We start from the raw sequence: 72,089 nt of genomic DNA, 5'->3' as shown, positions 1-72,089 counted from the left end.
GTAAGTAAGTGTTCAGAGCAGCTAAAACTCCAACAGAAAATCACAATCTGTCTGGCCTGAAGAACCAGATGACAGTGTCAGAGAACCACAGTCCCCGAAAATTGAGGGATGAATCCCAGAAAAAAGGGAGCCAGAGTGGAAGAACCTCAAACTCTGTGTATAAATTCCATCTAAATCTCTGGTTAGCTCCTGAACCACACATATATGGGGCAAACTCCAACTAAAAGATAAAACAAATGAATTAAGGTTTGAGTTGTTATCAAAAAAACAGAATTTGCATTTTTAGTATTATCATGTTAATTGTCTAATAAAACAATACCAGCAAAATAAATTTGTAGAAGAATATAATGGAATCCACACCTACCATTCACGATGTCAAGGATGAAATTATTCAACACACAAAGAACCAGGAAAATGTGACGACTTGTTCTCAAGAGAAAAATAAATGAAGAGCAACTTCAAAATGACCCAAATGCTAGATTAGCAACTGTGGTAACTATACTTGATGAGTTAAAGAAAATTATGCTTGCAATGAAAAAAAAATGATAGAAAATCCCACCAGACATATAGAAACTATATTTTAAAAACCAAATATAAATTCAAGAACTAAAAAATCAAAACATTTTTTTTTAATCACTTCATGGACCTAACAATACAATGGAGATGACAAAGGAAAGAACAAAGATTAGGTGATAGAAATTACTCGCCCTGAAAAAGTCAGAAAAAGTATTGGAAGAAAAAATAAACAGAGCTTTCAGAGACCCATAAGACAATATCAAAAGGTCTAAAACATATATAATTTGTGTCATTGAAGGAGAAAAGTGTGGAAAGGAGTAATAAAAAATTATTTGAAAAATAATGGCCAAAAGTTTTCCAATGTGGGTGAAAAACATAAATTTACAAACTCACTTTAGGCAGATTCAACTCTAGGCAGAATAAACACAAGGAAAACGATGTGTAGCAGCAGCATCATAGTCAAACCGCTAAATGTTAAAGATAAAGAGAGAATCACTTTAAAGTCCTGAAAGGAAAAAAAAAATAAAAAAAAGTCAATCCAGGATTCTATATCCAGCAAAAATATCCTTCAAAAAAGGAGACAAAATCAAGAAAGTTAAAAGAATTCATCGGCAGTAGATGTGAGCTATCAGAGCAATCAGGTGACATTCTTCAGGCTAAAGGAAAATGAAGGCAAATGGAAATAAAAATCTGCAGCAAGGAATGAAAAGCATCAGAAATTGTTAATACCTAGTAAATGTATAGGACTATTTATTCTTCTCATTTCCATTAAAATACATTAAATTGTTTAAAGCAAAACAACAGCATTACCTTGTTGGAGTTTATAATATATGCAGATGAAATACATATAACAACCATAGCCTAAAGAATCTGGATCTGGGTGAGAATAAATGGACCTTTATGGTTGAAACATTTTTACATTTCATGTGAAGTGAATACTATTCTTGTTAATATTAATGCTAGACAGACAATGAACAGTTACAGATGTAAATTATACACCTTATAGCAAGCAATAAAATGTAATACAAATATTCTAGCTAAAAAACCAATAAGTAAATTAAAATATAATCTAAAATATATGTAAATACTCCCAAAGAAAAAGATCACTCTAATGGAGAAAAAAAAAAGTCTTCTTTGAAGGAGAAATGTCCCCCAAATGTTCTTGTTTCTTTTAGAATTCTCGAGAAAGAACATTTTATTTACAAAACTAAAACCATTAGTAATAAAGAGAAAGCAATATAAAAGAAGGAAAGATTTCATGGAGACTTAAAACAAGCAAGCCATTATTGTGAGAATTAAAAACAGTCATAAAAACAAATGAATAACAGATTGAATATTGCAGAAATCTGAAGGACAAAATTGAAAAAATTTCAATAAGAGGAAACAGCAATGGTGGTGGCATCTGAGGGAGAAGCCTAAAAGGGAAGATGTAGGAAATCCTCTCTAGGAACAAGGGTCCTGGAAAGCAGGATTGGGCAGAGGAACAAGTTGAACTGTAATATATCTCCATGTCTGCTCCCCAGGGACAACCACCTGCAGTACATCTAATAAAAAAGAATTGCTATTCACTGTTTTTAGAAGTAAAAATAATGTCAAATGTAATTCTGTAGTCAGAAAGCTAGTAATCTAAAAGATAACAAAAATAATCTGATTATAAGATGTCCAATTTTATAAATAAAATCTAGGACTTGGGAGAGGAGATAGGAAAGAAATAAATGAATGATAAACTTCTTACCCAACACAAAGGCTGTCAATATATATCTTTTCTTCTTAAATAAAAACTATGAGATATAATTTTGTTGTCAATGTGACAGAAAAAAATGTACTAAAAAAAACCTTAGGTATCACTGAACTTCAGAAAATAATTTCTTTGAAACAAGAACTTTTCCATCCCCCAATTTTTTTCTTTGATGTTAAAAAAAAATGTAAGAAAATCATTAAGAGATTAAGAGGGTTAAGTAGTTGCATGAAAGTTTTTCAATATGTGTTTCTTAATGGGCATAAGTTTAATTTTCCAAGAAGTAACACTTCATCAAATGTCTCTTAAGCATCTGAAGATACCACTAAGATTAAACAACAAGAACAAAATTTTTTTTTATTTAAAAAGAGAACAAAGCTTGAAACTTTAAAGGAAATTAATAGGGACAGGTTGCTCTGAAAGAAAACATAGTCTATAAAAAAGACAAATTAGTTTCAAGAGGGAAAAACTAAATACGTTGCAGGAATATTATTAAATCTAGTAATTACAACAAGCCCAAAGAAATGACGCATGAATACAAAACATCAGTTCGTTCTCTTCATCTTTCTGAAATATTTGAAATCTTACTTCATTATTTCAGAAAATGCTGCTTTTCCATTTCCATCAATGGCTCATCTCATACAGTGTAATTTACTTCATTTTTAGAACATGACTTTCTCGTATGTACTTAGTTTTTTCTGAATTTCTAATTGTATTTCCCTGTTGTTGCAGCTGTTGTCACCTCTCATTCATCTACTTCTCATCAGTAATGTACTTTGTACTTCCAGGTTCCCAACAACCAATTAATAATGTATATGCCTCTCTTTAAAGACATTCTTCATGGCTCTTCTGATTTACGTTATAATTTGAACTGTTTAATTTTTGGCCTGCTAATCAGTTGTTAAACCAGGAAAATTTTAAATCTCACTCAGGAGTTAGTTCCAATAGTTATTAACTCCCTATAATGGGGGGGGGGGGTGGGGGGGTGGATATCAAACAACAATGACCCTGAACTGATCCAGGTATTAAATTTGGCAGGTAAAGACATTAAAATAATTATTATAACTGCATTCTTGAGATTCAGAAAGTTAAGTACAAGCATGCAAAGGAAAAAACATTGAACTTCTAGATAAGAAAACTACAATTTGGGAGATGAAAAATTTATGGAATGGGATTAATGGCAGGTTAGACATCACAGATGAAAAGATTAGTAAATTTCACATTAAAAATAGAAACTATCAAATATGAAACACAGTAAGAATTTTTAAATATTTGTTTGTTTGTTTATAGAGAAAGAGTCATACCAACAGAGAAAGAGAAAGAGAAATAAACCTCAGTCAGATAGGAAAAAAAATGAAACTACCATTATTTTCAAAGGACACAATCATCTATTTATAAAATCCAAAAGAATCTACCTTTAAAAAGTACTAGAATTAGTAAGTTCAAGATTGCAGGATACAAAATCAATATATAAGAAGGAATCATATTTCAGGGTACCTGGTGGTTCAGTCAGTTGAGTGACCAACCCTTGATTTCTGCTCTGGTCATGATCTCACAGTGTGGGATCAAGCCCTGTGTTGAGCTCCATGCTGAGCATGGAGCCTGCTTGGGATTCTCTCTCCCCCTCTGTAAACAAACAAACAAACAAACATTTTTTTTAAAAAAGACATTGTATTTCTATATACTACCAACAAATAACTAGAACTTGAAATATGAAATATCATTGCCAATAGCATTAAGAATATAAAATACTTGGGGCGCCTGGGTGGCGCAGTCGGTTAAGCGTCCGACTTCAGCCAGGTCACGATCTGGCGGTCCATGAGTTCGAGCCCCGTGTCAGGCTCTGGGCTGATGGCTCAGAGCCTGGAGCCTGTTTCCGATTCTGTGTCTCCCTCTCTCTCTGCCCCTCCCCCGTTCATGCTCTGTCTCTCTCTGTCCCAAAAATAAATAAACGTTGAAAAAAAAAATTAAATTAAAATACTTAGAGATAAATCTGACAAAAATGAAAGGCCTACACACTAAAAGCTACAAAACATGGCTGAGAAAAACTGAGACCTAAATAAATGAAGAGGTATATCTTTATTCCTGTGTTGAAAATTTCAATATTCATTTGTAAGGAAGACTCCAAATTGATCTATGGAGTACATGTAACATACACAGAATCCCTGAAGACATTTCTGGTAAAAAGTAAAAGTTGATTTTAAACTTTGTATGAAAATACAAAGTACCTAGACCAAACAATTGAAAAATAAAAACAGTCAGAGGTCTGACACTACCTGATCTCAAGCCATTATAAGGCTACAGTAATCAAGACAGTGTGGTCCTGGTGTCAAGATAAACAAATAGATTAATGGAACGAAAGAGAATCCAGAAACACGCCTATACATATAAGGACACTCATTTTTGACAAAGGGGCAAGAACAATACAGTGCAGAAAAAAACAGTTTTTTCAACAACTGGTGGTAGAAAACAATGGATAACCTTATGCAAAACTATGAACTCCAATCCATGTCTTGTACCATAAACAAAAATTAACTCAAAACATATCATGGACCTAAGTATACAAACTAATATGATAAAACTTCTAGGGAAAAAAAAAATCTTTGTGCCTGGCTTAGGCAAAATTTCGTACACAAGACACCAAAACATAATCCATTGAAAAGAAAATATTGATAAATTGGACTTCATCAAAATTTTAAACTTTCACTCTTCAAAAGACACTATTAAAAAAATGAAAGCTAAATCAGACTGGAAAAATATATTATTAAAGAAAATATCAGATAAAATACGTATATCTAGAATGTATAACAAACTTTCAAAACTCAATAATAAGAAAATAAATGCCTTCTATAAAATGAAGAAAAGATTTGAATAGACATTTCACTGACATGAAGATATACAGATAGTAAGTAAGCACATGAAAATATGCTCAACATCATTGTTCATTGGGGTAACACAAGTTAAAACCACAGTGAGTTATCACGTCACATTTATCAGTATGACTGAAATAAAAAGACTGGCCATACAAGTATTGGTAAGGATGTGGGGAGCTAGAACTTCATACACTGCAAGTGGGAATGTAAAATAGTACCACCACTTTGGAAAACAGTGTGGTACTCTTTTACACCTATCACACGATCCAGCCATTCTATTCTTCCTAGGTATTCACCCATGAGAAATAGAGCACATATCTGCACTAAGACAAATAAATAATGAGATACTACTTGGTGTTAAAAAGAAATGAATTATTGATACACACTCACCGTATGAAAGAATACAAAATAGGGGCACCTGGGTGGCTCAGTTGGTTAAGCGTCCAACTTCAGCTCAGGTCCTGATCTCCCAGGTTGTGGGTTTGAGGCCCCCATAAGGCTCTGCTCTGACAGTATGGAGCCTGTTTGGGATTCTCTCTCTCCCTCTCTCTCTGCCTTTCCCCTATGTGTGTGCACGTGCTCGCTCTCTCTCTCTCTCTCTCAAAATAAATAAACTTTTTAAAAAAATAAAAAGAGGGGCGCCTGGGTGGCGCAGTCGGTTAAGCGTCCGACTTCAGCCAGGTCACGATCTCGCGGTCCGTGAGTTCGAGCCCCGCGTCGGGCTCTGGGCTGATGGCTCAGAGCCTGGAGTCTGTTTCCGATTCTGTGTCTCCCTCTCTCTCTGCCCCTCCCCCGTTCATGCTCTGTCTCTCTCTGTCCCAAAAATAAATAAATGTTGAAAAAAAAATTAAAAAAAAAAAATAAATAAAAAAATAAAAAGAAGGAAAATACAAAATAACTATGCCAAGTGAAAGGCAAAAAAAAGTGCATGCTGCCTGATTCTATTTAAAGAAAATTCTTAGCAATGTAAACTAATTTGTAGTGACAGAAAAGTGGTTGCCTGGGAATAGGGGTTGGATACAGAAAGGGATAGTTGGGAGTGATTACAAATGGGCACAAGGAAGCTCTTGTGGGCGATGAATTTGTTCACTATCTTGATCATAGTGATGTTCCCAGGGGTGCCAAACTTATGTTAAAACTTATCAAATTGCATACTTCAAATTAGAAAAAATTCTAGGGATGATTATGAAACATAGTGTGAGAGACACTGCATGAGTCAGTGCTTCCTCATGAATACCATCATCGTGTATCTCTCCACCAATAGGACTGTCCTGCTCAGAATGTGCTCTTGTTGCACAGCAACATTCCAAAGGTTGCCTGGACAGTTTGGAGCACAAATAGAACATTCTCTCCCTGGTTTTGTAAATTTTTGCTTCTACAGCCTTAGGTGGCATAGTTTTGAAGTTTTGTGGACATTTCCTTTAATCAGACTGTTAAATCCTTTTTTTTTAATTTTTAAATTTTATTTAAATCCAAGTTAGTTAACATTAGTTTAATTAAACATTAGTTTAATAGTTAGTTAAAATTAGATTTCAGGAGTAGAATTTAGGGATTCATCACTTACATAAAACACCCAGTGCTCATCCCAACAAGTGCCCTCCTTAATGCCCATCACCCATTTAGCCCATTCCCCCACCCAACACCCCTCCAGCAACCCTCATTTATTCTCTGTATTCAAGAGTCTCTCTCTTTTGGTTTGCCTCACTATTTTCAGACAGTTAAATCTTTTTAAATTTAAATTCCAATCAACCACTCCCCACAAAGTGTTAATCCCCTACGGTATTGTCAAGTCAGATCCTCTATGTAGATAAATTGATATTTTATATGGAACTAAGATATTTTTTTATTTTAAACTGTTTTATGATATAAATAGAAATGCTTTCTGTTTAACCCTTTGAATCCTAACTGCAAAAACCAACATTGCATTATACTAGCTATCCCTCCCCACTTTGAATTAACTTCAAACTGGAAAGCAAAACTATCTAGACTTTCAGTCACAAGGCCAATAACTTTTAAAAGTCACACTATGTCTTATTGTCTCTCTTTGCCAGTTTCTGCTACTATGTGAATAATAAAGACAGCTATAGAACTTACTTTGCTTAGCCAACTTGTGAAAAATTGAAATCTTTCCATAATGTTATACATTTTATTGACTATGTGATTGCAAACATTTAACATTGCCTCATTTTGATGTTCGTGCTTTTCCTAGGGTGCATTATCATTTTTGGACCTGTCAGCTTGGCATCCCTTCACTAAACTAGGGCTGTACATACTTGGCCTTCATTTTGCAGAGATTTCTGAAACTATCTTCCAGTTATTGAAAATAAGACAAAATAAAACAAAAGTAACTTACATGAAATAACATTCTCCCTCTTAGAATTCAGTCTTCCTCCAGAAACGGTTTTACTGGTATTTAGTAGCAGATTCATAAATCCTTCCATCGCCCCCCCCCCCTTCTTCACCCACCCTCTTTGCCTTCCTCCATACTCCCCAAAAGACCTAAAGCACTTGAAAAGCCTCTGGCTCAGCCTCAAGTGGTTCCTTTTGAAGGAAAATCACTGATGAGTAGATTAGAGCTGATTGGAGATGGCTGCCTGGGGGAATTTCCCAAGAATTGAGAGCAGACAGCTTCCCCAAGTCTTAAGAAATTTGTTCCTCCTTCACTGTGGATGACTACAAGAAGCAGATTTTGCTCTGAACATTAGTAGCAAATGACTTGAAAGCAAGAGGAGACTTTGTTTTACTTGAGTGATTTCAAAAGAAAAAAAAAAAAATCTTTGCAATATGACCCAAGACTATGTCAGTCTTTTCTGTGGAAGGAGGCAAGGCAGGAAGTGACTTTTGTAAAATAAGACAACATGCTTTCCTTCAAAGGAACATGGAAAAGCAGGTGGTCACTCCAAGGTCATCCCAGGGAAAACTGATGACAGCATGCACCATGGTTTTATAAGATCAGAAAGGCTGGCATTCCTGGCATGTCTATAGAGGTGTGAAGAAAAGAAAATGCAGTGGATTTAGGATTCAGGAGGACCCACCAGCATGTGCCTTCCAAAACACAACTAGACAGGAAAACCACTAGCTAGATGGAAATAGAATGAGGAAAGTGACTTTAAAACACTGACTTGGAGAAGGACAAAAATCACACTTGTCATTTTGGGATATCATTTAGGGCATGCTACCTTGGTCACTGAGGTGGACACGGATGGAATATGATTGACACCTTGACCATATTCTATAAATCAAAAATCAGAAGACATAATCCAACAGATAGGAATTTACTTATAGGATAGAATATTTTAAATTAGAACTGACCGGGAGACCCCAGAAGGGATGGTGACGGAGGAATAGGGCAACAAGACAACCTAAGTTGTATCTACTCAGTGAACTCAACTAAAACGCTGACTGAACCTGGTTCATATGCCCAAACTGTGCATGTGTGATCATTTATCCACAGAAAAACTGAACAAATGAAATCTAAGATGCTTATTTTAAGATTTTTCTCTAGACTTTGATATTGCATCCCTCTACGTCTTTAATGTGTAAAGGACTCCAGGGATTAGATACATACAAACCCCAGGAAGAGGAGGTGTGAGTGTTTGAGGGAGACTCCAGTTAGGAAACAAGGAAAGAACAAGTGTTCCTCCTCTGCCTGACCCGTACCCACTTCTGCCCACCAAGCCAGAGCAGGTTTCCATACACAGTAGGGATGTTCTGTGTTGGCAGAGCTTAAGAAACCAAAGTCCAGTGTAGGACCGGTTGACTCAGGAACCCTTCTGAGATATAGGGACAGGAAGCCTTCTAGGCTGGAGAAGTAGCCCTTCCTCAGTCAGCTCAGCCACTATCTTCAACCCTATATGGAAGCATTAACTGTTTGTTCTCCTTTCCATTCCTCTTTTCCTTCCAGTTTTTCTAGTATTGATCCCTGTGAGGACTCTAGCACAGTGCTTCTCAAACTAATGTTATGAAAGTCTGAGTTTTTTTTAAATTTCCAACCTATACACTGGATTGATGAAATGGGGGAAAAAAAAAAAGCTTGTAAGCCTAAAATTTAAATATTAAGTTCAACAGATATAAATTTATCTTGTCAAACTGTTACATATGTTTCTGAAGGCTTACTCTCAATTTCTGTATTTATCCTGTTTCAGACCAGTAACAAAGTTTACTTATCAGCACTACTTGGTAAACCACTCTTTGAACTCTAGAGAATGTTCTTTTGATGATTAAAATAGGTGGACATAAAATGTCATTGGGCAACCCTGGGTCTTATGATTGGAAACTCAACTAATATCTGTTATAAAATAGTTATCTGGGAGAGGTGAGAGCTCTATGAGCCATTGAAGGAATGTCTAATTTCCAATGGAAAACTGAGGTTGGAGCAGAAATAGAAACATGGAACAAGAAAGAGGTGAAGAGAAATAGATTTGCAGGAGCTTGGACGGAAAAAAAGATATGTAGAAATTTATGACATGCTTTGAAAATAAAAACAAGGATTTTCAAGACATTGAGAGTCTATGTAGTCTGACTACAATAGTCAGACCATATATAAAAATAGAAGTTGGCCCTACAACTTGTAGCAACCTTCTAAGGAAAGCAACCCTTTACCTAGAATAAACAACCCAGGAAGCCATCTTGCTGTAAGTCAGACTTGCAGGAAGCCAGATTTCTATCTCTAGTGACAACGCAGGAGCTAAATAATAATTTATGTAACAATCAGCCAGAAGTGAAGAGGTTTTCATTAGTAACTGACAACTTCCCTAATGATTTTCCCTACTTCCAACTTAGGGCTAACCACAGAACGCCAAATATCCCCCCTTAACCAATCACATGGGACACCCTCCTCTAGCCCACATAGAGCTCCCCCAGGCCAACAGCCTCCAATCAGGGCATATGTACAGCCTTCCGTTTTTTCACTATAAAGCTGCCTGCCTTTGAGTGTCTGCCATAACACTAGTGACAGTGGCTGACTCTCTTGCTTTTAAGAGCTCTGAATAAATAATCCTTGGTTTTCTCATTTGGTTGGTCTTTGTTTATTTTCATAATACATTAACTTTTGTTTGGAGAGTTCAATGCTGTGATAGAGCTTCCATAAGCATTTCAGAGAAATCAGCACATTCTTAATAAGTGAGTCCAATGCTGTCACTATCTTGGCAACTCCATTTCCCTCACGGCCACATTCAACCTACTGTTAAGTCCTGTCAACTCTGTCTCCCAAATGTAACCGAAATGTAATCACTTCTCCCCCATCTCCAGTTCCACCACTGGAGTCCAAGAACCTCCAGTGTGCTTCTGGATTGCCACGCTAGCCCCTTCCCTGACCACTGCTTCCTCTCTTCCTCCGATTGTGACCCATTCTCATATACAGCAGCCAGAAATTTCTACATTGCAAATATATCATTCCTCTGCTTAAGCCTTCAAATGCCTTCATCCCACTTAGAATAAAATCCAAACTCCTATACCATCTGGCATATTCCCTCTCCAGTCCCACCTTGTTCCACCCCTCCTGTCATCCCCTACACTCCGGTGACACTGGCCTCCTCAAATGTGCCAAACATGTTCCCATCTCAGGGTCTCTGCACCAGCTGTTTCCTCTGCCAGGAATGCTCTTCCCCCTGACCTTTGCACGGCTGGCTGCTTTCTGTCGTTCAGATCTTCACTTAGCCATCATCTCTTCAGAGCAGCAAAGAAAGTACCTACTCTGTTGTAGTCACCCAATCACTGTCACATCACCCAATTCTACCTCTCTGCATAATGCTAATCACTACCTGAAACTTTCCTTTGTTTGCTGGTTTTATTCTCTGTCTCCCATATCAGAGCAGGGATTTGTCTGTCATGATTATTCACTGTATCCCTCATCCTAAAACAGGCGTGGCATTGCACTGATGCTCAATAAGTATTTTTTGAACAAAATGAATGAATGCATACATGCATGAATGAGTGAAAAATTGAACTGCCTGAGATTTTAGACTCTAGTATGTGAAACTGTTCTCCCTTACCATACCCTAGATCAAACCTTACTTCTATGCACTGTAACACCCAAATCAATTCCCAGCTTCTCTGAAAAGTCTTACTCCACTCAGATGATGCACCTTTTCCCTCTTCACACAGCTATGTCTGTAGGGTTCCTTTGGATTTAATCATATCCTGCCTTGATGCCTCTCTTTTATAGCCTGCTGCCTAGTCCTGTTAAACTTGTCCCCTGCTTCTTAGCTCAGCACATGTGCATATATTCTCCCCACCTAAACATACTTCTTTGTACCTTCCATAAAACAGTGCAGTGAACATAGTGGAGAGTCAACTAGTTTGTTGAATACATTTTTTAATGCATATCAGGTAAAATTAGGATAACATAATGGTAAGACAGAGCCAACAATAAGTGAGGTTTAAACAGTGATCTCAGAGCACTGCTTCATGGATTCCCTATTGGTGTAAATATCCCTTGTTTCCCATTGACCATTCATTGGTTTGCTCTGTGCAAAGTCAATTTCATCTCTTTCTTTCTTTCTTTTTTTTTTTTTTTTGCAAGATGCATTTTGTGCTCCAAAGGCAATGCTATGTGTGGACTGGGATAACATTCACTGAGGATAGGCTTATATGCCCTGTGGGCAGCTAGCCAGGAATTGCAGCTTGAATGACATCTTTTTTTTTTTTTTTTTGCTTGGCAAAGAAAGAGTTGCCTCACCACCCCATAGCTCAAACACCAGTTCACCTGGTTGTTGAAGGGTTCTTGCTATTTTATTGAAATTATGCTCCTGAAAACTCATAGAGTAGCCACTCCCCTAGAGCCTGGATTGTGATACTGGCTCTTTCTAAAGTATGCAAAAGAACTAAAATAATGTTTTTAGGAGTGAATTTTCAAAAAGAATCAGCAATTCCACAGGTTACTCCGGCTTTTTTCCCCATCTGCTGTGACAGCAGGTGTGATTTCACAAGCCTACTCCCATCAATCATCCTCTCCAACCTGTCTCTGGTGCCTGACAAGGTGTTTATGTGCATAACATGGAAACCATCACTGGATCTTGCGAACAAATAAGGCTGCCTCTCAACAATACTCCACAAGAAGACTTCCATGGAAAGCTAGCTCAATTCAGGTAGGTGATTCATTTAATCACAAGTCTCACCCTCTTCCAGGGGTTGCAAACTCAAAGTCCTTCAGGGACAAGACAAGTACTATGAGAGCATGAGGCATCCTTCTGAAAGACAACAGTGGAGAAAACTGTGGTCTAAATGGATCATGCATGCTCTATCTAAAAAGTACTTGCATTCACTTTACATAAAAATGAGCTGGCTAAACCCAAGTTTTCTGCAGCCATAACGTGGCCACCAGTTTTCAATTTGATGCCTCTACTAAGTCAATATTCCAGCCTGAGGCCCAAGCACTTATGCTTTTCAAAGGATCTAAGAATTCATAAAATTATGGAAAATGGGAGCTGGAAATGATCCTATACCTTATTTATTCCAAATTTATTTTTTCCAAGAAAGGAAACTGAGGCCCAAAAGATTAATAATCCAGTGAAAGCAAACATATAGCAGGGTTAAGACAAAATTCTTGTCTCAGATTCCGAGTCTGATGATCTTTCAGCTACCTGCCCTTGCTTTTCTTGATGTGCCGGTAACAACCTCACATTTCATGTTTGCTTACTACAAATATTTCTTTTAAAGTTTTTTTTGCAATGGTATTAATGACAGTAAAAGGTTCAAATGATAGAGATGGATTAAAATCAACTCAATAAAAAATAATTTAGTCATCAAAGGTGAAAACAATAATGTAAAATGTGTACAAATATTATTCACAATAATTTGCATGGTAAACACAGACTACAAAACCAAGTTTTCAACTATGTAAAAGTATACACATATGTGAAAAAAGATTAGAATGAAATTGCATAATGAAATTAGAGTAGCATGATTGTTGTTCTTTTTACAAACATTTTAATGCAGCTATGATATTCCTTTTTTGTTTGGGGTGTGTGTGTGTGTGTGTGTGTGTGTGTGTGTGTGTGTGTGTGTGTGTTAAATAGACTCCACACCCAACATGGGGCTTGAACTCACAACCCTGAGATCAAGACCTGAGCTGAGATCAAGAGTTGAGTGCTCAACCAACTGAGCCACCTAGGCTCCATCTTAGGTGGTTCTCCCTAACAACATTGTTGGGGGTTATTTTAATTTCAAGAGTAGCCATTCACCACTTCCTACCCTCTTCCTTGCTAGCAAAACTGCATATTTTGTTCAGGTATCCAGTCTTTTCCCCTGTGACTCAGGAATGTCCTGATAAATCTCTCAATAGCAGTGTTCTCATTCTCTTTGCTAGGGATTGGTTCAAGCATGGGCATGTGATGTAAATGTGGCAAATGAAGCATAAAGAGAATTTGCTAAATAACTTCTAGGAAAGGGCTTCTTCCATTTTATAAGCAGATCTCTTTCTCCACCTCTGGATAGTGTGTGAGAATAGAAGACCTAGAGCTGATGCAGCCATCTTATGACCATGAGGCAAGCTAGCCTGAGGACAAGACCTATATGCTAAGATTGGCAGAACAGAAAGAAAGAAATGATTCCTGATGAATCAGTGTGAAGTCACCTACCTCTGAACTTCCTCTGTGAGGTAATCAACTTATCATTTAGTTCAGTTGAGAAAAAGGATTTTCTGTTGTTTGCCAAAGCTCCAGCCAAAATAATGAAACTGATTCTTTCCTTTGTACATTGGAAAACACACTTGGATAACTTTATGCAGAGGGGAATATACTCACATCTTTTCCTTTCCTTTTCTAATCCTAACGCATAGGAATCATGACCACATTGAAATTCTCTATCTAGTGACTCATTTCTGAGGTGTGGTCAGGATGGATATAAGCATAATCCACTTCCTTGAGCTATCAGTTATGGTTCTACTAAGTATCCTACCATGACCAAAGCCTGATGACCATCAGCATTTTTATAGGGCATATTTAAGACAAAAAGAGTTGAAACCAGTTTGAGAGAGAAATCCTCTCTTAAGATAAAATAAGATAGGAAAGAGGAAGAAATAGCCATGTCTAGGAAAAAGGATAATATCTCAATAAATGGGAGTTTTTAACTCCCTCAGGAGCTCTAATGACACCTAATGCCCTTGTTTTGATGGTTGTATTTGTCCTTTTTCAAACCAGCCCATTTATAATTGTCTGTCACTTCTCTTCACTCTGGAAGTGACCATATTTCAATCATAGCAGTGCAGTAATATATTTGGACATCAACAAAAAGTTTGCTAAAGGGCTGTGGAGGGAACAAAAGCTACCACTGAATGCAAGATTATTGTCATTAACATACAAAGTTCTACAAGTCCTGTCTGCTTGTATGAACTAAATTGTAAGGATTAGAAAGTGTAACCTGTAGAGAATGGACTATAGATATACTTTACACATGCTGAGTATCTTGAAAAATCAGATATGAAGATAAAAGAGCTCCTTTGTACTCTAGGGCAGGGATCAAGCCATTATAAAGTCACTTACCCAAGAGAAGCATGACATGTGAACACTGAAACCCCAACTTATGGCAACAATAATAATAGTCTATTTCCAATCTCAGAGAACATTTCCTCCCGGGAAATCCTAAAGGGTTTTAAAACAATTTTTACAAAATAAACATATATATTATCTTCAAGAAAATCGCAGTCTATTCTATAATAGAATGTTGTCAATTATGAAAAAGTAAATTACTTCTACTATCCCTCCATCTTATTCCCCATAATGTCCCAAACCTCCAAGAGTAAAACAATTGAAACATACTCCATATAGTCTAGAGTCTCAAGGACCCTTTTGGGCTCCTATGTCCTCACTTTCCCAGCCATTTCTACTTCTGTTGTAACACCTGTCATCCATTTCCTTCATTCCCCTCCTCCCCCACACACAGCCTCCTCATTCATAGGGTGGTAAGAAAAGCAAATGGAAAACAATAAGTTGTCTAACGTCTATACCTGCATCTGTTTTATGAGCTTATTCTTTATACCAGTGCTTCTCAAACTTTAAAGAATATCCTGGGCATCTTGTTAAGATGCAGATTCTGGATTTAGTAAGTGTGGCATTGGGCCCAAGATTCTCCATTTCTTTTTTTTTTTTCTTTTTTTTTTTTTAATTTACATCCAAATTAATTAGCATATAGTGAAACAATGATTTCAGGAGTAGATTCCTTAGTACCCTTTACCCATTTAGCCCATCCCCCCCTCCCACAACCCCTCCAGTAACCCTCAGTTTGTTCTCCATATTTTTGAGTCTCTTCTGTTTTGTCCCCCTCCCTGTTTTTATATTATTTTCGTTTCCCTTCCCTTATGTTCATCTCTTTTGTCTCTTAAAGTCCTCATATGAATGAAGTCATATGATTCTTGTCTTTCTCTGACTAATTTCACTTAGCATAATACCCTCCAGTTCTATCCATGTAGTTGCAAATGGCAAGATTTCATTCTTTTTGATTGCTGAGTAATACTCCATTGTATACATATACCACATCTTCTTTATCCATTCATCCATCAATGGACATTTGGGCTCTTTCCATACTTTGGCTATTGTTGATAGTGCTGCTATAAGCATGGGGGTGCATGTGTCCCTTTGAAACAGCACACCTGTATCCCTTGGATAAATGCCTAGTAGTGCAATTGCTGGGTCGTAGGGTAGTTCTATTTTTAACTTTTTGAGGAACCTCCATACTGTTTTCCAGAATGACTGCACCGGCTTGCATTCCCACCAACAATGCAAATCCACATCCTTGCCAACATCTGTTGTTGCCTGAGTTGTTAATGTTAGCCATCTTGACAGGTGTAAGGTGGTATCTCATTGTGGTTTTGATTTGTATTTCCCTGATGATGAGTGATGTTGAGCATATTTTCATGCATCGGTTGGCCATCTGGATGTCTTCTTTGGAGAAGTGTCTATTCATGTCTTTTGCCCATTTCTTCTCTGGATTATTTGTTTTTTGGGTGTTGAGTTTGATAAGTTCTTTATAGATTTTGGATACTAACCCTTTATCTGATAGGTCATTTGCAAATATCTTCTCCCATTCTTTCAGTTGCCTTTTAGTTTTGCTGATTGTTTGTTTCACTATGCAGAAGCTTTTTATGTTGATGAGGTCCCAGTAGTTCATTTTTGCTTTTGTTTCCCTTGCCTCTGGAGATGTGTTGAGTAAGAAGTTACTGCAGGCAAGATCAAAGAGGTTTTTGCCTGCTTTCTCCTTGAGGATTTTGATAGCTTCCTGTCTTACATTTAGGTCTTTCATCTATTTTGAGTTTGTTTTTGTATATGGTGTTAGAAAGTGGTCCAGGTTCATTCTTCTGCCTGTCGCTGTCCAGTTTTCCCAGCACCACTTGCTGAAGAGACTGTCTTTATTCCATTGGATATTCTTTCCTGCTTTGTCAAAGATTAGTTGGCCATACATTTGTGGGTCCATTACTGAGTTCTCTATTCTGTTCCATTGATCTGAGTGTCTGCTCTTGTGCCAGTACCATACTGTCTTGATGATTACAGCTTTGTAGTATAGCTTGAAGTCCGGGATTGTGATGCCTCCTGCTTTGGTTTTCTTTTTCAAGATTGCTTTGGCTATTAAGAGTCTTTTCTGGTTCCACACAAATTTTAGGATTATTTGTTCTAGTTCTGTGAAGAAAGCTGGTGTTATTTTGATAGGGATTGCATTGAATATGTCAATTGCTTTGGGTAGTATCGACATTTTAACAATATTTGTTCTTCCTAGCCAGGAGCATGGGATCTTTTTCCTTTTTTTTTGTGTGTGTGTGTGTCTTCTTCAATTTCTTTCATAAGCTTTCTGTAGTTTTCAGCATATAGATTTTTCACCTCTTTGGTTAGATTTATTCCTAGGTATTTTATGGTTTTTTGTGCAACTGTAAATTCTCCATTTCTAACAGCTTCCGAAGTAAAACTGAAGCTGCCAGACCTGGTCCATGGCCCATACTTTGAGTAACAAGATTTTTATAAAATGTCTAAGCTAAACAGCATCTGAGATTCAAACAAAACACACTAAATAACAAAACGGCAATTGTTTCAAAATGTGATGGGATTTGATACAATTTGAGATGTGCATTTCTGAACACTAAATACAAGTTCTCTTGGGGCACCTGGGTGGCTCAGTTGGCTGAGCGTCCAACTTCAGCTCAGGTCATGATCTCGCGGTTCGTGGGTTCAAGCCCCATGTTGGGCTCTGTGCTCACAGCTCAGAGCCTGGAGCCTGCTTTGGATTCTGTGTCTCCCTCCTCTCTCTCTACCCTCCCCTGCTCATGTTCTGTCTCTCCCTCTCTCTCAAAAATAAACATAAAAAAAATTTTAAATACAACAAGTTCTGGAAAGACTGAGTCTCCGTATATGTATTATCTATTGCTACACAATAAAATTACTAACTTAAAACAGTATCAAACATTTATTTTGCTCATGAATCTGAAATTTGGGCAGAAATTTGCCACAACAGCTTGTCTCCGTTCCACATGACATTAAGTGGGATAGGTCAATTGGAAATTAGAAAAGTCACTTTCAAAATGAATCACTCTTATGGGTGGCAAGTTGGTGATGGCTTTCAGCTGGAAGCTCAGACAGGTCTGTGGGACAACCATGTTGGTTCCTCTCCATGTGGGCCCCTCCATGGGCTGCTTGGGCTTCTCATAGCATGGTGACAGAGTTCCAAAAGCAAGTGTCTCAAAAACAACAAAATGGAAGTATATGGCATCTTCATGGCCTGGCCTCAGAAATAACACAGCATCCTTTTCATCATACTTTATTAGTTAAGGCAGTTACAAAGGCCTGCCAGGTTCAAGAAGAGAGACAAGAGACTCTACCTCTTGATGGTGAAATGACAAAATTCCAGAAGAGCATGAGGGATGGGAAATACAATTGTGGTCATCTTTGGGAAATACAATATGCCATACTTATCAACCCCAAATCCTTTTTGAACATACAATAAGTTAATCGTGGTATACATTTTCTATTCTAGCTCACTTCCATTCCCATTTATATGTTTTTTGGGGAAGAAAAGAAATATAGAATACATTGGAAGAAATTGAAGAAAAGGTAAATAATAGACGACTATCTGATATAGAGTAGAAAAAAACAGGAAGAAAATAGTTGGAAAAGTGAGGAAGGATGTTTAAGAAGGAAGTAAGATGCAAGCCCACAGAACAGTAGGTCTGAATATGAAGACAAATATCACCCCACCTTCCCTACCCTCACTCTGCTATCTGTAAAAGAGTGACTGGATACCAATCTGATTGGCTGGGAGGCCTAATAAGTTATGTACTGCCATTCTCTGGTAGAAAGGAATCAATATTGGAGCCTAGTACTGGCCAATAATAAATGAATTCAGCTATTTTTCTCTTTCAAAAAATTTATGACAGCAGCAGAGTGAATTAAAACATAAGACCTAAGGCTTTCTCAGACAGTTCTCATCTATGGCAAGACCACAGTGTCATTGGGAGGAATAGGGCTGGGATAGGAAGGGGCAACTATACTGTCTGGACCACTTACTGCATTTGCTAGCTTACATTTACATGCTACAACATGAGGTCGGATTCCAGGGAAAAACACACTGAGGGGCTAGATAGGTACTTATGCAATTTAAGATGATCATAACCATATCTTCCATTTCACAGTAAGAAATGCTAGTTTTGCTGAGACATGGAAACAAAATGTTCCTCTGTTCATACAGGGCCCTGTAAATTGGCTCCCCACACCTCCACATTTGGTCTCCACACTGTCCTGCTGAGTGTGAGCTCTGTGGAAGTTTAGAGTAGTGCGAAACAGCCATGTTGCACTCAGTCTTTGGTGCTGAAATGCAAGATTCCAGTGATGAAACCAAAGAATCGCTACCCTGGAACAGTACTGCAAAAATCATAAGGGAATATTTCTACCACACGTTTGCCTCAATTCCCTTTGAAACAAAACCACTGAGCATGCCTATGTATCAGAAACCCACTGCCTCTTAACTCTTGCTCTAAACCTCTTATTGCAAGTTCAAAAGATAAAGACTTCCCTCATGAAGCACTGTTTGGCTGATGCATGGGAATGTTCCAGTCATGCTATTGAGATGGGTTCCTGGAAGGAAGATGAGAAAAATGATCTGCATTTTTCTTGATTTCTGCCCAAGCATGTCTGTTCTGTAGGCGTCCTGGAGTTCTTCCCAGAAGGCAGATCTCAAAATCTTCAATGCCAATCATGAATAAGAGTTCCATTTACTTAAAATAATTAAATTTGTTCAGTGTTGTGAGTATGAATGAAAAGTGCCAGATTAAAAGGAGCAATTGCTGATCTTCACCTACACTGATGTCCTGAGAGAAAAGACCACCTCACTCACCACCCCCTTTCATTTCCTACACCAATCCCCTTCTATTCACCAAGGCAGTCAGGAAGTCTATGAGAGAGACAGCTGTTGGAGACTGAGGTGACATCCTGGATCTGTTAACTCCTCTATCCATTGCTCCTATATAGAATTAGAATAAGAATCTTTATCCCTCATTATCTTCCTTTGAACTTTGCCCAAAAAGACATTCCAAAAAATGCTGAGGAAAATTTTGCCAGCAACATTTATAGCTACCCTGTGAGGATACACCATGGGATCCCAACACAGAAAGTTTAGAAATGTGGCCTTCCCTGCTACATTTATGCATTTCTAGAGCAGTATTATCATTAGATACAATATCTTCAGACGTTAAAGAAAATAAGCACAGAACCATGATACTGAAAATGAGCAATTAAGACCTTGAATTTTTAATACACCTCTGCTTCATTCCACTCACACACTCTCTCTGATTTTACATGTCAGACATGCCAACCCTGGACAGTGCATATTCTTTTGATCCCCTAGCCCACGTGAGAAGACACTAAGGGTTTACATTCAAGCTGGGAGTTCCAGGTTTAGGACACATTCAATACAATTATGCCACATAACAATGTATTTATGCCTTATAAATCATAAGCAACCTTGGATATGGGACCTAACCTCTCTAGCCTCTGTATTAGTTTCCTACAGCTGACATAACAAAATACCACAGATTGGGGCTTAAATGATATACATTAATTGTTTCACAGTTCTGGAAGCTAGAAGTCCAAGTTCAACACGTCAGCAGGTTTGGTTTCTCCTGAGTCCTCTTTCCTTGACTTGCAGATGGATGCCTTTTTGTTGTGTCCTCACATAGCCTTTCCTCTCTGCATGTCTCCCTGGTATCTCTTTGTCTTTTTATAGGGACAATAGTGAGATTGGATTAAGGACACCATTTTAACTTAGTCACCTCTTTTAAAGATTTTATCTCTAAATCTAGTCATGTTCTGAGGGGCTTTTAATATATGGATTTGGGGTGGGAGTAGGGGGTGGAGGGATACAATTAAATCCACAACAGCCTCTATAAAAATGGGCATCATAAGGATTTATGTAAGATGCAGACAAGAACATGAATTTAAAATTATAAGTCACCATACAAATAGTGTATCATTGATATCATAATTTTTGTCATTATAATTATTATTCTCTATGACATATTGTCAGTCTCTGAGGAAATCTGAATTTTTCACCTTTGAAGAATTATAGCACAGTGGATAAGAGAACATGCTCCAGAACTAAGATGTTTGAATCCAAATCCTGACTTCACCGTTTGTCAACTGTGTGACCTTCAGAAATTATTTTAACCTCCCTAAGCCTCAGTTTTCCTACTTATGAATTAGGGATGTAAAAATAATACCTACCTTTCAGGGTTGTTGAAAGGATTAAAAGAAAGAGTGCATTAAAAATGACTGACTAAATAGTATATGCTCAATAAACGTGGCTGTTGTTAGTAACAGCAGTATTTAAACCTTGTTGTTGCCTCTGCTTCTTTCTCAGCCAGCAGAGGTCTCCAGCATAGTCAAACTGGGACTAGCTTCCCATGACAATCTGCAGTGCAACTGCCAAGCACATCCACTGTTGGCAGAGAAAGGAGTGAAAGAATTGCCACCCTGTCTGAAGGAAGAAGAAGAGCTCAAAAACAAGAGAACAGGGAATAGTTAGGATTCCATGGTAGGATGTTATATAGACAGGTGACCATATTAAGATTAAGTTCTAGTGGTGCTTAAGAAACTGACTTTTACTTACATTGCGCTTAGTTGTATCCAGCTTTAGCCAGTTCTAAAATTAGAAAATTTACTCACATAGGGGCATCAGCCACACAGTGGCTCAGTCAGTTAAGCATTCGACTCTTGATTTTGGCTCAGGTCATGACCTCATGGTTTGTGAATTTGAGCCCCATATAATGCTCTGGGTTGATAGTGCAGAGCCTGCTTGGGATTCTCTCTCCCCCCTCTCTGCCTCTCTCTCAAAATAAAGCAAACTTAAAAAAGAAAAGAAAAATTACTCACATATACCTCAGAAGAACAATGAGAATGAATCCGCAAATGATTTTGTAAAGTTCTCTGAATGCAAGGAGTGCTGTTAAACAAATATTTAACATTTCTCACAGTGTTAAGCTTATCGCATCTTTATCACCAGTTATATTCCGTGCCTTGGTTTTGCTTCCACTGTAATATATTTCCTTTAACTTTCTTTTCCCAGACAAGCTTACACCTCCAAGTTCAATTATTCTGTCAATTGTGTTTTAAATTACACTGATTTATATTAACCACTTGTGGTATCGATTTGTTGATCTGTTGCTTCTTCTGTACCAATCATCTTTACACCCACCGAAACCTGCACTGGCAATTAAGCTGAGGAAGGTTAGAGTTATTCAAAAGAAATTAAAGCATTGAAGGAAAGACAGTGGAATAACTGGGATAAAAAGAGCACCGAGGGGAAAACACACATGTACTAAAAAAGCATAGCACGCAGCAGATAGAGGCTCAGAGGGAAAAGAGGAGAGCGAGATAGAAAACGAATCCTGCTTTCAGCCTGCTACATCTCGCTTTCAGCACCAAGGACAGAGCCTCTGAAGGGCTGACCCAAGCACTGATCAGTTTAGGGTCCCTCCCAAGTCCTCCAGAGAAAACGCATGAATTTGAAAGCAGCTATGAAGCATGCAGTAAGGTCTAATAGGAAAGCTTTAAGAGCAGCCCACAAGTGATTTCACCTTAGAAGCAAAAATGGGTGATTTTCTTTCTGTTCATTTCCACAGTTTCTGTGTCCTAGGAAAGGCAAAGTTTGCTTTGCTTGGGCATGTCTGCTGTCAGTAAATGACTGCAGGAGCTGAGGTGCTAAACTCCACAGTCTCCAGAAATCAGAAGAAATTTTCAGGGTAAGTAATTCTTCCTTTTGTTTCTAATTTAATACACAGCATTTCCTGGAAGGTTATTTAACCAGCTTGGGGTTCTGTGGTTCTCTAAGAATATGCATTAAAACTCTGTACCCTCTCTTATTTAAAAACCTAAAATCCCCAAAGAAACTGTTGTCATTTTTCCCTCATTTCTTGAACAATAGAAACCTGTTCTCTTTCTCTTTTTCCCCCAAAATTAGATCCTCATGGGCTCTAGAGGCTATATCAAGACAGAATTAAAAAATGGAAAATAAAAAGCTGTTACTATCCCTGGGATTTGTATGGAAGTTGATTGTATTCCCCTTAAGGGTCTCACTTAATTGTAAGGGTCTGTCATTTTAAACTTCCCAATTTAGCATCCTGGTAATCCAGGGCTGAGGGTTTAGAGAGGCATTGTTTTCAATGGTCTATTTAAAGTCAGGCTGTTTCCAAGTCAGAATTCAATTATTCCCAACAGAGATATGCAGTACTTGAGATGATGATTGTGTATGTTTTCTTTAATGATAGCGTATGATTTTGAGGGTATTGTTGTTGTTTAATTGTTGGACTTTCATTACTTATTGTAGCTTATTGGGTCAATGGAAGTCATTGTAATTAGGCATGCATTTAGTTTATGCATATCCAGTTCATGCATTTAGTTTAACTGAATACTATCAAAACGCACGCACAATAATAATGCAGCAATAGCAAAGTGGAACTTGGATTCTAAGCTCATTCTGCATTCCTATCTGCACTTTATAGGTGAAGCCCTTTGCTTACTAATACTAAAAGGTCAGTAAGATATCTGTCCTGGGGTAAGAGTGAAGAATCACTGCTTGACACACCATTGGATCTCTTGTAGCCAAAGAGAAGCAAACATGATATGAAAAAGATTCTTACTCAGACACTTGTTTATTTTTAGTTGAACATTTTCAAAGGTCTGTATGGCTAGCAGTGAGCAGGGGTCTCAAGCAAGGAAAATACTGACAGTATCCAAATGAATGCCTGATGTTAAAGCATCTATACATAAGGTTGCTTATTATAGAATATGAATTAAAGCAAATACCAAATAGGTCTTACTCAATATTAAAATCAATACCTAATGCACTGAAGTTTGCCATTGATTATAATTTGCTTATTTATTGACTGATCTATTGAGTTCCCATTTTATCTCTGATTAGAATGATAAAATGCTTGGTCATTCAAAGTTGTGATGGAAAGTGGGAATTCTCTGCTCTATGGGGCAGGTTTAATTAGAGAAAAAAATGTATATTACCTTAGCTACTGGATCTCAGAGACTAGCTATGGTTTTTCCCTGTACAATTTCCAACAGTGTAAATATGCCCGAATGTATAAATATGCTATGTATTTTAATGCATTTGTGAATCTTCATTAGGAAAATAAACTAGACAACAATTTTCAAGAACAAAGTGCCATAGAAATGCTAAAGACTACCTCTAATAATAATGACAATGTAACTCCCACTATTTCAAATGCAGTGTGCACCTGCACTGACTTCACTGTTCTTGGTCAGGTGCTATGAACAAGATACTCTGAAAAGGCAAGGTTTTCAAATGAGTCTCTATTTCCAGTTTGTCTTCCTTACCTCAATAGTGGAGTAGTTAAGAAAATAAGGTCTAGAAACAGATCTCGGATTGAATCAGTTTCATCATTTATTATTGTATGACCCCAACAAGATACTTAACCTTTCTATTACTTACTTTCTTCATCAGCAAAATGGGAGTAATACTAGCACCTACCTCCTTTATCAGGTTGTTGTGAGATTTAAATATGAAAATGCTTACAAATTTTAGCCATAATTATCAACCTTTTCAACCAATATAGCAAATCTCCATTGAAGCCCAGAACCAGAAAAGCTATGGAGACTAGAGGTCAGGATATAACTGAGTGAAAGGTTAGAGATAGCAAAAGACAGGAATCTATGATACAAAGGAAGATTTGGCCATGGAACCCTGCTATTAAGGTGTTCTGTTCTGGGTTTAGAAAAAAAACATCTCTACTTGGAAATGACTCCATACATCAATGTCCACCCCCAGAATAGACACATTAAATAAGTTGTGAGTTTGATATTTAAGGAGACTTAAGATCAAAGCTAGGCTCTATACAGCTTCCTATATAGTATATAATCTTGAGAAAGTTACTGAACCTTTCTTTGACTCGGTTTTTTAATCTATATTAAAAAAAAGGATATCAATATCCACCTTCAGGGCTACTGTAAATATTAAGATTATACATGTAAAGTACCAGTGCCTGGCACGTGGTAGTAACCAGAAGAGATGATGACTACTATCTTCAGAAGGAGGTGAGAACTCAAGTGTTTTAGTTTTTATTGTGTTTGTTTTTTGCCTAATTTAATATCCTTAAGGAAAGGGAACAAATAATTAAAACCTTGTAAGCCTTAATGAGTATCTTCCTAACAAGCCTGGTATGCAACCAAGTGCCAAGGAGGCACCCCACAAATGCTCCAGGCATGAGGTAGCTCAGCCCTGAGGAACTGAATATCAGTGAAGCAGGATATATGTCATAGTTGATGGGGACCTGACCACTCTTTGTCACTTTCCTTTTTAAAATAGATTATGCACTCACTTTCAGAGATGCTAAAATAAACTATAAAGACCAAAATAAATCAATACTTTGTAAGAAGATCAAAGGCTCATTAAAATTTGTGAGTAGTGTTATGTAGAATGAATCTTAAAAGAGTAAGGCCAACCATAATCTTCTAGTCCTTGCCTTCTCCACTTTCTCACCTCCCATCCATTCTTAACTACTACCACTCTTTATTGAGGTCACCAGTAATCTCCTAATCTCCAAGTCCATTAGCCACTCTGCAGTAGTAGTTTACCTGACCGCTTCACTTATTCCCTCTTCTCCTTTAACAATAAAAGCCACAGTACTTCAAGTGCTTGTGCCAGGCATTATGCTAGAGTCATGATTCTCACCTGGGAGGACAATTTTGCCACCCAAATGACATTTGACAATGTCTGGAGGCATTTGTTGGTTGTCACAACCTGGGTGAAGGGAAGTGTTACTGGTACTAGTGTGTACATGTCAGGGATGCTGCTAAAGATCCTAAAATGCACAGGACAACACCGTCCCCCAAACAAAGAATTATCCAGCCCAAATCATCAGTACTGCCAAACCTTTACATATATAATTTTATTGATCTTCACAGTAACTCCATGGAGTGGGTATGATATCCTCATTTTGCTGATGAGGAAACCAGACTATAAATATATATTACTTAGAGAGTGATTATTAAGGTAACAAATTCTCCAGGCTCTCCTGAAACCAGTTTGCTATCTGGTAATATATTTATCAGAGGGAGAAGGAAATGAAGAAGCCCAGCCCAGCTATGTGTTATATAAGCAATCCTAGTGAAGAAGGAGGAGGAGGAGAAGGAAGAGGAGGAGGAGAAAGAGGAGGAGGAGGGCAAAGGGGGAGGAGGAGGAAGGAAGGAAGGAAGGAAGGAAGGAAGGAAGGAAGGAAGGAAGAAAAAGAAAGAAAAGATGGATAGATAGACCTAAGGAGGGAGAAAGTTGATACAATTAGCTGAGAGGCAGGGAGTAATCCAGCATCTCACTCATATTCTGCTTCCATTCCCCCACACCCACAACTCATCAGGAACTGCTTGGACAACCAAGGTTCACACCTACCTTCTACTATAAAGAATCTTAGGCCAGATATGATACAATGCAAAAATAATAATAAATCAGAAATCCATGCAGTTGTGATTCCAACATCAGGCTCAGAATTGACTTTCAGAGTTGAGGGTTTCTTTTTGTATAACTAGTCATTGACACTCAGCTGTACTATTTTTTTAAATTTTTTTTTAACGTTTATTTATTTTTGAGACAGAGAGAGACAGAGCATGAACGGGGAAGGGTCAGAGAGAGGGAGACACAGAATCTGAAACAGGCTCCAGGCTCTGAGCTGTCAGCACAGAGCCCAACGCGGGGCTCGAACTCACGGACCATGAGATCATGACCTGAGCCGAAGTCGGCCGCCCAACTGACTGAGCCACCCAGGCGCCCCTCAGCTGTACTATTTTTAAGTAGCTATCAAACCTCAGCAGAGTAAGAAGTCCAAGATCAGAACAAATATCCCAAGGTTTTGTGCTTTATCTTACCTATCAGACAAGATGAGACTAAGAAATCATTGGTCAGCTACAGACCCCATGAGAGACTAATTTCTGGCCACTACTTTTCAAAGTGGTCCAGTCACAGAAGGAAAGGTGTTCTGTGTCCAAGCCAATCTCAAAGGTGAAAATATCCTTGAACAATCAGAAAGCATTGTATTTTTCACAAAGCTCTTGGCAGCAGCACTGATATCTTCAGGGTAGCAGCTGCCCTTTCCAAATAATGAGAAAATTATAATTATTATCAAAAACTATTATATTTTAAAATATATTGAGTACAAATAGTGTGCCAAGATAAAGAACAATTTTTAAAAAAACAATTCTCTGCATTCATTCCAAGTCAGCCCCTTACAATCATTTATTCATTTTAACACTTTTGCATTCCAGTATGAAACACTTCAAAATGAGGCATAAAATGACAGACATGATTAGGCCAATCCCCTCATCGAAGGAGAGCTGCAGATACAGGATTGACAGCAAATCCTGGCCACCAAGTCAGCCTCTATCTCTGTCAGGGATACGCTGGAGCGAGCGTTCCTGTGTACTCCATGTCTAAATATTTTAGTTATAACCAACAAACCAGTGAATAAAATGTTTAATCCTCCTGCCTTGACAAATATACCTTCATAACCATCTGGAAGGCTAGGTTTGAATTCAGGATTCCTGGGCACTTAAAAGTTCAATGCAAAATGTGAGAGGGCATGAGAAGCTGCCTTCCATCCCAACTCCTGCCCCAGGGACACCATCCTCTTCTCTCCTTACCTTAGGCCACACCCAAGCCACTCATGTGAGGCCCCCGAAAGAGCTATTGCTTGAGCCCAGGGGCCCCAAATACACATGACACAGTCTACCCTCAGGGTGACAGATCCAAAATAGGGCCTGTGCCTTGGAAACAGGGTCCATGCATTTGGGGCAGAGAATTCTGTGACTTTGGTACCCAGAGTGTGATCCAGAATAGCAGTGTGAACTCTTGGTGGACCCATTCCTTGGCACTGTTGGAGGGGTGGGGGCATGACCTCATCCCATGGGGAGGATATGACAGAGGGGGTCCAGAGTGGGACCTTCTAAAGCAAAGATTGCAGGGCAAGAGTCCCTCTTCCAGCACATAAGGCTTTGATGCACTGCTACCATTGTGACACAGGTATTTCCATATTTTTCTACAGGAGATGGTGATTTTTGTCTCCTTCCCTCCCCACCCCCATCTCTACCCAGACATGCACAAATGTGGCTCTAAGAGCCCAGAGTCTCTTCTTCAGCCCCAACAGGCTGGTGTCATGGGGGCAACGGATGGGCTCTGAGCCTTTCCCACTCTAAGTCCAAAGTCCCCACAGTTTGAGGATTAGTTCATCCCAGTGGGGTCACAACACAACAACTGTTGTAGCTTTCAGATGCCAAAGGAGAGTGTTGGAAAAATCAGAAGGCCTGCATGCCAGTTCTGCTGCTAACAAGCTTTATGACCTAAGACATATTACTCACCTCTCTGGGTCTCAATTTCCCTGTTTGGAAAGTGAGGGCTTTGGACCCTGTCAGAGGCCGAAAACTGATGGTCATGGGTCATTGGCCCATGGATGTGGGATTTTGCAGGTGGAAGGAGGAGGGACTCCATGGGGCTTAAATATTTTTTTTAATTGGTAACCAATCTTTTAAAATTAGGAGGTTTCAAATAAAATTCCACACGTAGATTTTCCCTAAACATAAAAACCACTGTACTGCCTCTATACCCCATTACTCTTGAGTTTTTCTCCCACAAGCCAGCATCGCATTCCTACCATGCCTCATGTAAAATACAAGAGGGAGAATGGGAAACTAAAGGAAGAGACAGAGGGAGCAGGGGAAAAAGCAAACAGAGGCAACAGAGAAGAAGACAGAGGAAACAAGGAAAGGGGGATGGGAAGCTAAGGCAGACAGACCAGTAAGAGAAAAAGAGCTCACACTTACACAGCTTGCTAGGTATCATAACTTTCAATGTCTTACATACTTAATAGCTCACTCGCTAGTCACAAAAACCCTACGGGATTCCCTCCACTTTACAGAGGAGGACAATGAAGTTCAGGGAGATGCAATAACATGCCAAGGGCCCAGTGGTAGGAAGTGGCAGAGCTGGGATTCTAATCCAGCCACAGCTCTCCACCTCACTCAGAGTCCAAGCATAGCTCTCTCAATGGCCCTGCACAACCTCTCGACCTCACCCCCTTCTGCTCTGTACCTGCCTCACTTCACTCCAGACACTCTGGTTCCCTGCCACCTTCCACACATCAGCCTGTCCTGCCTTTGTACCTGCTATCGTTTCTGCTTGAACCACTCTTCCTGCAGATATCTGCATGGTTGGCTTCCTCATGTCCTCCAGGTCTTGACTCAGTTGTCCCTTTCTCCACGAGGGCTTCCTGATTACTCTGATTAAAAATTGCCCTCAGATATCCTACACATACACACACACATACACACACAATTCTCCCCATCTCCTTACCTCCTTCTCTGATCTATCCTTCTCCAAAATGCATATCACTATCGAACATACTACATCCTTTATTTATCTTATTTCTTACTGTATTTTCCTCCAGAATGGGGGCTACATGAGGGCAAGAATATGTACCCCTTTTGTTCATTGCTGTATTTCCAGTGCTTAAAACACTACCAGGCATATAGAAAGTGCTCAATAATTATTTGTTAAAGCAATAAATAAAAAAGCTCCAAAGTATCCAATTTTATAGACATTGTTTTCTGTCTCCTCCCAGGAAACCCACTGGGGTCACTCTTCTCCCATTGGGCTATGGCGCCTCTGAGCCAGCTGAGTGGCCATATCAACTCCACCTGTGGGGCAGAGAACTCCACAGGGGCCAGCCGAGCCCACCCACATGCCTACTATGCCCTCTCCTACTGCGTGCTCATCCTGGCCATCGTCTTCGGCAATGGTCTGGTATGTGTGGCAGTGCTGAGGGAACGGGCTTTGCAAACCACCACCAACTACCTGGTGGTGAGCCTGGCCGTGGCAGACCTGCTGGTGGCCACCTTGGTGATGCCCTGGGTGGTGTACCTGGAGGTGAGTAAGCCCCAAGTGCAGGCTGCCTGTGTGACTGTACTTGTCCTTGTCTTCCCTGGTACTGGCCTTCCAGGTTCAAAATGCTCCCTGTCATGATCGAGGGACTGGGAAGGAAGGAGAGCCCCTCTCATTATCCCTTTCATAAGGAAACTGAAGGCCTGAGAGCTGTCATTATCCAGCCTCACTTGCCCATATCAGAACCAAGGAGCTGGGAATTGATTGTGTTCCTGGGTCTCCAACAACCAGGTGACTGGACTTGAGTGAGGAGACTCATACTAAAAATGCATCAGGTCCAGGGTGCCTGGGTGGCTCACTCAGTTGAGCATGTGACCCCTGATCTCAGGGTCATAAGTTCAATCCCCACATCACATTCCACGCTGCGCTTGGAGCCTACTTAAAAAAATTAATCAGGTTTATTCTCTTTGCCAATCACATTGCAAAGATGTGGGGGCTTGGGGGAGGCAGTCCATGGGTGTCTGCATCAGTGTTTCAATATATAGAGGGCTGGGGATGTGCAGAAAGGACCTGAGACAATAGTGAGGGTGCAGGGGGACTCAGAAGGAATCACAGAAAAACCAGAAAGAATTTTTTAATGAATGAGGGGAAAAAAGAGAAAAAAACAGTCTGCAAATAGATCAGACTTCTTTTGATGGTTTAGTTGCCCTCGGACTCAGTTCTTTCCTCCTGGGTACCAGCTCTCCACAGACTCTGCTACCAAATAGACCCAACCTTCACATTTATATTTTTGATGCCTCCATTAATAGTACAGAGCCCTTACCAGTCAGATAATGCAGCAAACCCTGGAGAATTCTTCTGGAGAGAAACAGTTCTTAAATTTGAAAGTATTTTCCTTTGAAAGTGCAAAACAGAGTCAGGAGGTGATCAAGACAAAACATCCATTTGCTAACAAAGGAATCAGGGTACACCTGTTCAAGAAATAGATATTCTTACCAGGAAAACATGCAATTACTGAAGAGTTTTTAAAAAAAGCACTTTAATGTACTATAAATATGTCTCTCCTGCACCGTGTATCATGTATCATTTTAAAGAGGTATCCAATGAAGGATCAAAATGATGCTATGATTAAGAGAAATTAAAATTCATCAAATTAATATCTCAGTTAATATTAATAGTGAAGGTGACAGTTAATTAAGTATGACATATCACAGGAGAGTAAAAACCTCAACCATAGACTGCCTAGGCTGGTACCCCTATTAAAGAATGACTGGGAACTAAAATTAGACTTATGATCTCAAAGGGGAAACATAAAAGAAAGAAATCAAGAAAATAGAAAAGTAAAGGAAAAGCAGAAAAACATCTAGGCTTATTGGGGCAGAGGTAAAGGCTGAGGGAAGACTTCAAAAAAATAAGCACTAATTTCTCCCAGTTAGGATAATCCTGATGGCAAAAGATCTTATAATTATCTTGACTTTTCTGTCAACCCAAAATGACTGAAGCAACCTTGAAGTCAGAAGCTATATCTTTGTTCTTTTTCTCCTGTAGCCCAAATGTACTACCTGGCACATAATATGTGCTAAATAAATATTTGATATATGAATGATTAAATGCATCCTTTCTGTAATGTATGCATTATATGGGCAATTCCTGCTTGTACCGTCTGCAGCTATATCTATTGTTACAATGAATTGTTTTTGTTTTTGTTTTTGTTTTTTTACATCTAACAATAGTGAGACTGAAAAGGAGTTAGACACATATGATATTTTTGTTCAAGAGTAAGGCAGACTTTAGGTGCTACAAACCAGTATGGATTATTTAGTGATTCATAATAAATAATATGGACACACCACCATCCCACACCTCAGAGTGTTTCTCAGTATACATTACAAAGATTCTTAAGTCTTTCAGTCAGACAGGTCAAGATGAGGACCTCCATGATAATGAACACCTTAATTGCCTCTGAAATAAAACCAGTCTTCTGGTGTCTATAACAAAGCCATTCAGGGTCACTCGTCAACTGTCCGTTTGTGGTTGCTTCCAAGACTCTGGATAGACCATATTGGAAAATCTCTGTAGATACCAGTGTAGGATATGGACATTGTGATTTTTCCACACTAGACACCCATGCCATCCCCTGCTAGCCACACCTGCCAAAATTGATGATGTCTCCCTTCTACTGCTGAGTGTAGAAGACTAACTGAGCCCACAGAGAGCCAGCAGGAAATCTTGCCAGAGGTTTACTGGACTTTCTGTAGGTTAGGTCTATGAGGGTTGTTTTTTTTTTTTTAACGTTTATTTATTCTTGAGAGAGAGAGAGAGCACCAGCAGGGGAAGGGCTGAGAGAAAGGGAGGCAGAGGATCAGAAGCAGGCTCTGCACTGTCAGATGTGGGGCTTGAATTCATGAACAAACCATGAGACTTTGACCTGAGCTGAAGTCAGATGCTTAACCAACTGAGCCACCCAGGCACCCTGGGAAATTATGAGTTTTCCCTCCTGAGATGAGCTCTGGTGGAGCTCTTGGTTCCCTCTCATAAAAACCCATAGGCATTCTGTCCAACAGGTTCTTTGGGGCAAGTATTCAGTAATCAAAATCATGGTCAAATAACTCTACAATCTTATAGAGAAAATTTGAGAGACATCTCTCCACTGGGAAATGGGCTTTGGGACCTCTTTTATGTCTTACACACTTTCTTTAAAACTCTAGTCAATGCAACTTAATATTTCTGTACCAATTTGGCCAACAGTCCACTAAGAGTCTCTCTCAATAAAAGACAACATGACTTAAAGCAGCCATAATTGACAGCCAGTTAAGATATTAGACAGTTCTAATCCAAAGGACCAGGTCTCCCTAACCAACTACAGTATATACTTTTCCTCATCTTAAATACCTTCCTGCTTTCTGTGGACTTCAAAAGTAGACAGGGAATCTTAAGGAGAGAAAAGAGTACTTTGAGTCCTTAAAGGGACTGTAACTATATAAGTCCCTGGGTCTCAGAGAAGAGCAAAGCATTATTCTCACTAACTTGTCCTAATGGTCATACGATTTGAGCAGCTGGTCGAGTAATTACATGATCATACCTAAGAGCTCCCTTAGAAAGAGGAAAGGATGCGATGTTGACCATAGCACAGAGACTGCTGTAGGCATGAGGGCACCCAAGAGGAGAGCACAGGAATGAGAAGAACACCGTGTGGCGGCCAAACTAGCTGCCAAATTCATAGCTTCCTGTGCTTTGACTTGAATACATCCATATTCTTTGAAGGAAATTTTGGCTCATACCAGCCAGATACCTTCTTTCAAAGGAAAATTGCCAAATTTTGCCAGCTCCAGTATGTATGGCTATAAATATTGGAAAATATGACTAACTGTGGCCTAAACAAATAGGAGTTACTTTTCTCACACAACCAGAATTCTGGAGGAAGTCAATTGTTTGTGTTGATTCAGTTGCACCATGGTGTCATCAAGGACCAATCTCTTCCATCCTTGGCAAACTGGCTTAGTGCCTCATGCTACTCATAGGATGGCTGCCATAACTCTCAGCATCATGGCCATATTCAAAAATAGGATGGGTGGGTATATGCTAACTAACCTGGATGTAAATTTAAAACTAAATAGATAGATAGATAGATAGATAGATAGGATGGGTGGGGACAGTAGAAAAAGAAATAAAGGGAACGAGGGGTGCCTGGGTGGCTCAGTCGGTTAAGCGCCCAACTTCGGCTCAGGTCATGATCTTGCGGTTTGTGAGTTCGAGCCCTGTGTTGGGCTCTGTGCTGACAGCCCAGAGCCTGGAGCCTGCTTCGGATTCTGTGTCTCCTCCTCTCTCTGCCCCTCCCAGGTTCATGCTCTGTCTCTCTCTGTCTCTCAATAGTAAATAAAATGTATTTTTTTTTTTTTTTTAACGAAAGGGAATGGAAGGGAAGGGAAGGGAACAGAAGGGAGGAAGGAAAAAAGAAAAGAAGAGAGAAAGAAAGAAGCCCTTTCCCTGGAGTGCCTCAAAGCATCTCCTAAAGGACTTCACTTAAGTTTAATTAGCCAAAGCTGGATCATAAGGGAAGGATACAAGGTAGGATAGAAAAGAAAGTGACAATGTGGGTTTTATTTAAAAAGAAGATGTGGTGGGAGGAATTGCTGTGAGATAGGCAAATAAAATGTCCCATAACATTGCACTTCTGGTGAAATTCACTGGGATGAATGTCATTCCAGCGTAGGATTATTCTACGGAAAGACTCAGAACTGGGAGTCAGAGGACATGGAATTAAGTGAATCAAATGGAGGTGACAGCTATACTTCCCCTATGTCACAGGCTTCATGATAGGCTTAACTGTCATCAACTGAGAAAGCACTTTGATAACTAAGAAGCGTGAGCTATAAATATCTCATAATACACTTTTTCAGGAGACTAAAAACAGAACTACCTTACAACCCAGCAATTGCACTACTAGGTATTTACTCAAAGGATACAAAAATACAGATTTGAAGGGGTACATGCACCCCAATGTTGATAGCAGCATTTTCAACCATAGCCAAACTATGGAGAGAGCCCAAATGTCCATCAACTGACGAATGGATAAAGAAGATGTGGTATATGTTTACAAGGAATATTACTCAGCCATCAAAAAGAATGAAATCTTGCCATTTACAATGATGTGGATGGAGCTAGGGTGTATTATGCTAAGCAAAATAGGTCAATCAGAGAAAGACAAATGCCACATGATTTTACTTATATGTGGAATTTAAGAAACAAAACAAATGAACATATGGGAAGGGGGTAAGGAAGAGAAGAGAGGGAAACAAACCAAGAGACCATTAATGACTGAGAAAAAAACTGAGGGTTGCTATAGGGAAGGTGGGTGAGGGATGGGCTAGATAGATGATGGGTACTAAGGACGGCACTTGTGATGAGTACTGGGAGTTGTATATAAGTGATGAATCACTGAATTCTACTCCTGAAACCAATATTGCACTGTTAACTAAAATTTAAATTAAAAAGGGTGGGGGGGGGAGGGGAAGATACTTTTAGTTGTAAGTAAAAGAAAACTTAGTTCCAATTGACTGTTTAAGCCAATAAACAGAATGCATTGGCTCTCATACCAGGAACTTTAAAAGTCCTGTGATAGGGTGGGCTACAGGCACAGTTTGAACAGGGCTCCAGCTCCATTTCCCCACAATTCTCTCAGCTCTCTTTTATGTATTGGCCTTATCCACAGGCACAGGGTAAGCGATAGGCCTTACATGTGTACACCATACCACTCCACCAAGAGAGGAAATCTGTGTCTCAGAATTCCAAGTAGAAGTGTCAAGGTGTACTTTGATTGAACTGGCTTCTGGCACATGATTTTCTCTGAACTAATCACTGGATAGAAGAGTCGGTTTAGCATAGATGATGTGTTCTTTCCAGAGAACAACCAGCTAGTATGCACTACAGTGGCTTTCACTGATACCATTCTCATCACTAAGGCTCACAGGAGCCTAGGCTTCGGCAGGGGGGCTAGCAGAGGCCTTCTTCAGTGTTCTTTGTCCTCAGGCCTAGCAGGGAAGTTCAGGATAAAAATCATGCAGGTGATCTCAAAGCAGGTTCTATTTTAGAGGGCGTTGGCCTGGCTGTCTCATTAATTCAGTTTGCAGCATTTTCTCGAAAACTCTTTTCTGTGCCATAACAAATAGTTCTATCTCTGATTCCCTCTCAAGGTTTTAATTTCCTGCTTTAGAAGCTGCAGTCTGTGTGGAGCTCCCTCTCCAAGCACAAACATCCCATGTTGTTCCACTCGGTTAACCACCTTTTGTAATGTTTAATGCACTTATATCAAGCCAGAAAGACAACGTAAGCAGCCAGAGGAACATTTAGAATACTAAACTCAGAATACTTGGGTCCCAGGGTGGACAGGAGAAAAGATGTGAGAGTTAAGTAATGCAGACTTAGCAAAAAAGAGCAGGGTGGGGTTCAGGCAAGGAAACTCACCCCAGGGAGTCATCAAGGTCAGATAGTGATGATGAGAAAGAGCTACCGGGTTTTGGGAAAGGAGCCTCTGGCCCTTATAATGATGTTGATTGTTAGAAATAAAGGAGAGTCTGTATTTTATTTATTTATTTTATTTATATATTCTCTTTTTTATCTCTGCTTTTATTTATTTATTTGTTTGTTTGTTTATTGTGAGAGAAAGAAAGAGAGCATGCATGTATGGGGGAGGGGCAGAGAGAGAAGGGGAGAGAGAGAATCGCAAGCAGGCTCCACACTATCTGCACAGAGCCCCACACGGAGCTCCAGCTCAGGAACCTTGAGATCATGACCTGAGCCAAAGTCGGATACTTAACCAACTGAGCCACCCAGGTATCCCAAGGAGAGTCAGCATTTTAAATGGGTTCTCCACGAGTCTTATACGTCTAAACTTTGAGCAGTTCTGAGCTAAACCTTTATTATAGGGAGCTGCTTGTTCAAAATACGGACTGTTGGACCTACTCAAGATCTCCCAAACCAGAATGTCCAGGGGTGGCCCTGGAAGTCTGTGGTAACTGTACCAGCACCCCCTGCCCCAGCCCTACTCCTAGCCTGAGTAATTTGTGCAGGCAGCTGGCCATCTGCTACCATATGACATTTAGGAACCACTAATCTGTAAAACCCCCCATTTCACAGATGAGGAAATTGGGATTCAGATCATTGAATCCCCTATCTTTCCCCACAGCCATTCCCCTGCCGCCCCCCAAAAGATTCCAAATGTGGCAAACAAAAATGGAATGAAGAGGCTAGAGAAGTAGTTCCATGTTTGCCTCTTGGACATCTCCCAAACAACTAAAAATCCATCCCTTAGAGCAAACACTCTTAATCAGGGGAGGCCATCAACTTGGATGTAAATAAAATTACTCCTTTATTTTCACTAGACTGACATTTAGTATTTTCTTCAATTATGAATGTAGGCATCAACCCACAGCAGAAAAAATCTTTAGTGTCACCAGTAGAAATCACAGATATTTACGTTTTCAAATCGCATTACAGTTGTTGCAGACACTTTGAAATACCATTTACACTCACCAGTACTTTGAAATTACAGGCATTTTGGACCTGCCTGCCACTAGGTCTTGTGATTTAATGCATTATTAAAGAAGCACATACATTAAAATACTTTGGTAACTGTATTTCAGTATAATTGATATTCTTTGTGATCCACTGTATTTTATGGTATGCACTTGAAAATATTCTTCTGGAAAGGGAACCATGAGACCAAAGGGATCCATGGGGCACCGAATGCTCAAGAAGCTGTGCTTGAGGGATGACCGTTTCTGAAGACAGTGTCTTGCCCTCCACCCCCACCCCCGCATCCCCAAACCTCCCAGGCAGTAAGAGTCACTGGAGGGACTTATTATTCCGAGTGGGGCCTGAGAATCATTTTGTTTAACAAGAGCCTCAGGTGATTTGGGGAATGCTGTCTTCTAATCAGTAAATTTGGGAAATGCTGCCTCAGGCTGTGTCTGTTGGAAATCAATAGCCAATTTCAGTACCTGAAGACGCTGCCTTGCTTACTCCCACCTTCTGTATCGCCAAAGGGAGTTACTTATATTCATTAGCAAGTGAGAGTAACACCACCTGGCCACTGCACAATTCTGGAGTGAGTTATTCATTAGAATTTAGGAGAAAGGTAGAATCATGTCTCTACAGAGCCTTAAATCGATCAGATTTTGGTTTTGCTTTTTTTTTTTTCTCCTTCAATTTCCAAGCTCACCTTACCTTTTATGTTCTCCCCACACTTTGTCCTTATGTCCCCATGAGCACTTTTCACATTGTATCCTAGTTATTTCCTGCGTGTCTCTCTCATGGGCCCTCAGCTCACCCCCAGACCCATTCATACGTGACTCCCCCGAACATGTGCACACTACGGTCTGAGGCCCTGGGGGCAAACACAGGCTCCACTCACTTGAATATGCTCACCAGTGCGAAGTATCAGACACTCAGTTGATATCGGCTGTGTGGTGGATGGATGGGCCAGGACCAGCTCTTCTCCCTCCCAGGTGGTAGAACGGGGTGGACCTGTAGACTTCCCAGAAGGTGTGCACCAAGGTGCTAACCTGTGAGAGGCAAAATAGAGTAATCGTTAATATTCAGGGTTTGTAACGCCAGCTGCTTTTACTAGCTATGCGTCCGTAGGCAAATCACTTGGCCATTCTCAGTCTCCACTTCTTTACCTTTAACCTGGAAATAACATTTACCTCATTGAGTTGCTATGAGAATCACATGTGAGAGTTACTTAACCATGTGCTTGGTCCTTTGCAGCTCTATTGATTGCTTATTAGTATTTACTTGGTGTGGAGCACTCCAGTAAAGAAAAAAAAAAAAAGGATTTCCATTACATATCCCACCAGTTAGAGATTCTTTTTCAGGAGTAAGCTCCAGGAAAGGCTAAGTGATGGTACCTTAGTGGGAGTTACTTCAATCAGCTGATCAGACTTTTTTTTTCCTTTTGACACTTAGTTGAGATCAAGGAGAATGGGAAATTTGGTGGTAGAAGTGGGGACAGGAAAAGAGAAAAGTAGGGGCGACTGGGTGGCTCAATCGGTGAAGCATCCGACTTCAGCTCAGGTCAGGATCTCAGTTTGTGAGTTCGAGCCCTGCGTCGGGCTCTGTGCTGACAGCTCAGAGCCTGGAGGCTACTTCAGATTCTGTGTCTCCCTCTCTTTGCCCCTCCCCTGCTTGCCCTCTGTCTCTCTCTGTCTCTCTGTCTCTCTCTCAAAATAAATAAATAAATAAAGATTTTTAAAAAAGAGAGAGGAAACCAGAACAGGGTGGCACAGGGGAAGCCAGGGGAGACCTTGAGGGCTTTGGCCTCCAGGGGCTAAAGAAGCAGGGTACCAAAAATCCTGCCAGGTGTGTGCTTTCACTACCCCCCTATAGCAGGGCAGGCAATGACCTCCATCCCAATGCCCTGTCTGCCTCTGCTAGCTGTGCCACCCTGGGGGAAGTGCTGACCCTCTCCCAGCTTTCGTCCCTTTCTCTGTGGTAAAAACAGTAGCAGTCTCTCATAGGATTACAAGTGGCAATAGAGGCCATGTATGTAGAGTGCTTTGCAGAATCAAGACTTAGTAAGCATTCAAGAAATGTTAGCTATTTGTACTAATACAGGTTATGTCAGAGACCACTGACTCTTTCAGAAGAGTCCCTGCTCCTACAGAATTAAGGAACAGTAATTCAATTTCCTATCAAGTAAGCATATCATTCGTCCCCCAAAAGCTTTAAGGGCACATACAGTAAAGAACAAATTCAGTTTTCAGAATCTAAAGCTTCAAAGGTATAGACATTCCCAGATTGGGTCATGTTGGTCAGTGACTCGTGCAGAGTAAGTTCTCAATAAATGTTAGATTGTATTAACAATGTTAGGATCTCATAATGATCTCTAGTCATTTTAAGAATGCCTTGCTCCTCAGTTATCACATAAGTTCTTCAAGGACAAGGCCTGAAGTACATTTGTAAGACCTCTTAAAACACAAAGCAAATCCTCCTTCTACGAACTAAGGGGCCTCACAACTACTTGCTTCATGAATGAATGAATGAATGAATGAACGAACAAATGAACGAATACCCAGCAAGCACTGGAGTTTGCTATTATTCTAACTATCCTCTCTCACCTACATTTTCACCCCCAACTCACAGACACAGGCATTCACAATTTTGCAAAAAAAAAAAAAAAAAAAAAAAGTACCCAATTTAAGACATAAATTGCATAGTAGACTTATGTTAAAATGAGACTTAGTATACAAAATTCAACTTCTGCAAGAAGCTTTTACAGTATACAACCATCCAGTGTACTGAGAAAACCGTCCTTTATTCTCCTGGCTCCCTTAAATCATTGTGTTATTATGACTATACAGCTCCCTTTTGATGAGTTTCTCATTCTCAGAATTCCTATAAATTCATATTAGGCCTTATTTATATAGAGCCAAATGGTTGAACTATAAGAAAGTAAATCCACAACCTAATGAACAAAAATAACAACTTCATCACTAGTTTGAACTTTTCATTGTTGCTTTTAAACAAAATATCCTTGGTGAAGGCTTCTCAAAATAGAGTCTGGAGAAGACCAAATACAGGGCTAACATCGGGTGCTGAAAAGAAATCTAAGGGGAAAGAAGTGATTAGGGAAGAGAGACTTCCACAACCTTTCTTTAGTGGAATAAATCAGAAATGAACAGTAAAGTGACTTGGCCACGTAACATGAATCTTGGATGAGAAAAACTAACCAGAGGAACAACACCATCTTCACACACTCTCATTTGGACAATACCTGTTTTTTCCCTTGAGAAGCTACTTCAGAGGTTAGTGTACCTATTTTTCAATCCCCTTTCTCTTAGAGAGCCACTGGGCCTGCCCAGAAGGGATATCATGAGCACCCAGCTACAGCCAGGGGCACAAAGCTTCACAGGTTTCCCCTTGAGAAGCATGGTCCCCAAGGGAAGAGGCACAAATGCCTCAGGGCCCAAGAATGGAGTTTATGGGCACTGTGAAAGTAACAGTCTCCCTGAACATGTCTGGTTTGATTTGCTTATGTAAAAAGTTTTAAAATAAAATAGAAATATGCTAGGATACCAATTAAATTACCTAAGTTCCTGGCACTCTGTAAGCATGACCAGGAGGAAGTTTGGGAGCTTAGAACACACATGTAAATGCGTGAGGCCAGGACCATCCTCACTGGTGCTGTAAGTCATAGAATCAGCACCCCTTTCTGATGCCCTGGACCCATTGTTCCCCCACCTCGTGGTGACTGAAACCGGGGCATCCAAGCCAGGTACATTGGCACAGACTTACTTCACACAGGTTCTTACAGATACTGTTCTAGAATGCTTCCAAGCTTTAAAACCAGAAGCCAGACAGATTTTTCATTTTAGAGGTAAGTGTCATGAAAAACGTGTTCCCAGCCTGTTTCCTGGGTACATGGTAAGCTCTCCACTGTGAGGAGGGCTTCAGAAAGGCAGTCTTGGCACAATGCACACATCTGGCTATCACCCAAGCTCTTCTCACTACCAGCTGGGCATCTATGGGCATACCACTTAACCACAAGGAGCTTTAGTTGCCTCCTGAGTTTGAACTAGATCAGTAATTCTCAAATCTTGGTGTATTTGGAGGGAGTGGGGGAGAGGGCCAGAGGGAGTATTTAAAAATGAAAATTCATGGGGGTGCCTGGGTGGCTCAGTCGGTTGAGTGTCCGACTTCGGCTCAGGTCATGATCTCAAGGTTCGTGGGTTCGAGCCCCGCATCAGGCCCTGTGCTGACCGCTTGCTCACAGCCTGGAGCCTGTTTCAGATTCTGTGTCTCCCTCTCTCTCCGCCCCTCCCCCATTCGTGCTCTGTCTCCATCTCGAAAATAAACATTAAAAAAAATTTTTTTTAATGAAAATTCATGGGCTCCAGATTCAGAGATTCTGACTCAGTAGACCTAAGGAAGGGTTCAGAAATCTGTATCTTTAAGAAGCACCCCACTGTGGACCACACTTTCAGAAACACTGGACTAATTCCAGCACTAATTTTCTAACATTCTGTGAATCTGTCCTTTCTTGGGTGACCGATCATCTTGAGCAGCCTGGAACTCCTCAGTGTCTGACTCCCCTTGGCACAATAGTACCAGCCAGAGGGAGGGCATGTCAGCACGTGCAGGCTAGCCTAGGGAAGGCAACAGACTTGACTGGGTTGTCGGGGGAAACACTAACATCCTTGTCTCTGATGCTCAGGTAACAGGTGGAGTCTGGACTTTCAGCCGAATTTGCTGTGATGTTTTCGTCACCCTGGATGTCATGATGTGTACAGCCAGCATCCTGAACCTCTGCGCCATCAGCATCGACAGGTAGAGCTTGGATTCCCCTTCTACCAGGTCTAGGCTGCCAGGTGGTGTGGGAAACCAGCCTGGGAAAGCTGCTTCTGCTATATTTGAGGCCCAGACTTTGCACTTGAGGACACTGGGGTCACTGTCAAGTAGAACTTACCACTTAGGACATCTCTCTCGTTTTCTTTTAAACTAATGTTTGCAGAAGAGAAGAAACCCCTGTGGCAGGAGAAAAATAATTATCCTATAGCTTTCCTAGCCTTTCCTTCTTCCTAGACCGCTAAAGAGGATTCTGGTTTTGCCTTCCCACCATCCTCTGGGGTTTTTGTGATTTCTAATTGGGAGAAAAGGGAGAGCAGGACACAGACAAAAAAGGTGAGCTGACAAGACTTTGGAGGAAAAATTTCCCATTATTTGTTGTTTGTTTTTGATGAAGAGGTAGGAGAAAGAGGAAAAGAGAGAGGAGAGCGAAATGCTTGGGAGTATTTGCAAGGAGGGAGAGAAGAGAGAAGTGTATGGAGAGAAAGGCGATTTTAGGCATTGTGGCTATGATCTATTTATTTCCTTCGTGGAATTTAAGGAAAACAAGGAAACAGTGATGTTTTTAGAATTGCTTTCTGGTTGGTGGAGTGGATTTCTGTGATTGTGAGTCACCTCAGTGCATGTCCCAGCTAAGCAGCCTCGCTTTCCCTACCGAAGAGTGCCCAGCCCTGGCCTTAGGAGCCTCTGTTCCTCACTTCTCCTCTCCTTTTGCTTCCTCTCCTCTTTCCCTTTTCCCCTGCCTGGGCCTTGGACTCGCTCAGGCTCCCATGGACATCTCCAGGCCCACAGGGGGCCCTGGGGAAAGGAGCTTGCTCTCCAGCCCACAGCCTCTGTTGCCGCGCAAGAGCCTCCAACCTTCCCTTCTCTGAGTCCCCTCCCACCTCCCTCCTCTTCCATCCTTTCTCCCTCCTATACCCTTTCTCCCAGCAAAACCATCCACTCACTCCCAAACAAACTCTGCCAATCACTGAGAATCTACCACACTGGACTAAGGCTTTAACGTGCACTAACTCACTTCATCTTCACAACTCAGCTGCTATTATTATCTTCATTTCCGGGCTTCTGAATGGAATTAAGGAATTTGCCTAAAGTCACACCCCTAGTGCAGAGCAGTGCCAGCATTTGAATTCATGTCTGACTCCAAGTTCATAATCTTAGGCTTTGTGCTAAGCCTCCTCAAATCGCCAGCTACACCCCTAATACTTCCCCTGAGTTTCAAACCACACTACCACCTAGATACCTCACTGGCTCCTTCAAGGCAACACGTTAAAAGCCAAACCATCAAACCATCAAAGAACCAAAACCATCTTAATCTGATCATCCCTTATTGGCAACATCATTGCCTTACAATCTCAGTTTTGTTCGACTCCTCTCTCTTCTTCATCTCCCACATCTCAGCACTCAAGGCTTACAGACTCCATTTTTGCCATTTTCCCCCAAATTTGCCCCTATCTTTCCTTTCTTACTATGCCTGCTTATTTTAGGTTCCTATGACCTCTCCCCCAGTCTTTTGCCACAGCCTCCTGACTGGTCCTGCCCACCACTCTCAGAATTACTCTCCCCAGAAGTAAAGTCCAAACATCCATTACCCTACTCACAACCCTTCAGCCTCTCCTTGGCCTGTGAAATAAATGTTAAAACTACCTTCACAGCCTAGGATTCAAAGTTTTCTACAATATGGCCTCCGTCTATCTTTTCAATTTCATCACTTTCTGGGTTGCCCTGCCTAAGTTCCTCTTTTGCTTCAAGGTCTACCACACTTGTCAATTTCTACAAACTTGATTCAGTTACCCCTGAACTCTCATAGCGCTTTTTCTGTAACTACGCTAGAGGATCTAAAGCAGGTCCTTCTCATTTCCCTGTGTTGGACATTTGCACCACCCAGGGTTGTGCCCTCCCTATCAACACCCTAAACTCCCTTTCATGGGCTGAAATGGGAATCTTGAACAGTGACCGAAGAATGGATGTGAAAACCCCTCCCTGTAGTGATACTGCAGGCCAACCAGTCAACTGGATAGTCTTTTGTCTTTATCCTTTGATTGGCTATCCACCTGAGAAGGAAAATTAAAGAAGATGTCCATACAGCTGGGACTCCCACCATTAAAGAATGTATTTCAAAATCAAGGGAGATAGTTGCATAATGCTATAAATATACCCCAAAACATTGAATGGTACACATTGAATTATGTGGCATGCGACTTATATCTTGATAAAGCTGTTTTAAAATGAAGGGATAGTTGGGGATTTTATAATATTTTTAGGTCTCTGAGAACAGAACTCTTGTAAGTCTTTTGTGTGATTTCTGGCCATTTAGTACCTAAATATATAATTTACATAAGTAGCAGGCTGCATCTAGTTTGCTATATCATCACCTCCACTTCCCCAAACTCTTATACTAGTCCTAGTTCCTTATCACCGTGAGTCTCCCTGCTGCGCCTATTACAGACCTTGAACAAAGAATATTAAACCAAACTGAGCGGTCTTTGTCTGAGGGTAGCCAACGTTTATAGCACAAATGTGTACCTTCAGAAAGAACATGAGAGAGTGGGTGAAGAGCAGAGCAGGGAGCTTCTTAGAAGAGGCTCTGGGGCAGCCCCCTCCTTGCCTCTTGGCTCCTGACCCTACTCTCCACCCTCTTAAGAGTGTGCCTACACACTCCATCCACACACATTCACAAGCATGGGGCTGGCAGGTGAGGTTGTGCAGGTTGTGCCCTGCACAAGCGTTTGGGAACTGAATTCAACCAGTGTTTCTTTGCAAATCTTGAGTCGGCCAGGAGAGGGGGCCTTTTCCTAGCCTGCACAAGAGCACCATTGCACTGGCAGCAGCCACGCTTGACAGACCCTTCTACTTTTCACCACTTTCACAACCAAAAGGATAAACCTTGAATTGGCTCTGTCCCATAGGGGACAACTCCCAGAAGGCGTTGCCCTCACTACCTGAAATCTGAGGAACAAGTCATGCCTTAGACTCCAACAGAGAAGGATGCTTTCTTCTTGGCTGGTACATCTACATGAACCAATCCTCACCAAAACTCAAGATGGAGGCTCCTCTCTATTCCAGGAATGAAAACAGGCCTTGGAAAAGCTGTCTCCATCATCCTTCATGGCAGTGTGCAGTACACAGCATTAAATTCTGTTCATGTGATGCCAAATCACTGGTCAATTCATTAAAAATGCAGTCATTCATGCAGACCTTTGGTCTTCACACAATGCTAGTCACCAGTCTGACAAACTTGACCGAATGGATTCAGCATTTTTTGGCCATGAAGCCCTGCTATGTAATAACAGGGTAGTAAGAGATAGGAAAGAAAAGGAAATGATAAAAAGGGGTTTTGAAAGCAAGTAATACTATTGTCATTAGATTCTCAGGCATAGCCCTGGATGCTTGGATTAATGCTGCCTTTTCTTCTTTAAAAAGCACAAACCCCTACTTACCCCCCCCCCACCCCTCCTTGGCTCCTTGCCTCCCCAGGGGACCAGCCCCCTCCCGCAGCATCCTGGGTCAGAACTGACTCTGGGAGAGGGCTGAGAAAGTGTCAGAGGAGGAGGACACGTTCTGAGTGGTGAGAATTAGAGTCCTCCGCTAGGGGCCCAGGAATAATGCAACCAAATTCATTCACCAGGGAGTTCTTTAAGTGGCTCTCAAATGGCACCCATCACACAGGCAAGCCTCCGCGTCTTTGCAGCAAGCACAATAGGTACCAGATGAGTCACAGGCACCTTGGATTTTTAGTTTGCATCTAAATAAGTACTTTATATTTGCAAAGGGCTTTCCAGTCATTTGCAAAAAGCTTTCTCCTTCAACAATTTCAGGAGGGGAGTCCACAGAACTAAAGATTTATTGAGACCCCTGTCTGACCAAATAAAAGGTGGTGAAAAGCAGCCCTCACAGAGCTCTGGGGCTCATTAAACCCAGGCAGGGAGTTAGACTCAGGCCCTCCCACCCAGACCAGTCTCTTTCCTCCCCCACTCTGCACGCCAGCTTCCTGAGGAGGCACCTTCATCAGTGCCCCCACACATACCTCCTGCCTTAGGACGGGGCTTCAGGTGGAGGTCACGTTCTGCCAGGATCCTGAGAGCTTCAGCAGAGTGAGGAGCCTACAAAGCCCAGTCACAGAACTGGGAGTCAGAAGGGGCATCGTAGTTTAACTCCTTTGTGCAGAAATGTTACATGCTTGTAGGGGCTCCCGCAGCCTCTTCGGTCTGGGACTAGAACTGGGGCCTCCTGACTCCCCCACCAGTACTCTATTATAATGAGCCACCCCTTCACTGGTGGAAGTAGGGATGGGACATCAAGAGCAAAGCTTCTGGCCATGCTGCCTCTGGCAGCCCACTGCAACTTGGAGTAAAAGAGGCATATCTCCTATGTCTTCAGTGCCCTGGCTGCTCCGTGCTAATCTCAAATAGCTACCACTTGTGCAGAATGTACTGTGTGCCACGCTAAAAGCTTTTCATTATTGCTAACCATCACAACACCCCAGCGAGACAGGTGTATTATCCCCACTTTACAAGTGAACAGTCTGAGGCTAGACTGTGTAGTCTGCTCACACCACACCACTGGTAGGTGCAGGAGTAAGGATCCAGTCACACGCTTTCTTCTGTTGCCCTGCGCAGAGGCACCTAGCCACACTCTGGGCCCCTTAGCTCTGGGGCCCCACTGCCTGGCTACAAATCCTGGCCCTACCACCGAATAGCAATGTGGCCACCGGCCAGTCAGTTACCCTCTCTGGGCCTCTGTTCCCTTATCTGTTTAGTGGAGATCATAGTAACACAGTTATTACAAGAATCAAATGAGTTAATATTTGTAAAGCACTTCAAACAGTTGCCTAGCACATAGAAAGTGTTATATATATTTGTTTGATAAATAATGTTCCCTTTAATGTTCCCAGGAACAAGGGGAAGATACCCGTAAACTCATCCATATGAATAATCACAGATTCTTTGGGCTAGCACAATACTATGACAATAATAATAATAATAATAATAATAATAATAATGGGGCTTCTTAAATGTTGAATAGGTACCAGGCATTGTGCTAAAAGACTTCACAGAGATCATCTTATTTAGTGTTCATAACCGCCCTATCGGGCTGAATCATTATCCCCAATGTACACATAAGGGAATTGTATCTCGGAGAAGCCAAATTCTGGCCCGTGGCCACACAGTTAAGTGGAAGAACTGGGATTCAGACGCTTATCAGTCTGTTTCCGACCGCCACGGACTTAACCACCTTACACACTGCCAGTGCTCCAGCCACGCCGGAAAGAGCCCGGTGAACTAGGCGCTGAAACAGGAGGAGGCGAGGAAGCGAGGTGGCGCGCAGAGTCGCCCTGGAACAGCTCGGTGAGCGCAGCGGCCGCACTTAGAGACAGCCCAGGCCCGCCAACTGCTCGCGTCTACGTCCAGCCCTGCCCTCGCTGCCGGCCGTCACCTGCGGCCGATTCGGGAGGAGACCAGCTGTGGAGCAGCCTACCCGGGTGGGAATTCTGGGCCGCCGCAGGCCTCCGAGAACTTGCAGAGCCGAGCCTTCCCCGCCCCCCTGCCTCCCCACGGGGTCCGGAACGCCACCAGGTGAGCCGTGAACTTCTCACCCTGCCGCGCTGGCAGTTCTCGCTGCATTATGGTGCCCTCCGATGGCTAGTTTCGGAACAGCACCTTTGTCTCGGTCACCCGCAACAGGCTTCGTGGCGGAAAACCCTGCAGGCGAACTTGGGGGCCTCGTTTATTCCAGAAGTTTAATCGTGTTTAAAAAATAATACCCCCCCCAAAAAAGTAACATAACAGTGGTAAATGTAGCGTCGTCTCTCACTTCTTAACCGTTACAAGAATTTCTGACGGAAATTTTCCTTGGTGCAGACTTCAAACTTGTCTAATTGTAAGACACACTTGCTTGTTCAAAATGCACATTTAGGGTGTCTGGGTGACCCAGTCGGTTAAGCCTTGGACTCTTGATCTTAGCTTAGGTCTTGATCTCAGAGCCTTGAGTTCAAGCCCCGGATAGGCCCCACGATAGGTAGGGGTGCATTTAAAAATGCGCATTTCTGAATTCCACTCTGGAAGTACTTAATTAAATTAGCCTGGGGCCTGGGAATCTGTATTTTAACAGGAGCGCTGCCCCACCGCACCCCTGCCCGTAATTAATAGAATCAAACTAATTGGGGAAAATTCTGGGAATCCCACATGCTCTCGAATAGAATGCCGCCTTTCCTGAGGAAGCCCTTTTCCCCACAAGGCCTCAGAGACTTGACAGTGCCCTTGAGAGGAAGTGGGGCACACCAGAGAGACACTGGCCTCAGCGGTGGGAGACCTGGCTCTTCCACGACCAGCTGTGGGATCTTGGGTTCATCATGTAACCTCTCTATGTCTCTGATTCCTCCTCTAGAAAATGGAGCCAGCATTCCCCACACTTCTTGAATTAACAGGAGCTTCCAAGGAGTTGCTGAACATTGAAGCATACCTAGGAAAATGCTCAGCGGCTTGCCTGGAGCCAGCTCCTAATAGCTGGCAAGAGCTGAAAGGGCAACATTTTAAGAATTTTTGAACCAGTTAGTAAACCTTTGGTGTGGCTTGAAATGGGCAAAGGTGGGAGTACTTCTACCATGGAAATTGACAAATGGTACAAATTAGGGCTGTTTCCACCTGGAGAGCCAGGCTCTTTTTTATCAAAAGACATTATGTAAATAGAAGGCCCCGGGACCAACTGCTGGTCTAGAGAGGAGGAAGTTGGTCACACCTCTCCTACCCAGCTCCCAACAGCTGTTTTCAAGGCTCAGTCTTTCTTCCAAGGTGCCTCAGGGATCACTGCTGAGGGCCAGACATATTTGACTCAAAGCCCCAGCCCACTGCCCTGAGTCCAAAGCCCTGAGGAGAGCAAGAAGCCTAGAGGAACACGAGGTACTACAGGCCTGCTCCCTGATCGCCAAGTTAGGGATTCCAGGCAGGATTTATAATGTCTGTGCATCAGAAGAGGGGAACTGAGTTCCTACAGGCCTCCCTTGGGGTTGATGGTGGGATCTTAATTTGAACTTATTAAATAAGGACCTCTATTTCTCCTTCTTGAGAAAGGAGCCACTTCTGTCACATATCATGGTACCAAGGCCAAATCCTGCAGAGTCTGCCTCCATCTCAGCCCTCAGAGCTGACTCTCAAGCAGCTCTTGTGGGAATGCAAATGTAACACATGAACTCCAAGGCCAGGTGCACCAGGGGCTGATGATTTAGGCAGGCTGGCACAGAGAGGAGGAGCTTTTGTGCCCCACCCCCTCCCACCCAGGGGCTGTTCTCCCCTTCCTTGAGACACACAAGGGAGCTAAGGAGGATCCTACCCTGAATCTGGCCTCTATGTTCCCTGGACACTGAGAACACAAAGAAAACTTAAGCCTCTATGGACACAGAAATGCACACTGGATTCCTTGAGCCTGACTAGAATTAGAATTGTCCTCTCATGTGGAAGGCCTTCAGAATCCACAAGACAATCAACAGCTTCTTCCTACTTGCTTTGTGCAAGGACCTATAAGGAATACCAAGGCTATAAAATGATTTGGCCATCAAGTAACAAATCATTTGGGAGCTATCTCTCTCCAACCCTGAGGCAGGCAGTTGTCTGGTCTCATTAGTGAACTTGACCAATCCCTTTTAAGGCTGATTAAGCCAGGCCCACCCAGGATAATCTCTCTTTTGAATAACTCAGTCTATTGATTAGTAATCCAATCACAGCAGTGACATCATGTCCTATTCTCAAGTTCAGTCTACATTCAACTTTGGGGATTGTACAGGGCAGAAATTCTGCCTTTCTCAGTTTCCAGCTGGGGGGTCAGGGATGGGGAGGACATGATTAAATTTCCTTTTAGAACCTGGCAGAAGAGACCTGCAGGAGGCTGTGGCCATCACAGAAAGCAGCTGGTAGGAAAGAGATGCATGGATAAATGGGGAAGACATAGTAAGCAAATGTATAGGACCTGCTATGTTTCTGCTAAGTAGCTGGAAATGTGTGAGAGGAGTTGCCACAGAAAAGACGATGTCCAATAACACAAAGAACTGTGTATTAACCATGCAAGAGCCTTTGCTGTAGACTGAATGTCTATGTCTCCCCCAAATTCGTATGTTGTAATCCTAACCCCCAAAGTGATGGTATTAGGAAATGAGGCCTTTGGTGATGATTAGGTCATGAGGGTAAAGCCCTCAGAAATGAGATTAATGCCGTTAGAAAAGAGACCCCAGATCACTCCTTTGCCCCTTCAGCCACGTGAGGACACAGTGAAAAAATAGCCATCAGTGAACAAGGAAATGGGCTCTCACCAGACAATGAATCTGCCAGTGCCTTGATCTCGGACTTCTCAGCCTTCTGACCTGTGAAAAATAAATGTTTGTTGTTTAAGCCACTCAGTCCATGCTATTTTTGTTATGGCAGCCTGAATGGACTAAGAGCATGAAAACTGGATTTTGAAATAAGCCTTCACTAGATATTACTCATCTCTATTTTTTTAAAATGTCTGCCACTTGAAATAGTTGTCACTATGAGGGTCGGAATTTATATTAGGATACAAGCAGGGGTGAACAGCCTCTTTGGGCACAGTTCTAGCATTACCTGAAAAACTGTGGGAGAAAGTAAAGGCACGCGGACCAGTACCCAGAGTCTAGGGTTAGGGTACCTGAATACAAGGCTCAGGTATGCTGGTCCTCAACCGCCACTGGCAAACAAGCTTTCCAGCCGCCCAGTCTGTTGCTTTACTCACTTTTTTCTTCTTTCTCCCTTTCCCTGCTCAGTGGATTCGTCTCTGTTATCTCAGCCTTTCTGCATTTTTACTCAAATAAGCTTTCTCTCTTCCTCCAACCAAACTGTTTCTCTCCTGCCACATGTATCACCCACATTAGTTCTCTACGAGCCTCTGTCAACTTGTCTTTTGAACAATCCCCCCATCCCTTCTCATCATGTTTATCCTCTCTCCCCTTCTGTTCACAGGTACACTGCAGTGGTCATGCCAGTCCACTACCAACATGGCACAGGACAGAGCTCCTGTCGGCGTGTGGCCCTCATGATTACAGCCGTGTGGGTACTAGCCTTTGCCGTGTCTTGCCCTCTCCTCTTTGGCTTCAACACCACAGGTAAAAATGATGGTCCCTCTTACAACACCCATGTGATTCATAGCACGCCTGAGTGGCTATCAGTGGTACTTAGCCTGGAAATTTCTGACCCTGATCAGCATACTTTGTAATCAAATAAGGATACCATAGGCTGCAATGTTTTGGATTTTGATTAAAGCATAAAGCAAAATCTCATCACTTATTGGTACATGAAGTTCTGCCCGAGTTAGTGAAAACTCTAGCATATCCTTATTTTGAAAGAAATGATATTGTATTCATTTGAAGCAATGTGCCAGTTAACAAATTAAGCTATTTAGTAATTCAGGTGAAGTTTGCTAATGAAAAAATGACAATTCATAATGGGCTTACAATACAAAATAATGCTATAAAATGCTGTAAAATAATGCATTAAATAAATGCTATAAAATAATATTTATTTTATAAAATAAATGCTATAAAATGCTATAAAATTGCCTTGTGGATTCTGAAGGCCTTCCCCATAAGAGGACAATTCTAATTCTAGTCAGGCTCAAGAAATATATTTCTAATTTTTTACTGAATAAAGATCATTTCTGGCATTTGAGAGCCAGTATAGACCCCTAAATTATTTGACAGTATATTCCTATATCTTAATATACAAAAATTCTGGCCATGATGGTTGGCACATGGTACATCTTCTATTGGATGGACAGATGGATGGATGGATGGATGGATGGACATGTGGATTAACAATGTGAATATCTGAGATGTTTGGTTTTTAGACGTAAGACCCTGATCCAAATCTATGCCTCATAGGGGTCAGTCTTCTTTCGCTGTTCCATGTCCATCTTTCAGCCTCAGGAATTTCATGTGTTGAATGAAAACTATTAGCATATACAGTAAGGTTACAGGTATTGATAATAAACACTGAGTATTTGCTAAAATAGAACTAATTGAGTCATGTTTTAGTATTCACCTGGAATTCTTATTTTGTCCATTTGGATTGATTTAAGTCCTACTATCTTCTAAGATCATTAATTTCTGGTATATATGTACAAATCACATAGCTGTGTATTTATATATATACAGATATTATATGTAACACATTGCATATAATTACAGGCAAATCCTAACTTATAAATAGTCATCAAAGAGTCATTTGCTGACCAATAATTTAAAAGTCAAAACAGGGCACCTGGGTGGCTCAGTTGGTTAAGCGTCCAATTCTTGATTTCAGCTCAGGTCATGATCTCATGGTTCATAAGATCAAGCCCCGTGTCAGGCTCTATGCTGACAACATGGAGTCTGCTTGAGATTCTCTCTCTCTCTCTCTCTCTCTCTCTCTCTCTCTCTCTCTCTCTCAAAATAAATATGTAAACATTTTTTAAAAATTGAAAAAAAAATAAAATAAAAGTCAAAACACATTTAGGAAAACAGAGGCTCTGGAATTAGAAAAACCTACATTCAAACTTCAATTCTACTACTTACCAGCTGTGTCTCCTTGAACAATCTACTTAACTTTTCTAAGTTTTCATATTGATAAATTTGGGATACACTGAAGCATAAACTTGAGCAAATTGAAATATATAGACTGAGTCTATATACTCAGTCAGAAAGTTACCAGCGTTTATTTGTATATATGGCCTCTTGCAAATAAACCTAGTAACTTCATTTCTAAAATTGCATGCTGTGTTTGAACTCTTTAGAATACATATATGACATATTAATGTATGTATCACACATCTTTACTTACTGCTCTTCAGGGCTGTAATAAAACCATGTATATCTTTGTATGTGATTCAGGAGATTTTTCAAAGCAAATTTCAGCTCTATATAATGTTCACTTTCATCACTGACCTTAGACTCTGACACTACATGTGATATAATTCCACTCTCCTTCCTTCATAGAGCTTTTCTTTTTATGATTAAGTCAAGAATAAATTGGAATAACATACATAGAGCTGCCAAACACACACTGCATGCTCAAGGTCAGGCTTCTTTCTCTGCTTCATTAAAGGTTAAGCAGCTGAATCATCCAACAAATATTTGCCTAGTTAACTCAAGGTGTTCCTAAAATACGATGTTACTATCATGTTTGCATTACTCTTTACCATTAGTTACTTTGTTGTTTTCACTGAATGACACTTTATACACACAAACATGGTTGTGGACACACATTTACTCCCCAAAGCAACATTCCCTAACCCAACTCTAAGAGTCTGCGTGGCATTAAAATACTATTTTTGAGGGGTGCCTGGGTGGCTCAGTTGGTTAAGCATCCAACTTCGGCTCAGGTCATGATCTTGCAGTTTGTGGGTTCAAGCCCCACGTGGGGTTCTGTGCTGACAGCTCAGAGCCTGGATCCTGCTTCGGATTCTCTATCTGCCTCTCCCCTGCTCATGCTCTGTCTCTCTCTGTCTCTCAAGAATAAATAAATGTTAAAAAAAAATTAATAAATAAAATGATATTTTTGATGAGTGTTAAATGTGCTTTTTGGGTTGGTCTGATAACTAAACCACCCTCTATAACCTACTTTCTATACAAAAATACATTATTCTAAGTTGGAATTTGTAGTATGGGATCTCACAACCACTGCTAGACGAAGGCACTGCTTGCCCCTGGCCAGCAGCAAATCCCCACCACCATTCACTCGGGTGAGTGGTTCCTCTTACTCATTCATGGGGGTTGGCGGGGGCTGTTTTACTCACTCCCACAGATACACGCACCCTAGTAACAGTTAAAACAGTCTCAAGCTCTGACGTTAGACAGAGTTCCCAGTTAATGACTACATCTAAAGTGCAGAAGAATGATGAGCTAATTGGTGTTGTCACCAGTGAGATCATTATTATTCCAGAAACAAAATTCAGAAAAATCTTTCCAAAAGGATTTTCAAATATAGAATTAAGAAGGCAGAAAATGCCCATGACTTAACACGTACACTCTCACTTCTGTCTCATCTCTTTCAATCTCTCTCACTTTTTTTTAAGTACATGATTTATTCTATTGCAAATTTTTTTTAAGTTTCTTTTTTAATTTATTTTTGTTTTAGTAATCTCTATACCCAACGTGGGGCTCGAACTCACCAACCCAAGATCAGGAGTCACATGCCCTTCTGACTGATCCAGCCAGGCGCCCTGCTCTCTCTTACTTTTAAGTTTATTAATAAGACGATAGTCAGCCCTCCACTTATTCATGTATCACATCCAAGCTTCAGGTTCATTGTAAGGGCCCAATGGATATGAGCTAATGCTATTGTTGTTATTATTGTGTATTAGAAAAGGTTTCTATACATCAAAATTTAACTATGCACCTGCTCCAAAGAAAATCTAAGCACTAGTAGTTCTGCTGGTGGACATAGAGACCAGTCACCTCATCCTAGAGCACAGTTCAGGGAATTAGTGAGCAGAACTCAAAGGGAGGAAGCCCAGCCGTCCTTCTCTGCCTCAGCCTGACCTTCACAGTACAGTTTCATTATTGTGATGGATGTGGGTTCCTCTAGCACCTCTTCCATCTATAAGGAAGTTCCCAAGTTCATTCGAAAGCCCAATATAAATGACTTCTCTCGGCCATTTTTTCTACTCACCCTGTGAAAAGTAGAGGAGAAAAGGGCAGGATACTGCCAATGACACCTGATATTGGAAGTGGCTGGATTTTCACTAAGAACTGCAACACAAAAGAACTTTCTGGCAAAGCTGTTTTTTTTAATGTTTATTTATTTTTGGAAGAGAGAGACAGAACATGAGTGAGAGAGGGGCAGAGAGAGAAGGAGACACAGAAGCTGAAGCAGGCTCTAGGCTCTGAGCTGTCAGCACAGAGCCTGATGCTAGGCTCAAGCCCACGAACTGTGAGATCGTGACCTGAGCTGTAGTCGGATGCTCAACTGACTGAGCCACCCAGGGGCCCCTGGCAGAGCTCTTTTTAATGAAATAGGCTGCTATATGAGATTGTGAATTGTCAGACAACACAAGGCAGAAAAATGTTGAACATCAGTTTCTTCCATCTTGGAGTTGTCCTCATTGTACGAGAAAAGAGCAACATGCATTTCTGGATAAGAAATAAGGCAGGATCTTGGGTTGCACAGAGTCCCAAGGTTGGGGGTCCTGGCTCACTAGAGTTGCCCCAGCTCCCCACCGAGACCCAGCAGTCTCGCTGAAATTCCCATCATTGACAGCAGTGGAGCAGAGAGTGGTGGCTCTAGAGGAAACTCTAAAAATCTCTGAATGGGCAGCACAATCCCTTCATTTCACAGATAAAAATATTGGTCTTAAATTTCCTTCAAGACAAGGAAATGAAGGACTGCTATCTAGATTTGAGCAGCAGAACACCTCATCTGGCTTTCAGAACACGGGAGCTGGTGGGATCCCAGATGAGAAACCCAAAACTAAAAGAATAATAGACTCATCCTAAATTCAGATGCATCAGGCTCTTCCGTCTTTGGAAACAAGCTGAAGACAAAGCCTTCAATTAGCTTTAAGTTTATGAACCTGTCAAGACAACCTGCTTCCAGCCCTGCCCTTCACACCTCTGTGGGACTCAGGTTCCCAGGCTAGTTCACAAAAGCCTCTTTGACCACTTAGTAGGGCTACTTAGTGTTTTTATCACCCAGCATGGTGCCTAGAACATAGTAGGTGCTCCATATACTTTTTTTGAAATAGGAAGTTGATGAGTGCTTATCATCCTTTCCTCCTTAAATGTTGAAATTATTTGGGGTAAATATCATCAATCACATTATGAGGCTTTCCCCTCTATGCTCCAGCCAATGACTGCTTCTGTGCTCCTGCAAAATGTTCATTTGTCTGCTTTGCTCATATATTCATCATTCTTGGATTCACCCAATAGTTATTGTACCAACAGCACAGTACTATTTCAATGAAATAATTGAGACAAAGCACCTCATCTCCTGGGGGAGAGGACTCACTGTCCTCACCACCTCATCTGGGACTCAGCAGAGAGAAGCTTCCAGAATTGCTGCCCCACCGACAAGACATACACTCAGGCCAGACCCAATGAGAGTTGGGGCAGGGCCCCATTCACTGCTCACCATAGTGTCACTCTGCCCACTGACAGGCTTCACAGGACTTCAAGCATGGAGAAATTGTGGGAGAGGTCTCAAAGCCTAATCTAGGGACAGGCAGCAGTTTATCCAGATAGGAGAGAAAGGACAGGATGACAGTGCAGGCTCAGTGATGGTATACTGAGGGTCTTCAGGGGTCAGTGATTCTGAAATAGCTCTGTGTTTTCTCTTTGCTCTTTCTCATGCATATGCTTTCAATATTTTTAATGGGAAAATAAATTCCTGCCCATGGTAAAACATAAGGTGCGAGGGAATATATATACACATACATATATGTAGGTCTCCCTTCTGCCCTAGATTGGTAGCTGGCCTGTGACCCTCCCTAGAAGCAAACACTAGTAATCTTAAAGACAATGCTTGAAACAAGTATGTAGGCACACACATGTGTGTGTCCATGTGTGGGTATATCCATTTTTCCAAAAATAGAAGCATACTTATACCCACTTTTGCTCCTGGCTTTTAAGAGCTTCTGCATATGAGGTAGGATGTGAACTGAGACATGATGAGGGAGTGGGGGGTGCTGGGAAGCCCTGCTTCCCAAAGCTCTGTGTGGATTAGATGGTGGAGACGCCACACAAGATATGAGACCATATTGTACACTCCCCACTGATGTCTCCTACTTGGCAAACTGCTTTGCTTTCTCCTTTTCTCTCACTCACAGGAGACCCCACCGTCTGCTCCATCTCCAACCCTGATTTTGTCATCTACTCTTCAGTGGTGTCCTTCTACCTGCCCTTTGGAGTGACGGTCCTTGTCTATGCCAGGATCTATGTGGTGTTGAGACAGAGGAGACGGAGACGGATCCTCACTCGACAGAACAGTCAGTGCATCAGTGTCAGACCTAGCTTCCCACAACAAGTAAGCACCCTGGAGGGACAGAGGAGAAACAGTCCGCAGCCTGGTGGCCTCCAGCCTTGTGTCCAGCAGGACATGCTTTTGCCATACTGCCCCTCAGGAGACACACATCTGACACCCACCTTCTAATCTGCTGGGATTAGCTATGCTTTAGAGTAGGAAATTAAATCAAAAAGTGCACTGCTAGTCTTCCTTGGAGCTCATATTGCTTGGCAATATTATAGGATGGTTTCTGGACTTCTCCTTTCCATCAGAGTTTTTCATTGCTCCCAAATGGCCAGAAGTTCAAATGTCACACAGGATTCGCAGTCTTAGTGTGCAGTTGTCCCACGCACCACTGGTAGGTCCCCAGGACTGACTTTTTAGCAGACATCTTACTCTAAGAATCACTGGGGTCCACAGAAACCTCTTTTCCTTACTAGATCTGCCCCTGTGTCAAGATGCTGCCCAGCTTGTGAAATGGAAAACTGATGATGTGTTTTATGGGGCCTTTCAAGGTCCTGAAAAGGAGAGCTACCTCAGCACTGATCTTCCATTTGCTTTAGCTATAAAGCCTACTTATCCCAGTGTCTGGCACAAGATGTACTTGAAGCATAAATGGATGGATACCAGTCACTTGCAATCTGCTAAAGAAGGGGTAGCAGGAATATTATAGGGCCTCTGCCTTCATGGAGTTTAGAATCCAGACAAGCAAATAAAGCACACCTCCCTCCACTCAAAGTTAACTAACAGCCCCAAACTGGATGCGATGTTTATGAACTGAGATGAAGACAATTAAGCACCAAAATATAAGTGCTGTGGAGGTTATGAGAAAAGAGAGGTCAATATGCTTAGGAAAGGGCTTCATAAACAGAGTAATAACTGAATTTGATCTTGAAGGCAGGTCCAATTTGGATGTTTAGATTAACCTACAATGACCTGAGTGAGAGTCAGTCTCTCAAAGTTGAAATTCCAAGACTTGGGTAGAACAAGAATATTGGTCCCCATGAAATAAGAGGTAAGGACATGAGACTGAGGATAGGAACATATTATGTTTCAAACATTGGCATCTATATGGCTCAACCATGTAGAACTTAACCTACAGCTTTTTCTCCTTCAACCTACCCTAGTCTTCCTGTCTGAGGCTGCACCCCATTCGGCAGTTTTCAATAAGGGACAGATTTCCATCAGATGCCACGGGGCAAATGGTAAGTAAGCCATGGCTTTGATTATAGGAGAAGAATAGGATACCTTTTCTCAAGATGCTGACTTGACTTGCTTCCACTTCCACCCCAGAATGGACTGGCCCCAATCCCTTACTTGTTAATAAATATGAGATCCTGATTTGAGCTCCAGAATAGGAATCTCCAAATGATATTCAGAAAGCATATCACTATGGAGATAGATCCCAATGACTAGAGCCACTGACTCTTGGCGTGGTGTGAGGATGTCATCCAGAGTCACCTGCCTAGAGGGAACAGGGTATCAATGAAGCATACATGGGCAGAGCCAAAAAAGCAGAGAAGAGATGCTAATGTGAGACTTTCAAGTGTTCTGTTTCCCACTGTATATGGGGGAAAACCAAGACAATTTTGTGGTCACCCCTATCCTTGTCCTTTTACTTCAATCCAGTCCTGCCTTCCCAAGTAAGCTGAGCACAGAATGGAGCTGTTAAATAGAAGATCAATATTCCTCTCCCTGAACTCCAAGTAAACATTAGTAATAAAATTTCAAAACCTCATAATGATGAAGGTCTGAGCTTTGTCCAATCTCTGTATAGTTAATTAACCACTTTTTACACATGCCTGGTATAGCAGATAGAGATTCTTGCTGTAAATAATTTTTTAAAAATAGGCAAGAATTTTAAAGTTGCCTATAGCAGATCTAAGGTCTGAGGAGACTCTAAGGCCAAAAGGAAGAAAAGCAGTAACTTCTAAAGAGAGAATGGAGAGCCAAGAGGCTGGCATTGCCAGGAGTATGGAGAAACAGGTCCTGTCCTACCACCTGGGAGTGGAGGGCTCTGTCAGCCAGACCCAGAGGAATCCAGTGTTTCTTCATGCCAGTCATGACGGTAGTGATGAGCATTTGCAGAGAGCTGAAAAATACACTCACCAATATATATGCTTGAAAGGATCACTTTGCTTCTTCAGAACTGAGTTTCCACATCTGTAAAATAGAGACAAATTATACTAGATCAATGTTCTCAAACCTGAGATTTCATAATACTCAAGAATTTGTCCCCAGTCCTTTAGTTTCAGAAGTAATGCATTTGAAGTTAAATATTGTCACTTTTAGATTACTAGATGCCAGCACAATCATAATATTGGTTATAAATGGCCATTCAGATAAAAACACAATATGCCTAGGGCACCTGGGTGGCTCAGTCAGTTGAGCATCAAACTCTTGATTTCGACTCAGGTCAGGATCCCAGGGTCATGGAATTGAGCCCTGGGTTGGGCCCCATGCTGAGCGTGGAGTCTGCTTAAGATTCTCTCTCTCCCCCTCTGCCCTTCTCCCCCACTTGTGCTCTCTCTATATATATATAAAATAAATTTTAAAAATTAAAAAAACACAATATGTTTATATGAATTATTTTAAAACCCCATCAAAAATTTTTAAATTATGTTATACTAGAATCCCTATGAACACCTCTATGGAGCAGAGTTTTAAAAACACTGTATCATATTAAAGGCATATTGCATTCATTCATTCAGCAATGTTTCTGAGTGTGTACAGTGCACTAGCACTGTGATTCCTTGAACTAAGGAGAAAGTAGTGAGCATTCTTGGTTGCTAACACTGACTAACATACAGAAAAAGGAATTTACTAGAAGGATACCAAAGTAGCTCAGACAATGAAGAATAACTTCAGATGATGCTGTTCATGCCTAAGGAAGAATCTGGTTGGAAGACCTAGGACACTGGACACTGACTGCCACAGTATGCTAGACATATTCTTTTCTTTTTTAAATATTTTTATTTATATTGGAGAGAGAGAGAGACAGCACGAATGGGGAGGGGCAGAGAGAGATGGAGACACAGAATCTGAAGCAGGCTCCAAGCTCTGAGCTGTCAGCACAGAGCCTGATGCGGGGCTCGAACTCATGAACCATGAGATCATGACCTGAGCCAGTCGGACGCTTAACTGACTGAGCCACCCAGGTGCCCCAACTGCTAGACATATTCTAAAGTCTCCCAGCTTCACAAGCTCCAATTCAAGGTCTTAGGTACAATTCTCTAATTTGCTGGGCTTGGTTTATGTGCCAGAGTTCTAGGTGACCAGTGAGGATGTGGGGAGAGTAAACATATGGCTTTTATGGTTTCAATAATGGGAGCTGAGGGGTCCTGCCTACTACTCAAGATTGACACAGAGTCTGATTCTTCAAGCATAGAAAGAAGTTCAGATGTTGAACACATACATCCCCGCCAAATACCAGAAACATCCAAATAGCTGCAGTTTTTTACTCTCAGGGTCTACTCATCCTAAACCTTTTTTTTCCCCCAATTTCTTTTCTGTTTTACAAATGAGGCTCAGAGGTATTTAATTAACTTGCCCAAGGATATACCTGATAAGTAGGAAAGCTGAGATGAAAATCCTGGGTTTGTTTTTCTTTCTTTCTTTCTTTCTTTCTTTCTTTCTTTCTTTCTTTCTTTCTTTCTTTCTACTTTTTATTGTGGAAAATTTCAAAAATAAAAAAGTAGAAAGACAAATATAACAAATCCTTCAGTAGCCATCAGCCAGCTTCAACAATTATCAACTCATGGCCAGTCTTATTTCATCTACACTCCCACCTATACTCATCCATGCCTACTGGATTCTTACAAAGCAAATCCCAAGTATCATAACATTTAAGCCAAAAATATTTCTGTAAGACTCTCTAAGGGATACAGACTATTTTATAAACATGTAACCACAAGACATCACACTAAGCAAATCAATAACTCCTTATTATCAAATCAGTAACTCCTTAATATCATTAAATATCCAATCAGTGTTCACATTACCCCAATTGTTTTGTAAATTGTTCGTAGTTGGTTTATTTGAATCAAAAGTCAAATAAGACCCACACTTTGCAACTGGTAAATGTTACTGTTGTTTTTGTTGCAATTTATTTGTTGGAGAAAAAGAAAACTGAGTCATTTATCTTACAGACTTCCCCACATTCCAGATTTTATGATTTACATCTTAGTAGTGTCATTTAATGTGTTCCTCTGTATATCCAGGTCATTCTAGCTCAAAAAGGCCAGGCTATAACCCTATACAACCCTCCTAAGGGGATTATTGTGATTCTCAAATGTTCTCTTTCTGATGGGTGTTTTTTAGTTGTAAAGTCAGAAGCAGATTTCACATACCGTAACTTTTCGTGATCCCACTACTTTCAGATGTAGGTTTCACAACATGATGGTTTCCTCTAACTTTTTTGCATCCTCTTTCCTTTTCAGGAACATTCAGAAGGTAAACAGTGTCCCCAGGAGTCTCAGGACCCTCTCTTGTCCCACCTGCAGCCACTATCTCCTGGCCGGGCACACCTGGAGCTGAAGCGCTACTACAGCATCTGCCAAGATACTGCCTTGGGGCAACCAGGCTTCCAAGAAGCAGGAGGAGAGTTGAAAAGGGAGGGGAGGACTCAGAACTCTCTCAGCCCCACCATGGCACCCAAGCTCAGCTTAGAGGTTCGAAAACTCAGTAACGGCAGGTTGTCGACATCTCTAAAGTTCGGGCCCTTGCAATCCCGCGGAGTGCCACTTCGGGAGAAAAAGGCAACCCAGATGTTGGCCATTGTGCTTGGTGAGTTTGGGTCATGTTACATTGAGTTGCATTGGATTTGGTCGGGTTAGATTGAGTTGGTGGAGCTGACCGGGGGTACTAAGGAACCGCATTCGTCAGAAATTGGAAATTCAATAGCTGTAATATTTATAAATGTTTGCAATACAACTGAGGAGGGGTTATGTATAAATGTTAACTCCAGTGAAAATTCAAAAGACCTAGGCTGAAATTTATGAAACATGAAATTTAACAAGTGGCCTAGTTGAGCTGCATTTAGCTATTGGGTTTGTTGCCCATCACGTGGAGTTGTAATGGACAAATCAAATAATAAAGAAGATAACAATTCAATAAAAATTTCTGGCACATATTGGATATTTAATAAATGCTTACTTGTATTCTAAATTATTAAGTGAAAAAAATAGGGATGCAAAAAACTTCAGTCATATGGTGCAATAACATCTAGATTATTTTAAATACAGAGAAAAAAAATACGAAAATTAATTTACCAAGATGTCAAAAGTGATTGTCTTTGAGTGGTGGATGGTTATTTTCCTTCTTTCACATTTCTGTATATACCAAGTTTCCTGTTATGAATAAAATCAGGGTTAGTCATTATAGGAGAAAAATAGAGGATTTATTTAAATTGAGAAAAAAATCAATAAGTCACAGGTACCATATAGAGTTAGTGAAGGCAATTTATTCTGTTCATTGTCACTGACAAACCTCACTTTTTCATATCTTAGGGACTTTGTGAGAACATCTAGATGTAATCTCAACAGCAGGAACTGTCAGTCATGTCTTTAAGGTCTTCTTCCCTATCGGTGCCTAGGATCAGGTCTCGCACAGCTAGACATTAAATAAACATTTGAATTGAATTGAGAAGTAGAAAAGACTGGTAAAGAGCTACCTAAATAGCAACCTAGAAAACTGATTTAGGAACAAAAACCTGAGATGAATCAAAGATGTAAGCATGTAGTTTTCTCACCACCCCCGCCAAAAAAGTGGCTAATCACACCTACTTCATAGGGTTGGTATACAAATAAACGGGTATGTAAAATTCCAGCATAGCCGCTGGCAGATAACAAACAACCATGAGTCATTTTCATTGTTATAACAGAAAGAGTGAGCAAACCCCTTACCCAATTTCTCTCTTCCTTTGTAACCCAGGGACCTTCATTGTCTGCTGGATGCCCTTCTTTTTGACCCACGTTCTCAATACCCACTGCCAAGTCTGCCATGTGTCCCCAGAGCTTTACAGCGCCACCACGTGGCTGGGCTACGTGAACAGTGCCCTCAACCCTGTGATCTATACCACCTTCAATGTTGAGTTCCGTAAAGCTTTCCTCAAGATCCTGTCTTGCTGAAGAAGAGGAGAACATACTCGCTGTGGCCACCTTTAGCTACCAGGCCACTGGGCAACTGGCCAGGGCCTGCTGAGAAAGACTGTGCTATGCTCTCTGGCATGGGGTAGGAAGATTCCTGGAGCCAGGACATCCCTGAGTAGCAGGTGTAACCAACTGCTTCTTCCTAAACAGAATGTTCTACCTCCCCAGCTAAAACTCTGACTTCATCCTGTAAATCTTCAAGTGCTTGGGAGGTCCCTGAATGATAAGCAATAATTCAGAGAGAAGCTGATAAAACGTGACTCGACTCTACACACACACACACACACACACACACACACACACACACACCAAATTGTCATCCGAGGCATGATTCATCACAGTGAAGGAAAAATGAACAGATCTCATCATTGTCAACTCGCCAGGGGTCCTTGAAATCTCAGCCAGTAAACCATCTTGCAAAACAGCCAGTCTCTCTTCCTTCGAGCCTATAATTAAACTATCAGGCTGACCCTGTACTTTTGTGGGCCAACACCCTTTTGGTCATTCCTTTGGTTCATTGTATCCTGAAATATAAGGACAAGGCCAGTGCTTCTACCTCTCTGTAGAATCTGGCTGCGTTTGGTGAGGAAAATTCCTCGCCCTGAGGAAGACATTGTCCCACATTGGGACATGGGCTTCCTTTCAAACCTTGTTACCCCTGTATTGTAGCTCTAGCTAAGAAGACCCTTTGACTCCATTCCCATAATCCCAGAGACTCAACCTCAGAGTAATTCAGGATGAGGTTGTTAAGTGGAAAAGGAATGATGGCTCCCACTGTAGTATCACTTTAAACCATGCAGTTCATAACATGCCTCAGATATGCTTTTCATAATGCTATAAACTTTTTATTCCCAGGCATCATCTCCTGCTTAACAGAGACCCAATACTTTCAGACCCTAAGCCCAGTAAGTCCTAAGTGTCTACAAAGTGCCGGTCACCTCCCAGGCTCTGGATATATGACAATGAATAAAACAGCTCCTGCCCTCAAGGATCCCACCACCTGCTCCTATGTTTGTTCATTTGTGAGCATGGAAGAGACTCCCCTAGACTGCCAGTAGACCTCAGAACTGAGGGCACCAGGCATGTAGCTGTCCAAAGACAGCACACAGACAGTCTTTATAAAGGCCTAGTGCAGAATCTGAACGTGACCACTCCAACAACTGAAATTAAAGGCATTATAAAAATAATGTGTCGATGTCATTCAAAATTGCATTTAGAAGGAACTTGAATAGTCTCACCACTACCTGTTCACCTACAGAAGCTATTTCTTATTGACTACAGAATCAAGATACAATTTACAGATAATTTATGAAGTGTTATCATATCGAACTTCAATAAATTTACTGTTAAGAGCTGTTAGTGCACAGGCATGACAGATGTCCACAGCAATCCTGGTAATATTTTACTTTTTTTTTTATTAGAAGTTTATTTATTTATTTTGAAAGAGACAGAGAGAAAGAGAGCATGCATAAACGGTGGAGGGTCAGAGAGAAAGAGAATCCCAAGCAGGCTCCCTGATGTCAGCACGGAGCCCGACGCAGGGCTGGAACCCACGAACCGTGAGATCATAACCTGAGCTGAAATGAAGAGTCGGACGCTTAATGGACTAAGCCACCCAGGTGTCCCAGTGCTGGTAAAGCTTTAAAGTGCACAAGAACTTTACAAAGAATCCAAGGCTTCCTTTGCCCAATCTTTATTCCTCTAACCCTTAAGTGTATAAGAAGGAAATATATATCCCCAGTGACTTAGTTACCTGTTACTCCTGAATGCTTTTAATGCCAGCATTTTTAATATGTTGTTGTGTATGTCAGTATTTATATTTTAACTCAGTGGAAAAATTTTGTGCGCCCACTAGTTCTTGTACCTTATACCATCTAGCTCAGTAGGTTTATGGTGCAAGCAGAACTGGGGACTGAGACAGTTACATATCTGAAGAAGTAAAAGTACATGATTCCTAGATTTTCCCATGCACAATAAACAGAAAACAAGTAGGATAGTGGGTTAAAATTAATAAAATTCCATGTCAAAATTAGAGTACTAAAAATAAAAACATAGGCCACATCAGCACTAATATATTTATGAGGAAGAATGAATAGCAAATATTGTGTATCTTTCCTTACAGCGAAAACCTTACATCATTAAAACTTTATGATAACCTTAAGAAGATAAACTCAGTTTTGTAGGTGAGGAAATTGAGGCTAAGGGAAGTCAAGAAATTTGCCTCAGGTTATACGTAGTGGCAGAGCTGGGATTTTTTTTTTTTTAATGTTTATTTATTTTTGACAGGGGCGGGGAATGGGAGAGGAGCAGAGGGAAGGGGATAGAGGATCCTAAGCAGACTCTGTGCTGACATCAGTGAGCCTGTTGCAGGGCTCAACCTCAAAGAACCGTGAGATCATGACCTGAACCGAAGTCAGACACTCAACTGACTGAGCCACCTAGGCACCCCCAGAGCTGGGATTTGAATATACTTCTACCTGCTTTGCAAGCCCATACAACTAACTACTATGACACACTGCCTTCCACCAGAGAGGTAAATGGGTGGGAGAAAAAGACAGGGAGAAAAGAATGGGACAAAGATCGCTGGGAGAGCTTCAGCCTACCTGACCCACTGCCACCCCTAAACTTCCTGAAGAACCCAGCCCGAGGCATTGCTCTCACTCTCCTGCCATGTTCAATTTCTAAAACAGTCACCCAGGAAATTCATAATCTGTTTTTATAAAATCATGCAACAGAATTTAGAGAGTATTTGTTTCTACTCTCTCCTTCATTTGTACAAAAGGAAACTCAAGTCCAGAACTATTGTCCCACAGTTGGCTAATGACAGACACGCAGTCAAATATACTGAACTCTTCTATAAAAACTATAAACTCTATGGGGCGCCTGGGTGGCGCAGTAGGTTAAAGCGCCGACTTCAGCCAGGTCACGATCTCGCGGTCCGTGAGTTCGAGCCCCGCGTCGGGCTCTGGGCTGATGGCTCAGAGCCTGGAGCCTGTTTCCGATTCTGAGTCTCCCTCTCTCTCTGCCCCTCCCCCGTTCATGCTCTGTCTCTCTCTGTCCCAAAAATAAATAAAAACGTTGAAAAAAAAATTAAAAAAAAAAAAAACTATAAACTCCATATAGATACAAGGAGAAAGTCATACTGTCACCTTCACCTTTAAGCTGAGAGGCTTCTTTTCTCCTAGACAGTGTCTCTTATCTCTAATCTGAGACAACATTCCCTTCCCAGAATTTTCTTCTGATCCAGGCAGAGCCTTCTAAGGGAATCCCAAACATTCCCTTCAGCCTCTTCATCTTGGGATTCTTCATTCTACCACCTCGACCTCTATAGTTCCCACTATGAACCAGCACTTAACCTCAGAGCTTTGCACTCTCAGAGCCAGCATGGCCAAAAATTGTAGGAGAAATGTTGCCCTGAATGAAGCAGAGCAGAGTTGTTGAGGGCAAACCTGTTCTGGGGCCTAATGAAGCCTCAGAGCTCCCCATACTGTTTGGGTGAAATGCAAATAAGCGTGGAAATTCAGGTAGATTGCAACCAACATTCAACTCTAGATCATAAGTAAATATTTCCTTTTCCTAGCACATATCCTCTAACACTCCTTTCATTGCTCATTTACTAAATCAATCACTTATTCAATAAATAAATAAATGTTGATTTATCACCTTCTGTGTGCCAGGCATGGTGTTAGTGCTGGGAAACATCATCAAGGAAGACAAGGTCCCTGCCCCCAGAAGCTTGTAGCACACTGGGAAAGTCTAACTTATGCATATACCAATGACCTACTTTTTGTCTAATTCATATAGTGTTTTGAAGTTCAATATTCAGCCCTAACAAGTCTTCCCAGACAAGTATTGTCAGAGTTAAGACATAATTAAAAAGTAGGAACAGTGTACCAGGCAGAGAAAATCTTTGAAGGGCTAAAGATGTAAACAAGGAAGAAGCATTCAAGGCATCTCCAATAATTCCATCTGGCTGTAGAGAAGAGGCCATAGGGCAGGAAAGGAAAGGGCCTCATCTTTGGAGACCTCCTCCAGCTCTGCTCAGGTGGTAACTGAGCAGGTGGTGATACAACTTGCAGAAAACCTCTAGATCTTTCCCCCACTTCCCTCCATGTGGGCAACACACATCACGGACGACTTACTTAACTGACTTATTTAATTACTTCCCTCTGTGCTACAGTGAATTTCAATAAATGCAAAATTCAATTTGAATTCTTTGCTCTTTTCTATACAAGTGGAGAAATGGCTGGCTGAATGGATGTAGAATCAGAGATGGTTAAAATTAAGGCAGTTCAGAGAATTTGGGTCAGAAATCGAGGGGGTCAAGCAAAGAGATTTGTCTTCCTGAATGCTTGGGTCAGAACTAAACAGAGGAGCAGAAAGGTTAAGGGATCTGCTCAGAACTGGCTGTTTCCAGCAAGTCCTGACTCCCAGGCCTGTGCTCCCATCCTTTGGTATCTGCTGATATCAGAAAGCTGAAAAAGCTTAATTTGAGTCAACACACAAAGAGCAGAGAGGGGATGACAGGCAATTAACTTGATTCCTCCTTTCTACCTAATTCTCTCATCAGCTTAGGAGGGAAGTGAGTTTCCATGACTACCTCCTGACACGGAGATTCAGTGGAGGGTGATGCCGATGTCAGCCCTGCTCTGTCGCACACACTAGCAGAGGCAGAACCTAGGAGTCTGTGCCAAGCACAAGTCCTGGGACGTCTTGCCCCACCCATCCCAATGGCCTTACTCACTAGACGAAGATTAGACTACATTATGCATTAGAAGTGTTTGACAACGATAAGCTCTAACAAATGTGAGAGATTATTATCATTGATATTATTATCATCTTCATCATCATCATCATCATCATCATCCCCCTAAGCAGCTATTTTTATCATTGCTATCTGGTTCACAGCCCATCTTTCTTTCTCTTTGCTGATTCTCTAATTGTCTCATGCTATCAGGCACAATCTGTTCAGCCTCCCACATGAAATCTGATTTTTCTCTTGTCTTTTATTCCCTAAATGTTCCCAGGATACTTGGCTGGATTTGTAGTGAAGTTGTTAGGCAAATGGCTAGTCCCTAACAGCACACCCTTTCCCTGCTCATCCAGCCATGTGCCCAAGTATAGAGTGATCTGACGCCAGGCTAATGGCAGATACGTGCTTGCTAAAGGTGACCTTGGGGCCTCTGTTCCTCTCCTGGCCAGGGAATGAGGATCAGAACACAGGTATTCCTCAAGACTTTCCATCTTTGCTTCTCATGATCCTAACAGCCTTTCTTCTTACTCCATCTCTTTTTTCCTGAGAGAAGCACACTGGATACGGAGCATTAGTTTCCTAGGGCTGCCGTATCAAATGACCAAAAACTGTGTGGCTTAACACAACAGAGATTTATCTCATGGTTCTGGAAGCTCCAAGTCCAAAATCAAGGTGTTGACAGAGCCATGCTCTCTGAAGGCTGTAGGGGAAGATCATTCTTAGCCTCCTCCTAGATCTTGATGTTACCAGCAATCCTTAATGTCCCTAAGTGGGGCAGAGTAACACCAATCTCTCCTCCTTCTTCACATGGCATTCTCTTGCTGTATGTCTGTGTTCAAGTTTCCCTCTTCTTATAAGTCATCGAATTAGATCCTTCCCTAATCCAATCTTAATTTGATTATATCTGCAAAGACCCTATTTCAAAATAAGTTTACATTTACAGGTTCTGGGGGTTAGAACCTCAAAATACCGTTTTGAGGGAACACAAATCAATCCATAAAATATGGTGAAAGTGATCTGGAAGGCAAGAGGACTTGGAATTTGGATGACTTGTGGAAATTCACAAAAGCTCTGTCATTTAAAATATGAGGTTAGATTCCAGCCTTGGCATATAGTCTCTTTAGTGGCCTGAGTCAATTCTGCAAACTTCCTGGTGCTTAACTTTGTTATCAGTAAAAGTGGTAAATCTGGATTCCTAAGCTATGATAAGACAAGCTAAAAATAATTCTAGAAGGGCATAAATTATCTTCTGAGGCCTAAAAACCTACAAACATGCTTATTAATAAAAGTCAAAACTGTTCAAAGAACATCCTTAGTTGTTTCTCACTGTCTTAACAAAATAAAATAAAATAAAAAAGAATTCAACAGCAAACCCACTGGGGCTAAGGAAAGCTGAGGGAATATCAAGTACTTCTCCTGCCCCATTTAGCAGCATTGCAGATGGGCTAAGGTAAAGGACAGTATTTTCCTTCTAAGAAAACTTCACATAATAGAGTTAAGTTAACCTGCATTATGGTTTACAGATTCCATAAGATTCTATATTAAAGACCCCTGAAAAGCTTCCATTTATCACAACCTAAAATCATGGGATTTGGAAGTTGGAAGGGACTTTAGCCCAGTCTCCAACTTATTGCAGAAATTCTAACATCTCTGACCCATGATCATCCAGCCATATTAAGAAACTGGATCACTTCTCCCCAAGACAAGTGACAGGTTATCTTTCAGAAAATTCCTCCCTCCTTTCAACCAAAATCTGTCTTCTTATAAAATCTATCTTTGCACCCCTGTTCCCTCCTCCAGCACAGAAACTTCTATTCCATCTTCCCAATGACTGCCATTGTGGGATTAAGACAGTTCACCAAAGTCTCAATTCCTTTTTCTACTCCAGGTAACATTTTCTTACACTCTCCATCTTCATTGATTTCTTCTGGATGTAGCTATGTTGTTAGTGTTTCCCTTAAAATATAGGGCACCAGATAGAATACAATCTTCTAAATGCCATTTATTTAACAAGTTCAGAGTGCTATGGACTCATTTCTGCATAATTCAAATATTCTATTTTTAATGACCCCAAAAATTACACAGACTCTTAGGGCTCCTATTGAAATCCTAAGGAGATTTGCATGCTGAATAGATAACTTCAATGGGATATGCCTTAGGGATCAACACCTATATGTAAAGCAAGTCAGAAGTCAGATTCAGCAGAAGGAGGAGTTGAACTGTGATGCAGTCATACAAGTAACTTAGTCTTTCTGGGATTTCTCAGCGAGCAGGGACTTATATGGCCCCAGCCAGAAGTTGGATGTAGACCATCCCTGGGTAAGAGGCGTGCGTTAGGCAAGGAGGCTCTCTGCAGTTGAAAGCTCTCATTGTCAACACTCCTGGCAACTGGGGGAAGAAATTCCTCAATCCTGAAGGGAAGATCTGGGTGCATACCACAGCATACACTAAATGCCATTTGGCTCCACTTTCTTTATATGATAAATTCTAGAAGCAGCTTCATCGGGAATCTAGTTGGTCTCTCTTTCTGTGGAAGTTGAGTGGGATGGACTGTAATCTCTGTCAGACCAACTGGTCTCAATGCCAAAATAATTCTCATTGTTGTCTTCTTCCATCATCTATTCTAGATGCCCCTCACTACTGATTAGCACTCTACTGGTCTAGGGACAAATCTGATGGAGTGACCCTGAGGGATATGGTAACTTTCTCAGACCATGGCTGCTACACTTATCCATATACTGGCAAAATTAAACAAAGGAAGACAAAGAGACACTTTAGTGGACCATACAGGCACCAAATGTATTCTTCCCTGTCCTCATTGTGTAACAACATCCTTAACTTCTCCTTATCAGGATTCAGTTATCTTTGCCAGGATGCTCCATCTCTTATCTGTTGGTCTCCCGGCAGGCACAAGGAGCTCCAAATGACTAGGTGAAAGACATAACTTAAAGCTTAATGGGATTTTCATCCCCTACTAGACATATTTCTCCTTTAAGAGCAAGGATCTTTACCTCAAAAAGTTAAACGTGGCATTACTTCATGATCCAGCAATTTCACTCCGGTGTATATCCCAAAGAATTGAAAACAAGTCTTTAAAAAAAAAAAAAAAAAAAAAAAACTTGCATAGAAATGTTCATAGCAACACTACTCATGATAGCCAAAAATTTGGAAAGAATCCAAATGGCCATCAACACACAAATGCATAAATGAATTGTGGTATATCCATACAATGGAATGTTATTCAGCCATGAAAAGGAATGAAGTACTGGTACATGCTACAATGTAGATGAACCTCAAAAACAATATGCTAAGTGGAAGAAGCCAGACACAAAAGGTCACATATTTTATGATATCTAGAATAGTTAAATCCATAGAGATAAAAATAGATCGGTGGTTTCCAAAGGTGGGAGAAGAGGGTATGGGGACTAACTGCTTAATGGATGTATGATTTCTCTCAGAGTGATGAAAATGTTTGGAACTAGACAGAAAAAGTGTCTCACAACAGATAGAGGTACTAAATGCCACTGAATTGCTCGCTTTGAAATGGTAAATTTTATGTCATGTGAATTTGACCTTCATATTTTTTTAATTTAAAAAATATAAAAAAGAACAGGACCTAGAGGCTCCATGTTCTTTGATTGGAAGACTCAACATTGTTTAGATGGCAATTCTCTCTAAATTGATCTATGTATGTAATGCAATCCTTCTCAAAAGTCCAACAAATCTTTTTTTTTTTTCTCCCAGAAACTTATAAGCAGATTGTGAAATTTATATGGGAATGCAAAGAATCCAGAGCAGCTAAAATAATTTTTGAAAAGAAGGACAAAGTTGGAGAATGTTTACTTTCCAATTTCAAAACTTACTAAAAAGCTACAGTTATCAAGAGTATGGAATTGGCATAGTATAGTTATATAGATCAATGGAACAGAATCAAAAGTCTAAAAACAAATCCTTTTGATTTTCCATTGAGGAAAGGAGAGCCTTTTAAACAAATAGTGCTAGGATAATTAGATATTTACATGCAAAAACATAAATTTAGGCCCAACCTCATGCTATACCCAAAAATTAATTCAAAATGAATTATAAAATTAAATATAAGAGCTAAACAATAAAACTTTAAAAAGGAAATGTAGGTAAGAATCTTTGAGACCTTAACATAGGCAAAGATTTTTTAGATATGACATTACAAACACCATAAAAAAGAAAGAAAAGGTAAATGGGACTTATGAAAACTCAAAACTTTGCATGTCATAGACACCATTTAGAAACAATAAGACTGGCTTGCAAAATATTTGCAAGACACATATCTGATAAAGGACTGTATCCAGAATATAAAGAGGATGCCTGGTTGGCTCAGGTGGCTCAGCATGTGACTCTTGATCTCAGTCAGGGTTGTGAGTTCCACACTGGGGCATAGAGTTTACTTAAAAAAAAAAAAAAATGTACAAAGAACTTTTACAATTCAATAAGACAAACAATTCAATCACCTAACCCCACCCTCCAAAAAAGGCTTAATATGTTAATGGATATTTTAGTAAAAAAGATTTAAAAATTACCTATAGACACATAAAAAAGATGATCATTATTAGTCATCAAAGAATGGCTACAAAATAAAAAAAAAAAGATAATAACAAATGTTAGAGAGTGGGTAGAGAAATGGGGATCCTTATACATTGCTGATGAGGATGTAAAATGATGCAGTCACTTTGGAAAATGTTTTGACAGTCCCTTAAAAAGTTAAACATAGATTTACCATATCATCTGGTGATTCTGCTCCTGGACATCTACCCAAAAGAAATGAAAACAAACATTCACACAATGACCTGCACATTACTGTTCTTTACAGCATTATTCATAATAGCCAAAAGTTGGAAA

At 40.9% G+C, this 72,089-nt stretch overlaps 1 protein-coding gene across 1 annotated transcript; it reads left to right on the top strand.

The window, feature by feature from the left end:
- Nucleotides 1–22,235: 22,235 nt before the first annotated feature.
- On the top strand, nucleotides 22,236–63,609 carry DRD3 (dopamine receptor D3). The gene is made up of 8 exons (XM_040484557.1): nucleotides 22,236–22,342; nucleotides 29,231–29,535; nucleotides 41,204–41,316; nucleotides 50,301–50,443; nucleotides 56,137–56,333; nucleotides 57,440–57,517; nucleotides 60,752–61,097; nucleotides 62,244–63,609. Exons 2-8 carry the CDS (start codon nucleotides 29,266–29,268, stop codon nucleotides 62,438–62,440), a joined length of 1,344 nt encoding a protein of 447 aa, XP_040340491.1. The 5' UTR covers nucleotides 22,236–22,342; nucleotides 29,231–29,265; the 3' UTR covers nucleotides 62,441–63,609.
- The last annotated feature ends 8,480 nt before the right edge of the window (nucleotides 63,610–72,089 follow it).

This window comes from Herpailurus yagouaroundi, unplaced genomic scaffold, assembly GCF_014898765.1.
Source record: "Herpailurus yagouaroundi ecotype Mexico unplaced genomic scaffold, PumYag 162, whole genome shotgun sequence".
Classification (NCBI taxonomy): domain Eukaryota; kingdom Metazoa; phylum Chordata; class Mammalia; order Carnivora; family Felidae; genus Herpailurus; species Herpailurus yagouaroundi.
Note: the sequence above shows the minus strand (reverse complement) of the source record. Positions and strands in the feature narration are given on the sequence as shown.

What these genes read in the sequence shown, in the direction of transcription:
- DRD3 (XM_040484557.1), top strand. Translation starts at nt 29,266, where the DNA reads ATGGCGCCTCTGAGCCAGCTGAGTGGCCATATCAACTCCACCTGTGGG. An exon ending in CCTGGGTGGTGTACCTGGAG is followed by an intron (nt 29,536 to 41,203) that starts GTGAGTAAGCCC and finishes TCTGATGCTCAG; the next exon opens with GTAACAGGTGGAGTCTGGAC. An exon ending in CTTTGGCTTCAACACCACAG is followed by an intron (nt 50,444 to 56,136) that starts GTAAAAATGATG and finishes TCTCACTCACAG; the next exon opens with GAGACCCCACCGTCTGCTCC.